The sequence below is a fragment of the Oncorhynchus nerka genome, linkage group LG7, assembly GCF_034236695.1.
Source record: "Oncorhynchus nerka isolate Pitt River linkage group LG7, Oner_Uvic_2.0, whole genome shotgun sequence".
NCBI lineage: Eukaryota > Metazoa > Chordata > Actinopteri > Salmoniformes > Salmonidae > Oncorhynchus > Oncorhynchus nerka.
Genome location: NC_088402.1, coordinates 97,249,764 through 97,321,852, shown reverse-complemented (window position 1 = coordinate 97,321,852; position 72,089 = coordinate 97,249,764). Strand labels below are relative to the sequence as shown.

At 48.1% G+C, this 72,089-nt stretch overlaps 2 protein-coding genes across 5 annotated transcripts in view; both read left to right on the top strand.

Moving 5' to 3' along the window:
• The window catches only part of tafazzin (tafazzin, phospholipid-lysophospholipid transacylase), a 27,139-nt gene extending 970 nt beyond the window's left edge, over positions 1–26,169 (top strand). For 2 of the 3 annotated variants that reach the window (XM_029654848.2, XM_029654849.2), the window contains exons 2-11: positions 73–210; positions 1,652–1,780; positions 7,238–7,283; positions 10,620–10,705; positions 12,203–12,283; positions 12,357–12,398; positions 14,575–14,637; positions 14,908–14,960; positions 15,847–15,924; positions 24,592–26,169. In XM_029654848.2, the coding sequence (XP_029510708.1) occupies positions 102–210; positions 1,652–1,780; positions 7,238–7,283; positions 10,620–10,705; positions 12,203–12,283; positions 12,357–12,398; positions 14,575–14,637; positions 14,908–14,960; positions 15,847–15,924; positions 24,592–24,693 (789 nt within the window). In that variant the 5' untranslated portion in view covers positions 73–101 and the 3' untranslated portion in view covers positions 24,694–26,169. The remainder of the gene's footprint in view (positions 1–72; positions 211–1,651; positions 1,781–7,237; positions 7,284–10,619; positions 10,706–12,202; positions 12,284–12,356; positions 12,399–14,574; positions 14,638–14,907; positions 14,961–15,846; positions 15,925–24,591) is intronic. The other variant, XM_029654850.2, reaches the window with a different exon arrangement.
• Positions 26,170–28,780: 2,611 nt separating this feature from the next.
• LOC115125347 (V-type proton ATPase subunit S1-like) lies at positions 28,781–65,412 on the top strand. 2 transcript variants are annotated; one of them, XM_065021023.1, is made up of 10 exons: positions 28,781–28,992; positions 32,617–32,743; positions 33,520–33,788; positions 38,317–38,357; positions 38,495–38,580; positions 48,918–49,091; positions 63,426–63,583; positions 63,703–63,753; positions 63,852–64,089; positions 65,014–65,412. In XM_065021023.1, the coding sequence occupies exons 1-10, from the start codon at positions 28,868–28,870 to the stop codon at positions 65,221–65,223; spliced, it is 1,479 nt and encodes a 492-aa protein (XP_064877095.1). In that variant the 5' UTR covers positions 28,781–28,867; the 3' UTR covers positions 65,224–65,412. The 2 variants fall into 2 exon arrangements, with proteins under 2 accessions (XP_064877095.1, XP_064877094.1); XM_065021022.1 differs by having other exon boundaries at positions 28,782–28,992; positions 48,915–49,091.
• Positions 65,413–72,089: the final 6,677 nt, after the last annotated feature.

Here is a 72,089-nt window from a genome sequence, read left to right as displayed (position 1 = left end):
GTAGTTATGGTTATAAGATCGACCCGGTGGTATGTTTCTCATACTGTTCTCTGACCTGTGTGTGTGCGCCAGGTGGATGTGTGTTCCGTTGGTGAGCAGCGATGCCCCTGGAGGTGAAATGGCCGTTCCCACAGTGCCCGCAGCTGGCCTGGAAGGTGACCAGCACCCTGGTCATGGGCATGGTGGGCTCATACAGCTACTTCTGGACCAGTGAGTCACCACACACACTAGGGCTGCACCAGCACCCTGGACAAAATATCCAAATCGTTTTTTTGTTTTGGCTAGATATTGCAATTATGAATTGCGATTTTCAAAGACTTGGGTTAAACTTGGTCAAATCAAGTGTCAGGATAGACAACATCTTCTACAATGAGATCATATGAATGAATAAATCAAATCGGATTGTATTTGTCACATGAGCCGAATACAACAGGACCTTACAGTGAAATGCTAACTGAATACAAAACCAAATGAAACAAATCATTTCCAACATTGTTATAGGCTACATATAATAGATTATTACACCTACATATAATAGATTATTACACCTACATATAATAGATTATTACACCTACATATAATAGATTATTACACCTACATATAATAGATTATTACACCTACATATAATAGATTATTACACCATATAATAGATTATTACTACATATAATAGATTATTACACCATATAATACATATAATAGATTATTACACCTACATATAATAGATTATTACACCTACATATAATAGATTATTACACCTACATATAATAGATTATTACACCTACATATAATAGATTATTACACCTACATATAATAGATTATTACACCTACATATAATAGATTATTACACCTACATATAATAGATTATTACACCTACATATAATAGATTATTACATTTGGTATTTTTTCATGATCATCAAAATATAGTGTGCTATAAGTGCAGCAGTTATTCATTCATTAACTAATACCATTATAAAGCCCCTTCTCTCTTCACCAGCATCTAACTGAGGTGTAAAGCCCCTTCTCTCTTCACCAGCATCTAACTGAGGTGTAAAGCCCCTTCTCTCCTCACCAGCATCTAACTGCGTGCTCTAAGCAGGGACACTTGCGAATTAAAATGTTTATTTTTCTGAGAACATGTTCTCATTTGCAGCAACGACCTGGGGAATAGTTACAGAATAGATGTAGGGGGATGAAAGAGCCAATTGTAAACTGGGGATTATTAGGTGACCATGATGGTTTGAGGACCAGATTGGGAATTTAGCGAGGACACCGGGGTTAACACCCCTACTCTTACAATAAGTGCCATCGCATCTTTAATGACATCAGAGAGTCAGGACACCCGTTTAACGTCCCATCCGAAAGACGGCACCCTACACAGGGCAGTGTCCCCAATCACTTCCCTGGGGCATTGGGATATTTTTTTTAGACCAGAGGAAAGAGTGCCTCCTACTGGCCCTCCAACACCACTTCCAGCAGCATCTGGTCTCCCATCCAGGGACTGACCAGGACCAACCCTGCTTAGCTTCAGAAGCAAGCCAGCAGTGGTATGCAGGGTGGTATGCTGCTGGCGATTGGTCAGCATGCTATGCAGCGTGAATTCGATTAATCGTGCCACCCTAACACACTCTTTCTCTCTCTTCTCTCTCTCTAGAGTATCTGAACTGTATTACGGTTCATAATCAGGATGTTCTATTTGACCTGATAGACCAACGTCCACCTGACACACCCCTCATCACACTGTCCAATCACCAGTCCTGTATGGACGACCCACACCTCTGGGGTAAGGACACACACATTACAATGGAGTGATTCCATATGAAACCCGGGCAAAAAAAGACAGTGAGGATTTTCACCAAATGTAGTCCATAGAATGGTCCTTTGGGGGAAGGATTGTTGACATATATTTCACATTTGTATCTATAAGCATAATTGAGATTTTTTTTAATCAAAGTTGGAGATTTTGGCCTTCTGTTTTTCATTTTTTTTTGTGTGTTACAGCCTGAATTTAAAATGGATTAAAAAATGTTTGTGTCACTGGCCTACACACAATACCCCATAATGTCAAAGTGGAATTATGTTTTTTTGAAATGTTCACAAATTAATAAAATTGAAAAGCTGAAAGGTCTTGAGTCTTAAGTATTCAACCCCTTTCTTATTTATAAATACGTTTGAGTAAAGATTTGCTTAACAAGTCACATAATAACTTGCATGAATCACTCTGTGTGCAATAATAGTATTTAACATGATATCTTTATGACTACCTCATCTCTGTACCCCACATATACAATTTTCTGTGAGGTCCCTCAGTCGGAGTCAATTTCACACAGATTCAAACACAAAGACCAGTGAGGTTTTCCAATACCTCACAAAGAAGGGCATCTATTGGTAGATGGGGAAAAAAAATGGGGAAATTTAAAACAAAAGCAGACATTGAATATCCCTTTGAGCATGGTGAAGTTATTAATTACACTTTGGATGGTGTATCACTACCTCCAGTCACTACAAAGACACAGGCGTCCTTCCTAACCCAGTTGCTGGAGAGGAAGGAAACCCCTCAGGGATTTCACCATGAGGCCAATGGTGACTTTAAAACAGTTAGAGTTTAATAGCTGTAATAGGAGAAAACTGAGGATGGATCAACAACATTGTAGTTGCTCCACAATACTGACATAAATGACAGAGTGAAAAGAAGGAAGTCTGTACAGAATACAACTATAACAAATCATGCATCCTGTTTGCAACAAGCCAATAAAGTAATACTGCAAAAAATGTGGCAAAGAAATTAACTGTCCTGAATACAAAGTGTTATGTTTGGGGCAAACACAACACATCACTGAGTAACACTCTTCATATTTTCGAGAGTGGTGGTGGCTGCATCATGTTATGGGTATGCTTGTCATCGGCAAGGACTAGGTAGTTAAAAAAATATATATGTATCTTTTTTTTGAGCTAAGCACAGGCAAAATCCTAGAGGAAAACCTGGTCCAGTCTGCTTTCCACCAGTCACTGGGAGACCAATTCACCTATCAGCAGGACAATAACCTAAAACACGCCAAGGCCAAGACAACATTGAATGTTCCTGAGTGGCCTGGTTACAGTTTTGATTGAAATCTGCTTGAAAATCTATTGCAAGACTTGAAAATGGCTGTCCAGCAATGATCAACAACCAACTTGACAGAGCTTGAAGAATTTTGAAAACAATGAGCAAATATTGTAAAATCCAGGTATGGAAAGATCTTAGACTTTCCCAGAAAGACTCGCAGTCTGCCAAATGTGATTCTAACATATTGAATCAGAGGGTTGAATACTTATCTAATCAAGATAGTGTTTTTAAAGTATTTTTTTTACAAATGTTAGAATTGTTAGCAGTTGGTGTTACTCTTCAACAACCCAAACAGGGAGATCACAACAGTGACATCAGTGTCACATCACTAGAGGGATATCTTCAACCACCAACTTACCATCCTGAGACAAGGCTGATTATAGCCCACAAAGATCTCCGCCATGGCACAACCCAAAGGGGGGCGCCAACCCAGACAGGAAGATCACAACAGTGAATCAACCCACTCAAGTGACGCACCCCTCCTAGGGACGGTATGAAAGAGCCCTAGTAAGCCAGTGACTCAGCCCCTGTAATATGGTTAGAGGCAGAGAATCCCAGTGGAAAGAGGGGAACTGGCCAGGCAGAGACAGCAAGGGCGGTTCGTTGCTCCAGAGCCTTTCCGTTCACCTTCACACTCCTGGGCCAGACTACACTCAATCATATGACCCACTGAAGAGATGAGTCTTCAGTAAAGACTTAATGGTTGAGACCAAGTTTGCGTCTCTGACATGGGTAGGCAGACCGTTCCATAAAAATGGAGCTCTATAGGAGAAAGCCCTGCCTCCAGCTGTTTGCTTAGAAATTCTAGGGACAATTAGGAGGCCTGCGTGTTGTGACCGTAGCGTACATGTAGGTATGTACGGCAGGACCAAATCAGAGAGATAGGTAGGAGCAAGCCCATGTAATGCTTTGTAGGTTAGCAGTAAAACCTTGAAATCAGCCCTTGCCATGACAGAAAGCCAGTGTAGGGAGGCTAGCACTGGAGTAATATGATCACATTTTTTGGTTCTAGTCAGGATTCTAGCAGCCGTGTTTAGCACTAACTGAAGTTTATTTAGAGCTTTATCCGGGTAGCCGGAAAATAGAGCATTGCAGTAGTCTAACCTAGAAGTGACAAAAGCATGGATAAATTTTTCTGCATCATTTTTGGACAGAAAGTTTCTGATTTTTGCAATGTTACGTAGATGGAAAAAAGCTGTCCTTGAAATGGTCTTGATATGTTCTTCAAAAGAGAGATCAGGATCCAGAGTAACGCCGAGGTCCTTCACAATTTTATTTGAGACGACTGTACAACCATTAAGATTAATTGTCAGATTCAACAGAAGATCTCTTTGTTTAAGTTTAAAAGTAGAAAGTTTGCAGCCATCCACTTCCTTATGTCTGAAACACAGGCTTCTAGCGAGGGCAATTTTGGGGCTTCACCATGTTTCATTGAAATGTACAGCTGTGTGTCATCTGCATAGCAGTGAAAGTTACAGTTGATTTGTCAGAGGACAAACCATTCACAGAGACAAACTGATATCTTTCCGACAGATAAGATCTAAACCAGGCCAGAACATGTCCGTGTAGACCAATTTGGGTTTCTAATCTCTCCAAAAGAATGTGGTGATCGATGGTATCAAAAGCAGCACTAAGGTCTAGGACCACGAGGACAGATGCACCTTCACAAGTGCCGTCTCAGTGCTATGATGGGGTCTAAAACCAGACTGAAGCATTTCGTATACATTGTTTGTCTTCAGGAAGGCAGTAAGTTGCTGCGCAACAGCCTTTTCTAAAAAATTTGAGAGGAATGGAAGATTCGATATAGGCCAATAGTTTTTAAAATATTTTCTGGGTCAAGGTTTTGGCTTTTTCAAGAGAGGCTATATTACTGCCATTTTTAGTGAGTTTGGTACACATCCGGTGGATAGAGAGCCGTTTATTATGTTCAACATAGGAGGGCCAAGCACAGGAAGCAGCTCTTTCAGTAGTTTAGTTGGAATAGGGTCCAGTATGCAGCTTGAAGGTTTAGAGGCCATGATTATTTTCATCATTGTGTCAAGAGATATAGTACTAAAACACTTGAGCGTCTCTCTTGATCCTAGGTCCTGGCAGAGTTGTGCAGACTCAGGACAACTGAGGTTTGAAGGAATACGCAGATTTAAAGAGGAGTCTGTAATTTGCTTTCTAATAATCATGATCTTTTCCTCAAAGAAGTTCTTGAATTTATCACTGCTAAAGTGAAAGTCATCCTCTCTTGGGGAATGCTGCTTTTTAGTTAGCTTTGCGACAGTATCAAAAAGGAATTTCGGATTGTTCTTATTTTCCTCAATTAAGTTAGAAAAATAGGATGATCGAGCAGCAGTAAGGGCTCTTCGGTACTGCACGGTACCGTCTTTCCAAGCTAGTCGGAAGACTTCCAGTTTGGTGTGGCGCCATTTCCGTTCCAATTTTCTGGAAGCTTGCTTCAGAGCTTGGGTATTTTCTGTATACCAGGGAGATAGTTTCTTATGACAAATGTTTTTAGTTTTTAGGGGTGCAACTGCTCTTAGGGTATTGCGCAAGGTTAAATTGAGATCCTCAGTTAGGTGGTTAACTGATTTTTGTCCTCTGGCGTCCTTGGGTAGGCAGAGGGAATCTGGAAGGACATCAAGGAATCTTTGTGTTGTCTGTGAATTTATAGCACGACTTTTGATGTTCCTTGGTTGGGGTCTGAGCAGATTATTTGTTGCAATTGCAAATGTAATAAAATGGTGGTCCGATAGTCCAGGATTATGAGGAAAAACATTAAGATCCACAACATTTATTCCATGGGACAAAACTAGGTCCAGCGTATGACTGTGACAATGAGTGGGTCCAGAGACATGTTGGACAAAACCCACTGAGTCGATGATGGCTCAGAAAGCCTTTTGGAGTGGGTCTGTGGACTTTTCCATGTGAATATTAAAGTCACCAAAGATTAGAATATTATCTGCTATGACTACAAGGTCCGATAGGAATTCAGGGAAGTCAGTGAGGAACGCTGTATATGGCCCAGGAGGCCTGTAAACAGTAGCTATAAAAAGTGATTGAGTAGGCTGCATAGATTTCATGACTAGAAGCTCAAAAGACGAAAACGTCATTTTTTTTTTTGTAAATTGAAATTTGCTATCGTAAATGTTAGCAACACCTCCGCCTTTGCGGGATGCACGGGGGATATGGTCACTAGTGTAGCCAGGAGGTGAGGCCTCATTTAACACAGTCAATTCATCAGGCTTAAGCCATGTTTCAGTCAGGCCAATCACATCAAGATTATGATCAGTGATTAGTTCATTGACTATAATTGCCTTTGAAGTGAGGGATCTAACATTAAGTAGCCCTATTTTGAGATGTGAGGTATCATGATCTCTTTCAATAATGACAGGAATAGAGGAGGTCTTTATCCCAGTGAGATTGCTAAGGCGAACACCGCCATGTTTAGTTTTGCCCAACCTAGGTCGAGGCACAGACACGGTCTCAATGGTGATAGCTGAGCTACACTGCACTGCACTGACTGTGCTAGTGGCAGACTCCACTATGCTGGCAGGCTGGCTAACAGCCTGCACCCTATTTCATTGGGGAGCTACAGGAGTTAGAGCCCTGTCTATGTTGGTAGATAAGATGAGAGCACCCCTCCAGCTAGGATGGTGTCCGTCACTCCTCAGCAGGCCAGGCTTGGTCTGTCCCAGAAAGAGGAGTTAGAGCCCTGTCTATGTTACAAGGGCAAATGTTATTAATCAGTGACTGAAATTTCACCCTACATGTTATTCACTTCCGGACTTGGAAAGTGCTCAAAGCGTTGTTGTAGAACGCCTCTCTGAATAACGGTCGTTGGTTTTGGCTTAACTGTGTTGGGGGAAAAGAAAGATGTGACCCAGCATAGTATCCCATCTGTTCACATCCTGCAAATCACCAGCAGAGGGCGACCATTTTGAATCCATTTCCCATCCACTCTTTTGGGAATGCTTACTAATTGGATCAGAAGTCTCAAAGTAACAGAGACCCCACTCTAGATCTTTGCCTGTAGACTATATAATTTGCAACAATATATTGAAAACTTTTGTCAAATCCAAGATGGTATATTTTCAATATTCATGTTTACATTTTTAAATATTCCCTCTCCTCTCTCTCCAACAGGAGTTCTGAGACTCAGACACCTCTGGAACTTCAACAAGATGCGCTGGTGAGTGATGCTGTGTTTATTAAGTGTCCATGCATATACTCATGTTTTTATTGTTGTTGTTGTTGGCTTGAGAAGAAAAACCACTTAAATCTTTGATCTTCTTTAGCACACTAATCCACTTACACCGTTTAAGCTAGAAACGCCGTTCAAACGTGGATACTGGTCTCACTTGAGTTGCTTGTGATATATTTTCTATATTCTAAATCTCCCCAGTGTGACATCATCACTGACTACATGGTATAAAAAAAATAAATTTAGAAATCTATATTATTCAATTATTGCACCCACACTGCTCGCACGCAACAACAAGTGGGCTAAAATAGAGGTCAGTTCTATTTGTGAAGGAGATCGCGCTGCAAGTTCTGCCTCTCCCATCTCCTCATTGGTTTATAGAAGCAGGTACCCACCTGCCATCTCCTCATTGGTTATACCCAAGTCCTGCCTCTCCCATCTCCTCATTGGTTTATAGAAGCAGGTACCCACCTGCCATCTCCTCATTGGTTATACCCAAGTCCTGCCTCTCCCATCTCCTCATTGGTTTATAGAAGCAGGTACCCACCTGCCATCTCCTCATTGGTTATACCCAAGTCCTGCCTCTCCCATCTCCTCATTGGTTATACCCAAGTCCTGCCTCTCCCATCTCCTCATTGGTTATACCCACGTGGGTGACTGAAAGACGAACGTGGTCAGTGGTGGTAATGCACCTAATTCATGAAAGTTGCCAATCGCAATATAAAGTCAAGAGAAGAAAAAGCCTGGAAGGAGGAGAGATGACTAGAAACGATTCGGTTGACCGTTTTATGTGTGGATTAATTGGCGGAGTAGAGGACCTTGTGCATTTCAGGTAAAATAACAACTCAACTCAATGTTTATATCCCAGGACAAATTAGCTAGCAAGTGCAAGCTAGCTAGCTATATTGCCATAAATGTTTAATGCTTTTCGACCTGTCCCCAAATTAATGTAATTGGTTCAGAGTTTGTTTTGATATTTTAACCTGCATGTCGTGATCGTTTGGTGTGTGGGGGGGGGGGGGGGGGGGGGGCGGACAAAATAAATGTATGCACGATGGCGCGCAGCCGGTTTGGGTTCCATGTTAAACAAACCGAGCATATGAAATCTTCCTCGACTTCTCTGCTTTTAAAATCTGTCTGCAGAACAAAAATGTTATGATAAAAAGTTACCACTGTTTTAGTGAATGCATCAACAACATTTTCTGTAACTTTTTCTAAACAACTGACATTGTTAGCACCAGCAAGTTAGACAAAAAGTTAGTGTATGACATTTGTCTACTTCTCTGCCATTCAGATCTGTATACGGAACAAAAATACACGGATCTAACTTTTAGTAGTACAGCAATATTCTTAGGATGTCTGGTGTGAACCATTCTCTTGAGGCCATACCACAGCATCTCAATTGGGTTAAGGTCAGGACTCTCACTAGGCCACTCCAGAAGGCATATTTTCTTCTGTTGAAGCCATTCTGTTTTCTGTGTTTTGGGTTGTTGTCCTGTTGCATCACCCAACTTCTGTTGAGCTTCAATTGGCGGACAGATAGCCTTACATTCTCCTGCAAAATGTCTGAATAAACTTGGAAATTCATTTTTCCGTCGATGATAGCTAGTTGTCCAGGCCCTGAGGTAGCAAAGCAGCCCCAAACCACGATGCTCCCTCCACCATACTTTACAGCTGGGATGAGGTTTTGATGTTGCTGTGCCTCTTTTTCTCCACACATAGTGTTGTGTGTTCCTTCCAAACAACTCAACTACAGTTTCATCTGTCCACAGAATATTTTGCCAGTAGCGATGTGGAACATCCAGGTGCTCTTTTGCGAACTTCAGACGTGCAGCAATATTTTTGGGGGACAGCAGTGGCTTCTTCCGTGGTGTCCTCCCATGAACACCATTCTTGTTTAGTGTTTTACGTATCATAGACTCGTCAACAGAGATGTTTGCATGTTCCAGAGATTTCTGTAAGTCTTTAGCTGACACTCTAGGATTCTTCTTAACCTCATTGAGCATTCTGCACTGTGTTCTTGCAGTCATCTTTTCAGGATGGCCACTCCTAGGGAGAGTAGCAACAGTGCTGAACGTTCTCAATTTATAAACATAGCAGCAGCTACTCTTCCTGGGGTTTATTATGGATCCCCATTAGGTCCTGCCAAGGCAGCAGCTACTCTTCCTGGGGTTTATTATGGATCCCCATTAGTTCCTGCCAAGGCAGCAGCTACTCTTCCTGGGGTTTATTATGGATCCCCATTAGTTCCTGCCAAGGCAGCAGCTACTCTTCCTGGGGTTTATTATGGATCCCCATTAGTTCCTGCCAAGGCAGCAGCTACTCTTCCTGGGGTTTATTATGGATCCCCCTTAGTTCCTGCCAAGGCAGCAGCTACTCTTCCTGGGGATCTGGCAAAATTAAGGCAGTTATATAATTTAAAAAACATTACAATACATTTTTTACAGAATTCACAAAACATTGTGTGCCCTCAGTCCTCAAATCTAATTTCACTGCTTAGATCAGTTACCTGATGTGGAATAGAGTTCCATGTAGTCATGGCTCTATGTAGTACTGTGGAATAGAGTTCCATGTAGTCATGGCTCTATGTAGTACTGTGGAATAGAGTTCCATGTAGTCATGGCTCTATGTAGTACTGTGGAATAGAGTTCCATGTAGTCATGGCTCTATGTAGTACTGTGTGCCTCCCATAATCTGTTCTGGACTTGGGGACTGTGAAGAGACCTCTGGTGGCATGTCTTGTGGGGTATGGATGGGTGTCTAAGCTGTGTGTTAGTAGTTTAAACAGACCTCTGGTGGCATGTCTTGTGGGGTATGGATGGGTGTCTGAGCTGTGTGTTAGTAGTTTAAACAGACCTCTGGTGGCATGTCTTGTGGGGTATGTATGGGTGTCTAAGCTGTGTGCTAGTAGTTTAGACAGACCTCTGGTAGCATGTCTTGTGGGGTATGTATGGGTGTCTGAGCTGTGTGTTAGTAGTTTAAACAGACCTCTGGTAGCATGTCTTGTGGGGTATGTATGGGTGTCTGAGCTAGTAGTTTAAACAGACAGCTTGGTACCTTCAGCTTGTCAACACCTATTACATTTGCATAAAATAACTCACCAACAGTAACTCTTGGACTGTTCTGCTAGACACCAAACCAACTTTCCCATGTTCAGGATATAATATCCTGTCAATCAATCGATTCTTCACCAGCATGCACCCCACATTTTCTTCATGAAATTTACTTTTCTATTTTTTTTTTTTAACTTCAGTTGGATGAATTGTGTGTCAGTCTTGTTTCTGATTGGACAGTATGTGATCTGTCTGGTTTCTGATTGGACAGGACTCCGGCTGCGTCGGACATCTGTTTCACCAAAGAGTTACACTCCAGATTCTTCAGCAGAGGGAAGTGTATTCCCGTCTGCAGAGGTGAGGATGGGAGGCAGAGGGAGAGGGACTGTGGGGCACAGGAGATTGGTGGCACCTTCATTTGGGAGGACATGCTCAGATTTTTTACCAGTCACAAATGTATTACTAGTAAGAGGTAATGTGATATTTTGTTTTCATTTCAATTTCAATTTTTGTGACCCGGAGGTTACCGTGGTAACGTGACGAGTCATGTTTGTGAGAGTCCGACTAGTAGCAGTGTTTTTAAAAATATATTTTATATTTTTATATTAACCCTTTCTACCCTCGACTTTTTCCTCTTCAGAAGACAAAAATAGCCTTTTGTTTTTACAGCTTGTTTGTTCCATTAGAAAGTATTCAGAGCCCTTGACTTTTTCCACATTTTGTTATGTTGCACAATAATTCTAAATTGGATTAAAAATATATATTTATTCTCATCAATCTACACAAAATAATGACAAAGCGAAAACAGTTTTTTAGAAAGCAGATACCTTAGTTACATAACTATTCAGACCCTTTGCTATGAGACCCGAAATTGAGCTCAGGTGCTTCCTGCTTCCATTGATCATCCTTGAGATGTTTCTACAACTTGATTGGAGTCCACCTGTGGTAAATTTAATTGATTGGACATGTTTTGGAAAGGCACACACCTGCCTATATAAGTGCATGTCTGAGCTAAAACCAAGCCATGAGGTCGAAGGAATTCAGCAATCGGGGGAGAAGGACCCGATGGTCACTCTGACAGAGCTCCAGAGTTTCTCTGTGGGGATGGGAGAAGCTTCCAGAAGGACAACCATCTCTGCAGCACTCCACCAATCACGCCTTTATGGTATTGGCCAGACGGAAGCCACTCCTCAGTAAAAGACACATGACAGCCCGCTTGGAGTTTGCCAAAAGCATCTAAAGGACTCTAAGTCCATGAGAAACAAGATTCAATGGTCTGAAGAAATACAGTTTTAACTCTTTGGCCTTAATGCCAAGTGTCACATCTGAAGGAAACCTGGCATCATCCCTACAGTGAAGCATGGTGGTGGCAGCGTCATGCTGTGGGAATGTTTTTCAGCAGCAGGGACTGGAAGACTAGTCAGAATCAAGGAAAAGATAAACGGAGCAAAGAACAGAGAGATCCTTGATGAAAACTTGCTTCAGAGCGCTCAGGACCACAGACTGGGGAGAAGGTTCACCTTCTAACAGGACAACGACCCTAAGCACACAGCCAAGACAACGCAGGAGTCTTTGATTGTCCTTAAGTGGCCCAGCCAGAGTCCGGACTTGAACCTGATCAAACATCTCTGGAGAGACCTGAAAATAGCTGTGCAGCGACACTCCTCATCCAACCTGACAGAGCTGGAGAGGATCTGCAGAGAAGAATGGGAGTAACTCCCCAAATACAGGTGTGCCAAGCTTGTAGCGTCATACCCAAGAAGACTGGAGGCTGTAATGTTTTTCTTTGCTAAGAGGTGTGCTTGTCTCTCCATGTGTTTCTCTTTTATATATTGGTGTGCCTGTGTCTCCTAGGTGATGGGGTGTATCAGAAAGGCATGGACTTTCTTCTGGAGAAGCTGAATGGAGGAGACTGGGTACACATCTTCCCAGAGGGTACGATCTCTCTCGCTCTGTGTGTTATAGGGGGAAAGTCCTCTACTGAAACTGAAACTCTCTTTTCTCTCAGGGAAAGTCAACATGACTGAGGAGTTTATACGGCTGAAATGGGGTGAGTTACCTCCGTTTGTCTTCCGGTGTGTCAGTACTGAAGGTCAGGGGTGCAAAGTCGTCACTTTTCGGCAATATTTGCCGTTTTGATCTCAAAATAGGTCATCCACATGAATCGTGAAGATCCATAAAAAAACATGTTTGTTTATAAAGGAGAGGCCCAGAGTGGATCAGCCCTTGTGGGATCACTACCTTCTCTCACCAGAGTGGATCACCTGTTGTGGGATCACTACCTTCTCTCACCAAGTTAATGACTGAAGTTAATGACTGAGCACAGAATGCATCCGACAAATAGAATATCAGAGTTCAGAATGAGAATATCAGAGTGATGTCATAGGTCCTACCAGAGTGATGTCATATCAGAGTGATGTCATGGGTCTTACCAGAGTGATGTCATATCAGAGTGATGTCATGGGTCTTACCAGAGTGATGTCATATCAGAGTGATGTCATAGGTCCTACCAGAGTGATGTCATATCAGAGTGATGTCATGGGTCCTACCAGAGTGATGTCATATCAGAGTGATGTCATAGGTCCTACCAGAGTGATGTCATATCAGAGTGATGTCATGGGTCTTACCAGAGTAGAGTGATGTCATGGGTCTTACCAGAGTGATGTCATATCAGAGTGATGTCATAGGTCCTACCAGAGTGATGTCATATCAGAGTGATGTCATATCAGAGTGATGTCATGGGTCCTACCAGAGTGATGTCATATCAGAGTGATGTCATAGGTCCTACCAGAGTGATGTCATATCAGAGTGATGTCATGGGTCTTACCAGAGTGATGTCATATCAGAGTGATGTCATGGGTCTTACCAGAGTGATGTCATATCAGAATAAGAATATCAGAGTGATGTCATATCAGAGTGATGTCATGTCATATGAGAATATCAAATCAAATCAAATTTATTTATATAGCCCTTCGTACATCAGCTGATATCTCAAAGTGCTGTACAGAAACCCAGCCTAAAACCCCAAACAGGAAGCAATGCAGGTGTAGAAGCACAGAGTGATGTCATATGAGAATATCAGAGTCATATCAGATATGTCATATCAAAATGAGAATACCAGAGTGATATATTATATTATATATTACTGCATTATATATCACTGCACTGTTGGAGCTAGAAACACAATCATTATATATTACTGACTGTTGGAGCTAGAAACACAAACATTATATATTACTGACTGTTGGAGCTACTGTAGAAACACAATCATTATATATTACTGACTGTTGGAGCTACTGTAGAAACACAATCATTATATATTACTGACTGTTGGAGCTAGAAACACAATCATTATATATTACTGACTGTTGGAGCTAGAAACACAATCATTATATATTACTGACTGTTGGAGCTACTGTAGAAACACAATCATTATATATTATTGACTGTTGGAGCTAGAAACACAAGCATTATATATTACTGACTGTTGGAACTAGAAACACAAGCATTATATATTACTGACTGTTGGAGCTAGAAACACAAGCATTATATATTACTGACTGTTGGAGCTAGAAACACAAGCATTATATATTACTGTACTGTTGGAGCTAGAAACACAAGCATTATATATTACTGTACTGTTGGAGCTAGAAACACAAGCATTATATATTACTGACTGTTGGAGCTACTGTAGAAACACAAGCATTATATATTACTGACTGTTGGAGCTACTGTAGAAACACAAGCATTATATATTACTGACTGTTGGAGCTACTGTAGAAACACAAGCATTATATATTACTGACTGTTGGAGCTAGAAACACAAGCATTATATATTACTGACTGTTGGAGCTAGAAACACAAGCATTATATATTACTGACTGTTGGAGCTACTGTAGAAACACAATCATTATATATTACTGACTGTTGGAGCTAGAAACACAAGCATTATATATTACTGACTGTTGGAGCTACTGTAGAAACACAAGCATTATATATTACTGACTGTTGGAGCTAGAAACACAATCATTATATATTACTGACTGTTGGAGCTACTGTAGAAACACAATCATTATATATTACTGACTGTTGGAGCTAGAAACACAAGCATTATATATTACTGACTGTTGGAGCTACTGTAGAAACACAATCATTAGACTCATTTCGCTTTAACTGCGATAACATCTGCTAATCTGTGCACGTATAAACGTTGATTTGTGTTTCAGGTGTCGGCCGTCTGATAGCAGAGTGTTCCCTCAACCCTGTTATTCTCCCTGTGTGGCATGTAGGTGAGTTACACCCCCCCCCCCACACACACACACACACACACATACCATACCCCCCACACACACACACACACACCATACACACACACCATACCCCCCCACACACACACACACACACCATACACACACACACCATGCACACACACGCACCCCACCCCACCCCCCCCCCACACACACACACACCATGCCCCCCCCCACACACACACACCTCCCCACACACACACACACACCATGCACACACGTTCTAACTTGTGTTCAATATTCCTGGCTCAGGTATGAGCGATGTCTTGCCCAATGAGCGACCCTACATCCCTCGTACTGGACAGGTGATAACAAACAACACACACACTGGACAGAGACTCTCTCTCACACACACACACTGGACGGATTCACACACACACACACTGGACAGAGATTCTCTCTCTCTCTCTCACACACACACACTGGACAGAGACTCTCTCTCTCTCACACACACACACACACACACACACACACACTGGACAGAGACTCTCTCTCTCACACACACACACACACACACACACACACACACACACACACACACACACACACACTGGACAGAGACTCTCTCTCACACACACACACACACACTGGACAGAGACTCTCTCACACACACACACACACACACACACACACTGGACAGAGACTCTCTCACACACACACACACACACACACACACACACACACACACACACACACACACTGGACAGAGACTCTCTCTCACACACACACACACACACACACACACACACTGGACAGAGACTCTCTCACACACACACACACACACACACACACACACACTGGACAGAGACTCTCTCTCTCACACACACTGGACAGAGACTCTCTCTCACACACACACACACACACACACACACACACACACACACACACACACACACACACACACACACACACACACACACACACACACATGCCACACAGGGAGAATAACAGGGTTGAGGGAACACTCTGCTATCAGACGGCACACACACACACACACACACACACACACACACTGGACAGAGACTCTCTCTCTCACACACACACTGGACGGATTCACACACACACACACACACACACACACACACACACACACACACACACACACACACACACACTGGACAGAGATAGAGAGACACACATACACCCTGACCTCTAACCCTTAACCTCTAATGCCTGACCTCTGTGTTGTAGAGAATCACAGTCCTGATAGGGAATCCATTTACAGTCAAAGATCTTCTGGAGTCTCTCCGACAACAGCAGAAGAGCCAGGTGAACAGACACACACACACACACACACACACACACACACACACACACACACACACTGGGGTAGGACTAAAGACAGTACACACAGTACACACCTAATAAGTACCTAGGTGTCTGGCTAGACTGCAAACTCTCCTTCCAGACTCACATCAAACATCTCCAATCGAAAATCAAATCAAGAGTCGGCTTTCTATTCCGCAACAAAGCCTCCTTCACTCACGCCGCCAAGCTTACCCTAGTAAAACTGACTATCCTACCGATCCTCGATTTCGGCGATGTCATCTACAAAATGGCTTCCAACACTCTACTCAGCAAACTGGATGCAGTCTATCATAGTGCCATCTGTTTTGTCACCAAAGCACCTTATACCACCCACCACTGCGACTTGTATGCTCTAGTCGGCTGGCCCTCGCTACATATTCGTCGCCAGACCCACTGGCTCCAGGTCATCTACAAGTCCATGCTAGGTAAAGCTCCGCCTTATCTCAGTTCACTGGTCGTGATGGCAACACCCACCCGTAGCACGCGGTCCAGCAGGTGTATCTCACTGATCATCCCTAAAGCCAACACCTCATTTGGCCGCCTTTCGTTCCAGTACTCTGCTGCCTGTGACTGGAACGAACTGCAAAAATCGCTGAAGTTGGAGACTTTTATCTCCCTACCAACTTTAAACATCAGCTATCCGAGCAGCTAACCGATCGCTGCAGCTGTACATAGTCTATCGGTAAATAGCCCACCCATTTTCACCTACCTCATTCCCATACTGTTTTTATACTGTTTTTTTTATTTATTTATTTACTTTTCTGCTCTTTTGCACACCAGTATCTCTACCTGTACATGACCATCTGATCATTTATCACTCCAGTGTTAATCTGCAAAATTGTATTATTCGCCTACCTCCTCATGCCTTTTGCACACATTGTATATAGACTCCCCTTTTTTTCTACTGTGTTATTGACTTGTTAATTGTTTACTCCATGTGTAACTCTGTGTTGTCTGTTCACACTGCTATGCTTTATCTTGGCCAGGTCGCAGTTGCAAATGAGAACCTGTTCTCAACTAGCCTACCTGGTTAAATAAAGGTGTTCTCAACTAGCCTACCTGGTTAAATAAAGGTGTTCTCAACTAGCCTACCTGGTTAAATAAAGGTGTTCTCAACTAGCCTACCTGGTTAAATAAAGGTGTTCTCAACTGGCCTACCTGGTTAAATAAAGGTGTTCTCAACTGGCCTACCTGGTTAAATAAAGGTGTTCTCAACTAGCCTACCTGGTTAAATAAAGGTGTTCTCAACTAGCCTACCTGGTTAAATAAAGGTGTTCTCAACTAGCCTACCTGGTTAAATAAAGGTGTTCTCAACTAGCCTACCTGGTTAAATAAAGGTGTTCTCAACTAGCCTACCTGGTTAAATAAAGGTGTTCTCAACTGGCCTACCTGGTTAAATAAAGGTGTTCTCAACTGGCCTACCTGGTTAAATAAAGGTGTTCTCAACTAGCCTACCTGGTTAAATAAAGGTGTTCTCAACTGGCCTACCTGGTTAGATAAAGGTGTTCTCAACTAGCCTACCTGGTTAAATAAAGGTGTTCTCAACTAGCCTACCTGGTTAAATAAAGGTGTTCTCAACTAGCCTACCTGGTTAGATAAAGGTGTTCTCAACTGGCCTACCTGGTTAAATAAAGGTGTTCTCAACTAGCCTACCTGGTTAAATAAAGGTGTTCTCAACTGGCCTACCTGGTTAAATAAAGGTGAAATAAAAAAAATTAAAAAAAAGGACTAGAGACAGTACGCACTGGGTTAGGACTAAAGACAGTACACACTGGGTTAGGACTAAAGACAGTACGCACTGGGTTAGGACTAAAGACAGTACACACTGGGTTAGGACTAAAGACAGTACACACTGGGTTAGGACTAAAGACAGTACGCACTGGGTTAGGACTAAAGACAGTACACACTGGGTTAGGACTAAAGACAGTACACACTGGGTTAGGACTAAAGACAGTACACACTGGGTTAGGACTAAAGACAGTACGCACTGGGTTAGGACTAAAGACAGTACACACTGGGTTAGGACTAAAGACAGTACGCACTGGGTTAGGACTAAAGACAGTACACACTGGGTTAGGACTAAAGACAGTACACACTGGGGTAGGACTAAAGACAGTACACACTGGGTTAGGACTAAAGACAGTACACACTGGGTTAGGACTAAAGACAGTACACACTGGGTTAGGACTAAAGACAGTACACACTGGGTTAGGACTAAAGACAGTACGCACTGGGTTAGGACTAGAGACAGTACGCACTGGGTTAGGACTAAAGACAGTACACACTGGGTTAGGACTAAAGACAGTACACACTGGGTTAGGACTAGAGACAGTACACACTGGGTTAGGACTAGAGACAGTACACACTGGGTTAGGACTAAAGACAGTACACACTGGGGTAGGACTAAAGACAGTACACACTGGGGTAGGACTAAAGACAGTACGCACTGGGGTAGGACTAGAGACAGTACGTACTGGGGTAGGACTAGAGACAGTACGTACTGGGTTAGGACTAAAGACAGTACACACTGGGGTAGGACTAGAGACAGTACACACTGGGTTAGGACTAGAGACAGTACACACTGGGTTAGGACTAGAGACAGTACACACTGGGTTAGGACTAGAGACAGTACGTACTGGGGTAGGACTAAAGACAGTACACACTGGGTTAGGACTAGAGACAGTACACACTGGGGTAGGACTAGAGACAGTACGTACTGGGGTAGGACTAAAGACAGTACACACTGGGTTAGGACTAAAGACAGTACACACTGGGTTAGGACTAGAGACAGTACACACTGGGTTAGGACTAGAGACAGTACGTACTGGGGTAGGACTAAAGACAGTACACACTGGGTTAGGACTAGAGACAGTACACACTGGGGTAGGACTAGAGACAGTACACACTGGGTTAGGACTAGAGACAGTACACACTGGGTTAGGACTAAAGACAGTACACACTGGGTTAGGACTAGAGACAGTACACACTGGGTTAGGACTAAAGACAGTACACACTGGGTTAGGACTAAAGACAGTACGTACTGGGGTAGGACTAAAGACAGTACACACTGGGTTAGGACTAGAGACAGTACACACTGGGTTAGGACTAAAGACAGTACACACTGGGGTAGGACTAAAGACAGTACACACTGGGGTAGGACTAAAGACAGTACACACTGGGGTAGGACTAAAGACAGTACACACTGGGGTAGGACTAGAGACAGTACGTACTGGGGTAGGACTAGAGACAGTACGTACTGGGTTAGGACTAAAGACAGTACACACTGGGGTAGGACTAGAGACAGTACACACTGGGGTAGGACTAGAGACAGTACGTACTGGGGTAGGACTAAAGACAGTACACACTGGGTTAGGACTAGAGACAGTACACACTGGGGTAGGACTAGAGACAGTACACACTGGGTTAGGACTAAAGACAGTACGCACTGGGGTAGGACTAAAGACAGTACACACTGGGTTAGGACTAAAGACAGTACGCACTGGCTTAGGACTAGAGACAGTACACACTGGGTTAGGACTAAAGACAGTACACACTGGGTTAGGACTAGAGACAGTACGCACTGGGGTAGGACTAGAGACAGTACACACTGGGTTAGGACTAGAGACAGTACGCACTGGGGTAGGACTAGAGACAGTACACACTGGGTTAGGACTAGAGACAGTACACACTGGGTTAGGACTAGAGACAGTACACACTGGGTTAGGACTAAAGACAGTACACACTGGGGTAGGACTAAAGACAGTACACACTGGAGTAGGACTAAAGACAGTACGCACTGGGTTGGGACTAAAGACAGTACGCACTGGGTTAGGACTAAAGACAGTACCCACTGGGGTAGGACTAGAGACAGTACACACTGGGTTAGGACTAAAGACAGTACACACTGGGGTAGGACTAAAGACAGTACACACTGGGGTAGGACTAAAGACAGTACACACTGGGGTACACACATTATGTGACTTGTTAAGTAAGTAAGAACATTTCATACAACATAATTCCACTTTGACATTATGGGGTATTGTGTGTAAGCCAGTGTCGTGTTTCTGTTTTCTTTCAATGGAATCCATTTTAAATTCAGCCGGTAACACAACAATGTGGAGTGTGAGTACTTTCCCCCAGCAGGCAAATCAAGCGCGATGTTTAATGATAGTTCGCTCCGGCATCTTCCCCAATATTTAGTTCGCTCTGGCATCTTCCCCAATATTTAGTTCGCTCTGGCATCTTCCCCAATATTTAGTTCGCTCTGGCATCTTCCCCAATATTTAGTTCGCTCTGGCATCTTCCCCAATATTTAGTTCGCTCCGGCATCTTCCCCAATATTTAGTTCGCTCTGGCATCTTCCCCAATATTTAGTTCGCTCCGGCATCTTCCCCAATATTTAGTTCGCTCCGGGATCTTCCCCAATATTTAGTTCGCTCTGGCATCTTCCCCAATATTTAGTTCGCTCTGGCATCTTCCCCAATATTTAGTTCGCTCTGGCATCTTCCCCAATATTTAGTTCGCTCTGGAATCTTCCCCAATATTTAGTTCGCTCTGGCATCTTCCCAATATTTAGTTCGCTCTGGCATCTTCCCCAATATTTAGTTCGCTCTGGCATCTTCCCCAATATTTAGTTCGCTCTGGCATCTTCCCCAATATTTAGTTCGCTCTGGCATCTTCCCCAATATTTAGTTCGCTCTGGCATCTTCCCCAATATTTAGTTCGCTCTGGCATCTTCCCCAATATTTAGTTCGCTCTGGCATCTTCCCCAATATTTAGTTCGCTCTGGCATCTTCCCCAATATTTAGTTCGCTCTGGCATCTTCCCCAATATTTAGTTCGCTTCGGCATCTTCCCCAATATTTAGTTCGCTCTGGCATCTTCCCCAATATTTAGTTCGCTCTGGAATCTATATGCATCAACAACTACCCTGGGATATGCATTAATAACTACCCTGGGATATGCATCAACAACTACCCTGGGATATGCATCAACAACTACCCTGGGATATGAATCAATAACTACCCTGGGATATGCATCAATAACTACCCTGGGATATGCATCAATAACTACCCTGGGATATGCATCAATAACTACCCTGGGATATGAATCAACAACTACCCTGGGATATGTATCAATAACTACCCTGGCATATGTATCAATAACTACCCTGGGATATGCATCAACAACTACCCTGGGATATGCATCAACAACTACCCTGGGATATGAATCAATAACTACCCTGGGATATGTATCAATAACTACCCTGGGATATGCATCAACAACTACCCTGGGATATGAATCAATAACTACCCTGGGATATGCATCAATAACTACCCTGGGATATGAATCAATAACTACCCTGGGATATGTATCAATAACTACCCTGGGATATGCATCAACAACTACCCTGGGATATGCATCAACAACTACCCTGGGATATGAATCAATAACTACCCTGGGATATGTATCAATAACTACCCTGGGATATGCATCAATAACTACCCTGGGATATGCATCAATAACTACCCTGGGATATGAATCAATAACTACCCTGGGATATGTATCAATAACTACCCTGGGATATGCATCAATAACTACCCTGGGATATGTATCAATAACTACCCTGGGATATGTATCAATAACTACCCTGGGATATGTATCAATAACTACCCTGGGATATACATCAATAACTACCCTGGGATATGCATCAATAACTACCCTGGGAAAGTCCTCTTTAACAACAGACTCCTACATTTCTTCAGTGAAAACAATGTCCCGAGTAAATGTCAAATGGGCTTTTTACCAAAATGGGCGGCAGGGTAGCCTAGTGGTTAGAGCGTTGGACTAGTAACCGAAAGATTGCAAGTTCCAATCCCTGAGCTGACAAGGTAAAAAATCTGTCATTCTGCTCTTGAACAAGGCAGTTAACCCACTGTTCCCCTGAACAAGGCAGTAATAACCCACTGTTCCCCTGAACAAGGCAGTAATAACCCACTGTTCCCCTGAACAAGGCAGTAATAACCCACTGTTCCCCTGAACAAGGCAGTAATAACCCACTGTTCCCCTGAACAAGGCAGTAATAACCCACTGTTCCCCTGAACAAGGCAGTAATAACCCACTGTTCCCCTGAACAAGGCAGTAATAACCCACTGTTCCCCTGAACAAGGCAGTAATAACCCACTGTTCCCCTGAACAAGGCAGTAATAACCCACTGTTCCCCTGAACAAGGCAGTAATAACCCACTGTTCCCCTGAACAAGGCAGTTAACCCACTGTTCCCCTGAACAAGGCAGTAATAACCCACTGTTCCCCTGAACAAGGCAGTAATAACCCACTGTTCCCCTGAACAAGGCAGTTAACCCACTGTTCCCCTGAACAAGGCAGTTAACCCACTGTTCCTGGGCCGTCATTGCTTAAATGACTTGCCTAGTTAAATTAAAAAATAAAATACCCAACAACAGACCACGTATTCACCCTGTACATCCTAATTTGACAAACAAACCAAACCAAATTTTCTTGCAATTATATATATGTTGCCATGTTTTAAATGTGTATTCTTGATATTTGAGTGATAAAAAAATTACAACATTATCTATAGGCTAAAAAGGTCTGTAATGGCTGACAGGACAAGAGGAACTGACGATGTACTACCCAATATAGAAATATCACCTTGTGGATTCTACTGTTACAACTTTAAAGAGTAAGTTTAAATTTACAAAAAAAATACATCAGGTAACTTCCACACAGCTGTGAACGATCTGAGAGACAAGGCAAGAAGGACCTTCCACACAGCTGTGAACGATCTGAGAGACAAGGCAAGAAGGACCTTCCACACAGCTGTGAACGATCTGAGAGACAAGGCAAGAAGGACCTTCCACACAGCTGTGAATGATCTGAGAGACAAGGCAAGAAGGACCTTCCATGCCATCAAAAGGAACTAAAGTTCAACATACCAATTAGGATCTGGCTAAAAATACCTGAATCAGTTATAGAACCCTTTGACCTTTATGGTTGTGAGGTATGGAGTCCACTCACCATTTCAACAGATACAAATACACCTTGTGGAAGAGCGGGGACTGTGAAGTAACACAATCAATAACATACACCCTATACACATGTACACATGGATTTAGTAGATATATGATAGTGGAGTAGGGGCCTGAGGGCACACACTTACTGTGTTGTGAAATCTGTTGTGAATGTAATGTTTTTAAAATGGTATAACTGCCTTAATGTTGCTGGGTCCCAGAAAGAGTAGCTGCTGCCTTGGCAGGAACTAATGGGGATCCATAATAAACCCCACGAAGAGTAGCTGCTGCCTTGGCAGGAACTAATGGGGATCCATAATAAACCCCAGGAAGAGTAGCTGCTGCCTTGGCAGGAACTAATGGGGATCCATAATAAACCCCAGGAAGAGTAGCTGCTGCCTTGACAGGAACTAATGGGGATCCATAATAAACCCCAGGAAGAGTAGCTGCTGCCTTGTCAGGAACTAATGGGGATCCATAATAAACCCCAGGAAGAGTAGCTGCTGCCTTGGCAGGAACTAATGGGGATCCATAATAAACCCCAGGAAGAGTAGCTGCTGCCTTGACAGGAACTAATGGGGATCCATAATAAACCCCAGGAAGAGTAGCTGCTGCCAAGGCAGGAACTAACGGGGATCCATAATAAATGAAAATAACAAAATGGGACAAACACCAAATGTAGATTTTTTCATGCAGAATTCTGTAAAAACATCCCTAGTGTACAACACAAAACCACAAATAATGCAGAGTAGAATTAGTACGATGCCCGTTAATTAGCTAAATCCAGAAAATAAACATTAAATTCTAAAACAAACTAAAAGGAAGTGTTTCCCAAACCTTCCTTAGTAAAGCCCTCACCTACAGAGAGATTCCCCTCAGCCAGCAACACAGAGCCCCAGGACAGCAACACAATTAGACCCAAACCATGAGAAAACAAAAAGATAATTACTTGACACATTGGAAAGAATTAACAACAAACAGAGCAAACTAGAATGCTATTTGGCCCTAAACAGAGAGTACACAGCGGCAGAATACCTGACCACTGTGACTGACCCAAACTTAAGGAAAGCTTTGACTATGTACAGACTCAGTGAGCATAGCCTTGCTATTGAGAAAGGCCGCCGCAGGCAGACATGGCTCTCAAGAGAAGACAGGCTATGTGCTCACTGCCCACAAAATGAGGTGGAAACTGAGCTGCACTTCCTAACCTCCTGCCCAATGTATGAGCATATTAGAGAGACTTCCATGAAGAGATGAGTCTTCAGTAAAGACTTAAAGGTTGAGACCGAGTCTGCGTCTCTCACATGGGTAGGCAGACCGTTCCATAAAAATGGAGCTCTATAGGAGAAAGCCCTGCCTCCAGCTGTTTGCTTAGAAATTCTAGGGACAATTAGGAGGCCTGCATCTTGTGACTGTAGCGTACGTGTAGGTATGTACGGCAGGACCAAATCAGAGAGATGGGTAGGAGCAAGCCCATGTAATGCTTTGTAGGTCAGCAGTAAAACCGTGAAATCAGCCCTAGCCTTAACAGGAAGCCAGTGTAGAGAGGCTAGCACTGCAGTAATATAATCACATTTTTGGTTCTACTCCATCACACAGATGGAGATGAGGAAGGCCCTGACAGATTCCATCCAGGAGGAGTTTCGTAGCCTGCGGACCAAGGCTGAGGCTCTCCACCAGCGGGTACAGACCACGACCTGAGCCCCAGGCTCCAGCCCGGCCTCCACACCTGGCCCCTACCCTAACCTCAGGGTACCAACTCAATATAGAGTGGACAAAGAGACTGACTGTATACTCACACACACAGGAAACTAGATTCACACACACATACCTGTGCCTCATAGTGTGTGCAGTCCAACCTGCTGTCTGATAAACCAGTGGTCACCAATGTGATAATTGCAAGGAGTATCCTGCTATGCACCTCAAAAATCATTCAGTCAACATACAGGCAACGTTGAGAAAACATTGTTCCTTGCTTCATGTTTGAAACCAATTCAACGGGAATGTCCATAGAGCCAATGTTGTGTTTACCAGGCATTTTATCAACCGTCCAGTTCCCTCCCGTGTTATGAAGTTACGTGACATTCACCTCTGTCCCCACGGTAACAGCAGAACTATGAGTAGTAGAGAAGTGTGGTTCCCACAGTAACAACAGAACTATGAGTGGTAGAGAAGTGTGGTTCTCACGGTAACAGCAGAACTATGAGTGGTAGAGAAGTGTGGTTCTCATGGTAACAGCAGAACTATGAGTAGTAAAGAAGTGTGGTTCTCACAGTAACAACAGAACTATGAGTGGTAGAGAAGTGAAATGTGGTTCTGATCCTCTGGCAGCTTAGCAGGAACTGACAATACAGCCAGGAAAAACTACGGGTCCTAATCACAAATCCTTTCACTTTGTGCCCTCAATCTCTCTCTCTATTGCACTCCGTTTCTCTTCCGTTGTCCATCTCTCTCACCCGATCCCTCCTGTTGTACTGTTTCTCTCCCGTTCTCCATCTCTCTCTGTTTCTCTCCCGTTCTCCATCTCTCTCTGTTTCTCTCCCGTTCTCCATCTCTCTCTGTTTCTCTCCCGTTCTCCATCTCTCTCTGTTTCTCTCCCGTTCTCCATCTCTCTCTGTTTCTCTCCCGTTCTCCATCTCTCTCTGTTTCTCTCCCGTTCTCCATCTCTCTGTTTCTCTCCCGTTCTCCATCTCTCTCTGTTTCTCTCCCGTTCTCCATCTCTCTGTTTCTCTCCTGTTCTCCATCTCTCTCTGTTTCTCTCCCGTTCTCCATCTCTCTCTGTTTCTCTCCCGTTCTCCATCTCTCTCTGTTTCTCTCCCCGTTCTCCATCTCTCTCTGTTTCTCTCCCGTTCTCCATCTCTCTCTGTTTCTCTCCCGTTCTCCATCTCTCTCTGTTTCTCTCCCGTTCTCCATCTCTCTCTGTTTCTCTCCCGTTCTCCATCTCTCTCTGTTTCTCTCCCGTTCTCCATCTCTCTTTGTTTCTCTCCCGTTCTCCATCTCTCTCTGTTTCTCTCCCGTTCTCCATCTCTCTCTGTTTCTCTCCCGTTCTCCATCTCTCTCACCCGATCCTTCCTGTTGTACTGTTATCCTCGGTTCAGTCATCTCTGATCTCTATTGATTACATATCTATTACTGTGATTGAAACAATGCCACCAATAAAGTACTGCCTTTTGTTAATTTCTGATGTCTGTATTGTAGGAATGCTGTTAAGAGTAATGACTTGGGCAGATGAGTTTGGACATCAGTGAATCATGAAAGACATTGAAGGACTATTTTGTCACACACCTTTCCTACATGGAACACTGGCCACTTTAATAAATGGAACACTGGTCACTTTAATAAATGGAACACTGGTCACTTTAATAAATGGAACACTGGCCACTTTAATAAATGGAACACTGGCCACTTTAATAAATGGAACACTGGTCACTTTAATAAATGGAACACTGGTCACTTTAATAAATGGAACACTGGCCACTTTAATAAATGGAACACTGGTCACTTTAATAAATGGAACACTGGTCACTTTAATAAATGGAACACTGGTCACTTTAATAAATGGAACACTGGTCACTTTAATAAATGGAACACTGGTCACTTTAATAAATGGAACACTGGCCACTTTAATAATGGAACACTGGTCACTTTAATAAATGGAACACTGGCCACTTTAATAAATGGAACACTAGTCACTTTAATAAATGGAACACTGGTCACTTTAATAAATGGAACACTGGCCACTTTAATAAATGGAACACTGGTCACTTTAATAAATGGAACACTGGTCACTTTAATAAATGGAACACTGGCCACTTTAATAAGTGGAACACTGGCCACTTTAATAAATGGAACACTGGTCACTTTAATAAATGGAACACTGGCCACTTTAATAAATGGAACACTGGCCACTTTAATAAATGGAACACTGGTCACTTTAATAAATGGAACACTGGTCACTTTAATAATGTTTACATATCTCACATTACTCATCTCATATGTAAATACTGTATCCTTCACTATCCTTTATTATCTATTGCATCTTAGCCGCTCTGTCACTTCTCGTCCATATATTTTATACGTATATATTCTCATCCCATTCCTTTACTGTATTAGGTTTTGTTGTGGAATTGTTAGATATTACCTGTTAGATATTCCTGCACTGTTGGATCTACAAGCATTTCGCTACACTCACAATAACATCTGCTAACCATGTGTATGTGACCAATAACATCTGCTAACCATGTGTATGTGACCATTAACATCTGCTAACCATGTGTATGTGACCAATAACATCTGCTAACCATGTGTATGTGACCAATAACATCTGCTAACCATGTGGATGTGACCAATAACATCTGCTAACCATGTGTATGTGACCAATAACATCTGCTAACCATGTGTATGTGACCATTAACATCTGCTAACCATGTGTATGTGACCAATAACATCTGCTAACCATGTGTATGTGACCAATAACATCTGCTAACCATGTGACCAATAACATCTGCTAACCATGTGACCAATAACATCTGCTAACCATGTGTATGTGACCAATAACATCTGCTAACCATGTGTATGTGACCAATCACATCTGCTAACCATGTGTATGTGACCATTAACATCTGTTAACCATGTGTATGTGACCATTAACATCTGCTAACCATGTGTATGTGACCAATAACATCTGCTAACCATGTGACCAATAACATCTGCTAACCATGTGACCATTAACATCTGCTAACCATGTGTATGTGACCAATAACATCTGCTAACCATGTGTATGTGACCAATAACATCTGCTAACCATGTGACCAATAACATCTGCTAACCATGTGTATGTGACCAATAACATCTGCTAACCATGTGACCAATAACATCTGCTAACCATGTGTATGTGACCAATAACATCTGCTAACCATGTGTATGTGACCAATAACATAGTAGATAGACCTGCAGATAGACCTGTAGATAGACCTGCAGATAGACCTGTAGATAGACCTGCAGATAGACCTGCAGATAGACTAGCTTCACTGTATCTGTAAACTGTTGACTAGAGCGCAGGTTGCCAAGACCAGAGTAGACGCATTATTAAACACAACCGTTTTTGTGACAAAACTATCGGTGGAGTTGAAAATGCAAAGCAAACATATTGCATTTTAGAGTTTTATTTGGTCCAAATTTAAGCGAAAAATTACACTTTGTGTGCAGTATTTGTATCACGCACTGATTTGTATCTGCAACAAGTCTATGTGGTGGAAACGTGCGGGGCAACATAGCCTCGTGGTTAGAGTGTTGGACTAGTAAATTATCCGTCTGGTGTAGAAGGATTGTTCTACTCAGTTATATCACCTTCCCCAGCTGGGTGTTCTGTGTAAAAAGAGTTTAGAATATTCGTTTTATTTCCTGTGAATTTTGAAAATTTGGAGTTTGAATATCAAATCCCTGAGCTGACAAGGTAAAAATCTATCGTTCTGCCCCTGAACAAGGCAGTTAACCCACTGTTCCTAGACCATCATTGAACATTTGAATTGTTCTTAACTGACTTGCCTCGTTAAATAAATAAAAATACCACTGATGAGGAAATACGCATCGTTTCTTTATGCCGATTCTAGAATATTCACATTAAAATCTGTCGCCAATTGGAATGGAAACCCATCTACTGTCACGTTTCCTAGAAATAGCATGAACTGTCAAATCGAGTTGGTGTCCGTGCATATTTACCTCCCCGACTTCACTCGTTGACTTCCGTCTACACTCGGCTACCCCTCAAACGCGTCCAATGAGACACCGGGTTGGGTCCGGTGATCTGCGGGCGACGGGCACTTCGTCATTCCCTGTAGTACCACAGTAGAACATCTTTCTACTCCGGAGGAAGATGGCGGCTGAGCAGAGGAGGATGTCTGGTCGGGGCTGTATGGCGACATTTCTAGCCGTGTTGTGCACCTTCTCCTCCGGGAAATGTGACGAACAGGTGCCGCTGATGCTGTGGACGAGTGAAGGGTAAGGGCGGTGTGTGTGGTTGGTTTTGGTCTCTGATATGGGGTTGCGTTTCTAGCCGTGCAAGGTGGATGACCTCTTGTCATTCATACTCATAGTGGGGATATTCATATTGTCCTAACGTATTTGCTTGCTCGATACCTAGCTAGCTACGTTATATCGTGACAAAAATAAAATAAAATATATATATATATCGTGACAATTTCATATGTGAAGCCACTAGCCATTAAGAAATGTACTATTATGTTGGCCATATGAAATGTAGGTAGTTTAGGTCATGTCCTCATCGAGCTAGCAGGACGTTTACCTAGTTAGCCACCTGATCTGTTTACATGGGCTAACTGTAAATAATATTTCGAGTTTGTCCATCAATCCAATCTGGAGTGACAGAGTTCCCTCTGAGAGTCAGTAAATTCCCAGCGTTTCGCTCTCGGGTTATTCAGAGGAGCACAGTGGATGCCCTGGCAGAGGAGCACAGTGGACGCCCTGGCGGAGGAGCACAGTGGACGCCCTGGCAGAGGAGCACAGTGGACGCCCTGGCGGAGGAGCACAGTGGACGCCCTGGCGGAGGAGCACAGTGGACACCCTGGCGGAGGAGCACAGTGGACACCCTGGCGGAGGAGCACAGTGGACACCCTGGCAGAGGAGTAGGATTAATCCTCAGGTTATTCAGAGGAGCACAGTGGACACCCTGGCAGAGGAGTAGGATTAATCCTCTGGTTATTCAAGGAGCACAGTGGACGCCCTGGCGGAGGAGTAGGATTAATCCTCTGGTTATTCAAGGAGCACAGTGGACACCCTGGCGGAGGAGCACAGTGGACACCCTGGCAGAGGAGTAGGATTAATCCTCTGGTTATTCAGAGGAGCAGACTGGACGCCCTGGCGGAGGAGCAGACTGGACGCCCTGGCGGAGGAGCAGACTGGACGCCCTGGCGGAGGAGTAGGATTAATCCTCTGGTTATTCAGAGGAGCAGACTGGATGCCCTGGCGGAGGAGTAGGATTAATCCTCTGGTTATTCAGAGGAGCAGACTGGACGCCCCGGCGGAGGAGCACAGTGGGCGCCCTGGCAGAGGAGTAGGATTAATCCTCTGGTTATTCAGAGGAGCAGACTGGACGCCCTGGCGGAGGAGCAGACTGGACGCCCTGGCGGAGGAGCAGACTGGACGCCCTGGTGGAGGAGTAGGATTAATCCTCGGGTTATTCAGAGGAGCACAGTGGACGCCCTGGCGGAGGAGTAGGATTAATCCTCGGGTTATTCAGAGGAGCAGACTGGACACCCTGGCGGAGGAGTAGGATTAATCCTCAGGTTATTCAGAGGAGCAGACTGGACGCCCTGGCGGAGGAGTAAGATTAATCCTCTGGTTATTCAGAGGAGCAGACTGGACGCCCTGGCAGAGGAGTAGGATTAATCCTCAGGTTATTCAGAGGAGCAGACTGGACACCCTGGCGGAGGAGTTGGATTAATCCTCTGGTTATTCAGAGGAGCAGACTGGACACCCTGGCGGAGGAGTTGGATTAATCCTCAGGTTATTCAGAGGAGCAGACTGGACGCCCTGGCGGAGGAGTTGGATTAATCCTCAGGTTATTCAGAGGAGCAGACTGGACGCCCTGGCGGAGGAGTAGGATTAATCCTCAGGTTATTCAGAGGAGCAGACTGGACGCCCTGGCGGAGGAGTAGGATTAATCCTCAGGTTATTTAGAGGAGCAGACTGGACGCCCCGGCGGAGGAGCACAGTGGGCGCCCTGGCAGAGGAGTAGGATTAATCCTCAGGTTATTCAGAGGAGCAGACTGGACGCCCTGGCGGAGGAGTATGATTAATCCTCAGGTTATTCAGAGGAGCAGACTGGACGCCCTGGCGGAGGAGTAGGATTAATCCTCAGGTTATTTAGAGGAGCAGACTGGACGCCCCGGCGGAGGAGCACAGTGGGCGCCCTGGCAGAGGAGTAGGATTAATCCTCAGGTTATTCAGAGGAGCAGACTGGACGCCCTGGTGGAGGAGTATGATTAATCCTCGGGTTATTCAGAGGAGCACAGTGGACGCCCTGGCGGAGGAGCACAGTGGACGCCCTGGCGGAGGAGCACAGTGGACGCCCTGGCGGAGGAGCACAGTGGACGCCCTGGCGGAGGAGCACAGTGGACGCCCTGGCGGAGGAGCACAGTGGACGCCCTGGCGGAGGAGCACAGTGGACGCCCTGGCGGAGGAGCACAGTGGACGCCCTGGCGGAGGAGCACAGTGGGCGCCCTGGCAGAGGAGTAGGATTAATCCTCGGGTTAGGTTCCTTGAAGATTTGTGAGATTTGTGAGATTGAGAGCATCTAGCTTAGATTGTAGGACGGCCGGGGTGTTAAGCATGTCCCTGTTTAGGTCACCTAACAGTACGAACTCTGAAGATCGATGTGGGGTGATCAATTCACATATGGTGTCCAGGGCACAGCTGGGGGCCGAGGGGGGTCTATAACAAGCGGCAACGGTGAGAGACTTGTTTCTGGAAAGTTGGATTTTTAAAAGTGGAAGCTCGAACTGTTTGGGTACAGACCTGGATAGCATGACAGAACTCTGCAGGCTATCTCTGCAGTAGATTGCAACTCCGCCCCCTTTGGCAGCGACGGTGAAAATGTTGGGTGAAAATGTGTATTCATTATGGGGTATTGTGGGTAGATGGGTGAAAATGTGTATTCATTATGGGGTATTGTGGGTAGATGGGTGAAAATGTGTATTCATTATGGGGTATTGTGGGTAGATGGGTGAAAATGTGTATTTATTATGGGGTATTGTGGGTAGATGGGTGAAAATGTGTATTTATTATGGGGTATTGTGGGTAGATGGGTGAAAATGTGTATTTATTATGGGGTATTGTGGGTAGATGGGTGAAAATGTGTATTTATTATGGGGTATTGTGGGTAGATGGGTGAAAATGTGTATTCATTATGGGGTATTGTGGGTAGATGGGTGAAAATGTGTATTTATTATGGGGTATTGTGGGTAGATGGGTGAAAATGTGTATTTATTATGGGGTATTGTGGGTAGATGGGTGAAAATGTGTATTCATTATGGGGTATTGTGGGTAGATGGGTGAAAATGTGTATTTATTTAATCCATTTTGAATTCCTGCTGTAACAACAAAATGTGGAATATGTGAAGGGGGTTTTGTTTTTTTCTGAGGGCACAGTATTTTTGACAAGCTTGCAGAGCTGTATCTAACTGAGCAGAGAAGGGACTGGTCATTCATGGTCTCCTCTCTGCCCAGATACTGGTTCATGCTATAACATAGAGACGCTTCCTTACGGAAATTCTACACATGTTCTTGTTGGATAAGTTCATTTGAGGGGAGATTAAGAGGAGTTTGGACCAGCATCCCATTGACAGGCCGAGTAGCCAAGACACAAACTACCCTTGATTGTGTAACCCAAACCAATAGGGCTGCTTTTTACTGTGACCAATTGTGTATCTGGGGGTGTTGGGGAAGGCAGAAGCCAAGTTTCCATTCTAACTAATTGACAAAGTTGTATTCTATTTGGAAATTCAGCATCGGTTTGCTGGTCAAGACATGTCCTCTTAGTCTTTTCAGTTGAAGTCCCTGTTGCACTCTGTTTGGTAACGTTTGGTCCCTCCTGAACGATGTCAGGTCTGGTCTGCAGTCTCAGGCTGTTCCTGCTGCTGGTCACATAGTGGGTGTCACTCAGCTGAGCTCATACCTGAAGACCGCCCTGGGGTCATCCCCGCGCAACGTACTGCTCTTCCTGCAGGACAAGGTAACACACACCACACAATCCTACCTTAGTAACCTGTATACGACACACCACACAATCCTACCTTAGTAACCTGTATACGACACACCACACAATCCTACCTTAGTAACCCATATACGACACACCACACAATCCTACCTTAGTAACCTGTATACGACACACCACACAATCCTACCTTAGTAACCCATATACGACACACCACACAATCCTACCTTAGTAACCTGTATACGACACACCACACAATCCTACCTTAGTAACCCATATACGACACACCACACAATCCTACCTTAGTAACCCATATACGACACACCACACAATCCTACCTTAGTAACCCATATACGACACACCACACAATCCTACCTTAGTAACCCATATACGACACACCACACAATCCTACCTTAGTAACCCGTATACGACACACCACACAATCCTACCTTAGTAACCTGTATACGACACACCACACAATCCTACCTTAGTAACCCGTATACGACACACCACACAATCCTACCTTAGTAACCCGTATACGACACACCACACAATCCTACCTTAGTAACCCGTATACGACACACCACACAATCCTACCTTAGTAACCCATATACGACGCACCACACAATCCTACCTTAGTAACCCATATACGACACACCACACAATCCTACCTTAGTAACCCATATACGACGCACCACACAATCCTACCTTAGTAACCCGTATACGACACACCACACAATCCTACCTTAGTAACCCGTATATTAGTTTTCTTACTGTTTGTCTCCTCCCTCTAGATGAGCATTGAGGACTTCACCATGTACGGAGGGACGTTTGGCAACAAGCAGGACAGTGCCTTCCCTAACCTAGAGGGGGCGCTCCTCTCCAGCCCTTCCCCGTTGGTCCTGCCTGCCGTGGCCTGGCAAGCATCCAATGCTGTGATTGGTCAACTCCAGGACCAATTAGACACCTCTCCTCTCTACATGGACCCAGAGATGCTCAGCCAGCTACGACTCAATGCTTCTACCCCCGCCCTGCTGGTCTTCAGACTACCCTACAGCACCGGGTACAGTTCTGATTCTGTTTATCTCACTAGTTTACAGTGGTTCCCCAACTATTGTTTTCAGCAGCGGTGGCTAAGTAGTTTATTTTTAAAGACCATACTTTCAGCCACAAAGACAGTATTTTGATGTTTTAAAGTAATTGCCGAGTGTTTTCAGATTTGAATGAAATATAACCTGTAATTATGTACAATATGAGTGGGCAATTAAGCTAAAGTGAACTAGGAGGTGGTGTAGACTAACAGTGAAATGCTTACTGACTAGAGGTCGACCGATTAGTCGGATTGGCCGATTAATTAGGACCGATTTCAAGTTTTCATAATAATCGGAAATCGGTATTTTTCTACACCGATTTGGCTGATTTAAAAAAAAAAAAAAATGTTTTATTTATTTTTTATATTTATTTTTTACACCTTTTATTGCACCTTTATTTTACCAGGCAAGTCAGTTAAGAACAAATTCTTATTTTAAATGACGGCCTGGGAACAGTGGGTTAACTGCCTGTTCAGGGGTTTAAACTCGCAACCTTCCGGTTACTAGTCCAACTCTTTAACCACTAGGCTACGCTGCCGCCCCACTAGTTCACTACACATGGTTGATGATATTACTAGTTTTTTTTCTAGCGTGTCCTGCGTTGCATATAATCGATGCGGTACGTATCGTTGCTCGACAGAGCAGTCTGACCGAGAGATGGTAGGCAGCAGCAGGCTCGTAAGCATTCATTCAAACAGCACTTTCGTGCGTTTTGCCAGCAGCTCTTCGCTGTGCGTCAAGTATTGTGCTGTTTATGACTTCAAGCCTATCAACTCCCGAGATGAGGCTGGTGTAACCGAAGTGAAAAGGCTAGCTAGGTAGCAGGGTGCGCGCTAATAGCGGTTCAAACTTCACTCGCTCTGAGCCTTCTAGTAGTTGCTCTGCATGGGTAACGCTGCTTCGATGTTGGCTGTTGTGTTCCTGGTTCGAGCCCAGGGAGGAGTGAGGAGAGGGATGAAGGCTATACTGTTACACTGGCAATACTAAAGTGCCTATAAGAACATCCAATAGTCAAAGGTATATGAAATACAAATGGAAAAGAGAGAAATAGAAATTTATTTGAGGCTAAATTGATTTTATTGATGTATTATATTAAGTTAAAATAAGTGTTCATTGAGTACTGTTGTAATTGTCATTATTACAAATAAATTTAAAAAATTGTCGGTACAGATTACGGTACAGAGTCAATGTGGAGGCTATATACAGGGTGTTACGGTACAGAGTCAATGTGGAGGCTATATACAGGGTGTTACGGTACAGAGTCAATGTGGAGGCTATATACAGGGTGTTACGGTACAGAGTCAATGTGGAGGCTATATACAGGGTGTACCAGTACAGAGTCATTGTGGAGGCTATATACATTGGGTACCAGTACAGAGTCAATGTGGAGGCTATATACAGGGGGTACCAGTACAGAGTCAATGTGGAGGCTATATACAGGGGGCACCGGTACAGGGTCAATGTGGAGGCTATATACAGGGGGTACTGGTACAGAGTCAATGTGGAGGCTATATACAGGGGGTACTGGTACAGAGTCATTGTGGAGGCTATATACAGGAGGTACCGGTACAGAGTCAATGTGGAGGCTATATACAGGGTGTTACGGTACAGAGTCAATTTGGAGACTATATACAGGGTGTTACGGTACAGAGTCAATGTGGAGGCTATATACAGGGTATTACGGTACAGAGTCAATGTGGAGGCTATATACAGGGTGTTACGGTACAGAGTCAATGTGGAGACTATATACAGGGTATTACGGTACAGAGTCAATGTGGAGGCTATATACAGGGTGTTACGGTACAGAGTCAATGTGGAGGCTATATACAGGGTGTTACGGTACAGAGTCAATGTGGAGGCTATATACAGGGTATTACGGTACAGAGTCAATGTGGAGGCTATATACAGGGTATTATGGTACAGAGTCAATGTGGAGGCTATATACAGGGTGTTACGGTACAGAGTCAATGTGGAGGCTATATACAGGGTATTATGGTACAGAGTCAATGTGGAGGCTATATACACAGGGTATTACGGTACAGAGTCAATGTGGAGACTATATACAGGGTATTATGGTACAGAGTCAATGTGGAGGCTATATACAGGGTATTACGGTACAGTGTCAATGTGGAGGCTATATACAGGGGGTACCGGTACAGAGTCAATGTGGAGGCTATATACAGGGTATTATGGTACAGAGTCAATGTGGAGGCTATATACAGGGGGTACCGGTACAGAGTCAATGTGGAGGCTATATACAGGGTATTATGGTACAGAGTCAATGTGGAGGCTATATACAGGGTATTACGGTACAGAGTCAATGTGGAGGCTATATACAGGGTATTATGGTACAGAGTCAATGTGGAGGCTATATATAAGAGCGTCTGCTAAATTACTTAAATGTAATGTAATACAGGGTATTATGGTACAGAGTCAATGTGGAGGCTATATACAGGGGGTACCGGTATAGAGTCAATGTGGAGGCTATATACAGGGGGTACCAGTACAGAGTCAATGTGGAGGCTATATACAGGGTATTATGGTACAGAGTCAATGTGGAGGCTATATACAGGGTGTTACGGTACAGAGTCAATGTGGAGGCTATATACAGGGGGTACCAGTACAGAGTCAATGTGGAGGCTATATACAGGGTATTACGGTACAGAGTCAATGTGAAGGCTATATACAGTGGGGCAAAAAAGTATTTAGTCAGCCACCAATTGTGCAAGGTCTCCCACTTAAAAAGATGAGAGGCCTGTAATTTTCATCATAGGTACACTTCAACTATGACAGACAAAATTATAAAATAAATTCCAGAAAATCACATTGTAGGATTTTTAATACATTTATTTGCAAATTATGATGGAAAATAATTATTTGGTCACCTACAAACAAGCAAGATTTCTGGCTCTCACAGACCTGTAACTTACTTCTTCTTTAAGAGGCTCCTCTGTCCTCCACTCATTACCTGTATTAATGGCACCTGTTTGAACTTGTTATCAGTATAAAAGACACCTGTCCACAACCTCAAACAGTCACACTCCAAACTCCACTATGGCAAAGACCAAAGAGCTGTCAAAGGACACCAGAAACACAATTGTAGACCTGCACCAGGCTGGGAAGACTGAATCTGCAATAGGTAAGCAGCTTGGTTTTGAAGAAATCAACTGTGGGAGCAATTATTAGGAAATGGAAGACCTACAAGACCACTGATAATCTCCCTTGATCTGGGGCTCCACGCAAGATCTCTCCCCGTGGGGTCAAAATGATCACAAGAACGGTGAGCAAAAATCCCAGAACCACATGGGGGGACTTAGTGAATGACCTGCAGAGAGCTGGGACCAAAGTAACAAAGCCTACCATCAGTAACACACTACGCCGCCAGGGACTCAAATCCTGCAGTGCCAGACGTGTCCCCCTGCTTAAGCCAGTACATGTCCAGGCCCGTCTGAAGTTTGCTAGAGAACATTTGGATGATCCAGAAGAAGATTGGGAGAATGTCATATGGTCAGATGAAACCAAAATAGAACTTTTTGGTAAAAACTCAACTCGTTGTGTTTGGAGGACAAAGAATGCTGAGTTGCATCCAAAGAACACCATACCTACTGTGAAGCATGGGGGTGGAAACATCATGCTTTGGGGATGTTTTTCTGCAATGGGACCAGGATGACTGATCCATGTAAAGGAAAGAATGAATGGGGCCATGTATCGTGAGATTTTGAGTGAAAACCTCCTTCCATCAGCAAGGGCATTGAAGATGAAACGTGGCTGGGTCTTTCAGCATGACAATGATCCCAAACACACCGCCCGGGCAACGAAGGAGTGGCTTCGTAAGAAGCATTTCAAGGTCCTGGAGTGGCCTAGCCAGTCTCCAGATCTCAACCCCATAGAAAGTCTTTGGAGGGAGTTGAAAGTCCGTGTTGCCCAGCAACAGCCCCAAAACATCACTGCTCTAGAGGAGATCTGCATGGAGGAATGGGCCAAAATACCAGCAACAGTGTGTGAAAACCTTGTGAAGACTTACAGAAAACCTTTGACCTCTGTCATTGCCAACAAAGGGTATATAACAAAGTATTGAGAAACTTTTGTTATTGACCAAATACTTATTTTCCACCATAATTTGCAAATAAATTCATTAAAATCCTTCAATGTGATTTTCTGGATGTTTTTTCTTTTCTCATTTTGTCTGTCATAGTTGAAGTGTACCTATGATAAATTACAGGCCTCATCTTTTTAAGTGGGAGAACTTGCACAATTGGTGGCTGACTAAATACTTTTTTGCCCCAATGTATCTTGAGTGACTCAAACATAACTAAATCAATGGGAGCCCAATGCCTGACCGTTTTAGTTGTAATGGCGGCCATGATAAATGAATGAAGGGGAAATGTTTTTTTCTTATTTTTTTTCTCTTCTGAATATGGGTGTGGTCTGTCTGGTTGTGGGGGTGGTTTGTCTTTACATGGGTGTGGTCTATCTGATTGTGGGTGTGGTTTCTAACAGGGCCGATCTGATGTCCGTGAAGGAGGTTCTCAGCGGGAATGGTGAGTGTTCTATATTGGTCTATAGTTCTACTGTACGGTGGCTCTGCTGGGACAAAAATCACCCCTCATTCACTGTGTTCCTTCTAACAGCATGATCCAGATTGCTGAAGACTAACTTTGTGTGTGTGTGTGTGTAGATGAGGTGATTGGACAGGTGATGAACATTATGAAGAGCCAGTCTGTCCCCTACACTGCCGTCTACACTGCAATGAGACCCTCACAGGTAAGTGTGTTTACGTGTTGGGGCCGGGACTATACCAGTTACGTGTTAGGGCCGGGGACTATACCAGTTACGTGTTGGGGCCGGGACTATACCAGTTACGTGTTGGGGCCGAGACTATACCAGTTACGTGTTGGGGCCGGGGACTATACCAGTTACGTGTTAGGGCCGGGACTATACCAGTTACGTGTTAGGGCCGGGGACTATACCAGTTACGTGTTGGGGCCGGGACTATACCAGTTACGTGTTAGGGCCGGGACTATACCAGTTACGTGTTGGGGCCGGGACTATACCAGTTACGTGTTGGGGCCGGGACTATACCAGTTACGTGTTAGGGCCGGGGACTATACCAGTTACGTGTTAGGGGCGGGGACTATACCAGTTACGTGTTGGGGCCGGCACTATACCAGTTACGTGTTGGGGCCGGAGACTATACCAGTTACGTGTTGGGGCCGGGACTATACCAGTTACGTGTTAGGGCCGGGGACTATACCAGTTACGTGTTGGGGCCGGGACTATACCAGTTACGTGTTAGGGCCGGGACTATACCAGTTACGTGTTAGGGCCGGGACTATACCAGTTACGTGTTAGGGCCGGGACTATACCAGTTACGTGTTGGGGCCGGGACTATACCAGTTACGTGTTGGGGCCGGGACTATACCAGTTACGTGTTGGGGCCGAGACTATACCAGTTACGTGTTAGGGCCGGGACTATACCAGTTACGTGTTAGGGCCGGGACTATACCAGTTACGTGTTAGGGCCGGGACTATACCAGTTACGTGTTAGGGCCGGGACTATACCAGTTACGTGTTGGGGCCGAGACTATACCAGTTACGTGTTAGGGTAGGGCCGGCACTATACCAGTTACGTGTTGGGGCCGAGACTATACCAGTTACGTGTTGGGGCCGGCACTATACCAGTTACGTGTTGGGGCCGGCACTATACCAGTTACGTGTTGGGGCCGGCACTATACCAGTTACGTGTTGGGGCCGGCACTATACCAGTTACGTGTTGGGGCCGAGACTATACCAGTTACGTGTTAGGGTAGGGCCGGCACTATACCAGTTACGTGTTGGGGCCGAGACTATACCAGTTACGTATTGGGGCCGGCACTATACCAGTTACGTGTTGGGGCCGGCACTATACCAGTTACGTGTTGGGGCCGGCACTATACCAGTTACGTGTTGGGGCCGGCACTATACCAGTTACGTGTTGGGGCCGGGACTATACCAGTTACGTGTTGGGGCCGGGACTATACCAGTTACGTGTTGGGGCCGGGACTATACCAGTTACGTGTTGGGGCCGGGACTATACCAGTTACGTGTTAGGGCCGGGACTATACCAGTTACGTGTTAGGGCCGGGGACTATACCAGTTACGTGTTGGGGCCGGCACTATACCAGTTACGTGTTAGGGCCGGGGACTATACCAGTTACGTGTTGGGGCCGGGACTATACCAGTTACGTGTTAGGGCCGGGGACTATAGCAGTTACGTGTTGGGGCCGGGACTATACCAGTTACGTGTTAGGGCCGGGACTATACCAGTTACGTGTTAGGGCCGGGACTATACCAGTTACGTGTTGGGGCCGGGACTATACCAGTTACGTGTTAGGGCCGGGACTATACCAGTTACGTGTTGGGGCCGAGACTATACCAGTTACGTGTTGGGGCCGAGACTATACCAGTTACGTGTTAGGGCCGGGACTATACCAGTTACGTGTTAGGGCCGGGACTATACCAGTTACGTGTTAGGGCCGGGACTATACCAGTTACGTGTTAGGGCCGGGACTATACCAGTTACGTGTTGGGGCCGAGACTATACCAGTTACGTGTTAGGGTAGGGCCGGCACTATACCAGTTACGTGTTGGGGCGAGACTATACCAGTTCCGTGTTGGGCCGGCACTATACCAGTTACGTGTTGGGGCCGGCACTATACCAGTTACGTGTTGGGGCCGGCACTATACCAGTTACGTGTTGGGGCGGCACTATACCAGTTACGTGTTGGGGCCGAGACTATACCAGTTACGTGTTAGGGTAGGGCCGGCACTATACCAGTTACGTGTTGGGGCCGAGACTATACCAATTACGTGTTGGGGCCGGCACTATACCAGTTACGCACTATGTTACGTGTTGGCGGCACTATACCAGTTACGTGTTGGGGCGGCACTATACCAGTTACGTGTTGGGGCCGGCACTATACCAGTTACGTGTTGGGGCCGGGACTATACCAGTTACGTGTTGGGGCGGGACTATACCAGTTACGTGTTGGGGCGGGACTATACCAGTTACGTGTTGGGGCCGGGACTATACCAGTTACGTGTTGGGGCCGGGACTATACCAGTTACGTGTTGGGGCCGGCACTATACCAGTTACGTGTTGGGGCCGGCACTATACCAGTTACGTGTTGGGGCCGGGACTATACCAGTTACGTGTTGGGGCCGGGACTATACCAGTTACGTGTTGGGGCCAGGGCTATACCAGTTACGTGTTGGGGCCGGGACTATACCAGTTACGTGTTGGGGCCGGGACTATACCAGTTACGTGTTGGGGCCGGGACTATACCAGTTACGTGTTGGGGCCGGGACTATACCAGTTACGTGTTGGGGCCGAGACTATACCAGTTACGTGTTGGGGCCGAGACTATACCAGTTACGTGTTGGGGCCGGCACTATACCAGTTACGTGTTAGGGTAGGGCCGGGACTATACCAGTTACGTGTTGGGGCCGGGACTATACCAGTTACGTGTTAGGGTAGGGCCGGGACTATACCAGTTACGTGTTGGGGCCGGGACTATACCAGTTACGTGTTGGGGCCGGGACTATACCAGTTACGTGTTGGGGCCAGGGCTATACCAGTTACGTGTTGGGGCCGGGACTATACCAGTTACGTGTTGGGGCCGGGACTATACCAGTTACGTGTTGGGGCCAGGACTATACCAGTTACGTGTTAGGTAGGGCCGGGACTATACCAGTTACGTGTTGGGGCGGGACTATACCAGTTACGTGTTGGGGCCGAGACTATACCAGTTACGTGTTGGGGCCGAGACTATACCAGTTACGTGTTGGGGCGGCACTATACCAGTTACGTGTTAGGTAGGGCCGGGACTATACCAGTTACGTGTTGGGGCCGGGACTATACCAGTTACGTGTTGGGGCCAGGACTATACCAGTTACGTGTTAGGGTAGGGCCGGGACTATACCAGTTACGTGTTGGGGCCGGGACTATGGGACTATACCAGTTATGTGTTGGGGCCGGGACTATGGGACTATACCAGTTACGTGTTGGGGCCGAGACTATACCAGTTACGTGTTGGGGCCGAGACTATACCAGTTACGTGTTGGGGCCGGCACTATACCAGTTACGTGTTAGGGTAGGGCCGGGACTATACCAGTTACGTGTTGGGGCCGGGACTATACCAGTTACGTGTTGGGGCCAGGACTATACCAGTTACGTGTTAGGGCCGGGACTATACCAGTTACGTGTTGGGGCCGGGACTATACCAGTTACGTGTTAGGGCCGGGACTATACCAGTTACGTGTTGGGGCCGAGACTATACCAGTTACGTGTTAGGGCCGGGACTATACCAGTTACGTGTTAGGGCCGGGACTATACCAGTTACGTGTTAGGGCCGGGACTATACCAGTTACGTGTTAGGGCCGGGACTATACCAGTTACGTGTTGGGGCCGAGACTATACCAGTTACGTGTTAGGGTAGGGCCGGCACTATACCAGTTACGTGTTGGGGCCGAGACTATACCAGTTCCGTGTTGGGGCCGGCACTATACCAGTTACGTGTTGGGGCCGGCACTATACCAGTTACGTGTTGGGGCCGGCACTATACCAGTTACGTGTTGGGGCCGGCACTATACCAGTTACGTGTTGGGGCCGAGACTATACCAGTTACGTGTTAGGGTAGGGCCGGCACTATACCAGTTACGTGTTGGGGCCGAGACTATACCAATTACGTGTTGGGGCCGGCACTATACCAGTTACGTGTTGGGGCCGGCACTATACCAGTTACGTGTTGGGGCCGGCACTATACCAGTTACGTGTTGGGGCCGGCACTATACCAGTTACGTGTTGGGGCCGGGACTATACCAGTTACGTGTTGGGGCCGGGACTATACCAGTTACGTGTTGGGGCCGGGACTATACCAGTTACGTGTTGGGGCCGGGACTATACCAGTTACGTGTTGGGGCCGGCACTATACCAGTTACGTGTTGGGGCCGGCACTATACCAGTTACGTGTTGGGGCCGGGACTATACCAGTTACGTGTTGGGGCCGGGACTATACCAGTTACGTGTTGGGGCCAGGGCTATACCAGTTACGTGTTGGGGCCGGGACTATACCAGTTACGTGTTGGGGCCGGGACTATACCAGTTACGTGTTGGGGCCAGGACTATACCAGTTACGTGTTAGGGTAGGGCCGGGACTATACCAGTTACGTGTTGGGGCCGGGACTATACCAGTTACGTGTTGGGGCCGAGACTATACCAGTTACGTGTTGGGGCCGAGACTATACCAGTTACGTGTTGGGGCCGGGACTATACCAGTTACGTGTTGGGGCCAGGACTATACCAGTTACGTGTTAGGGCCGGGACTATACCAGTTACGTGTTGGGGCCGGGACTATCCCAGTTACGTGTTAGGGCCGGGACTATACCAGTTACGTGTTGGGGCCGAGACTATACCAGTTACGCGTTAGGGCCGGGACTATACCAGTTACGTGTTAGGGCCGGGACTATACCAGTTACGTGTTAGGGCCGGGACTATACCAGTTACGTGTTAGGGCCGGGACTATACCAGTTACGTGTTGGGGCCGAGACTATACCAGTTACGTGTTAGGGTAGGGCCGGCACTATACCAGTTACGTGTTGGGGCCGAGACTATACCAGTTCCGTGTTGGGGCCGGCACTATACCAGTTACGTGTTGGGGCCGGCACTATACCAGTTACGTGTTGGGGCCGGCACTATACCAGTTACGTGTTGGGGCCGGCACTATACCAGTTACGTGTTGGGGCCGAGACTATACCAGTTACGTGTTAGGGTAGGGCCGGCACTATACCAGTTACGTGTTGGGGCCGAGACTATACCAATTACGTGTTGGGGCCGGCACTATACCAGTTACGTGTTGGGGCCGGCACTATACCAGTTACGTGTTGGGGCCGGCACTATACCAGTTACGTGTTGGGGCCGGCACTATACCAGTTACGTGTTGGGGCCGGGACTATACCAGTTACGTGTTGGGGCCGGGACTATACCAGTTACGTGTTGGGGCCGGGACTATACCAGTTACGTGTTGGGGCCGGGACTATACCAGTTACGTGTTGGGGCCGGGACTATACCAGTTACGTGTTGGGGCCGGCACTATACCAGTTACGTGTTGGGGCCGGCACTATACCAGTTACGTGTTGGGGCCGGGACTATACCAGTTACGTGTTGGGGCCGGGACTATACCAGTTACGTGTTGGGGCCAGGGCTATACCAGTTACGTGTTGGGGCCGGGACTATACCAGTTACGTGTTGGGGCCGGGACTATACCAGTTACGTGTTGGGGCCAGGACTATACCAGTTACGTGTTAGGGTAGGGCCGGGACTATACCAGTTACGTGTTGGGGCCGGGACTATACCAGTTACGTGTTGGGGCCGAGACTATACCAGTTACGTGTTGGGGCCGGCACTATACCAGTTACGTGTTAGGGTAGGGCCGGGACTATACCAGTTACGTGTTGGGGCCGGGACTATACCAGTTACGTGTTAGGGTAGGGCCGGGACTATACCAGTTACGTGTTGGGGCCGGGACTATACCAGTTACGTGTTGGGGCCGGGACTATACCAGTTACGTGTTGGGGCCAGGGCTATACCAGTTACGTGTTGGGGCCGGGACTATACCAGTTACGTGTTGGGGCCGGGACTATACCAGTTACGTGTTGGGGCCAGGACTATACCAGTTACGTGTTAGGGTAGGGCCGGGACTATACCAGTTACGTGTTGGGGCCGGGACTATACCAGTTACGTGTTGGGGCCGAGACTATACCAGTTACGTGTTGGGGCCGAGACTATACCAGTTACGTGTTGGGGCCGGCACTATACCAGTTACGTGTTAGGGTAGGGCCGGGACTATACCAGTTACGTGTTGGGGCCGGGACTATACCAGTTACGTGTTGGGGCCAGGACTATACCAGTTACGTGTTGGGGCCGAGACTATACCAGTTACGTGTTAGGGTAGGGCCGGCACTATACCAGTTACGTGTTGGGGCCGAGACTATACCAATTACGTGTTGGGGCCGGCACTATACCAGTTACGTGTTGGGGCCGGCACTATACCAGTTACGTGTTGGGGCCGGCACTATACCAGTTACGTGTTGGGGCCGGCACTATACCAGTTACGTGTTGGGGCCGGGACTATACCAGTTACGTGTTGGGGCCGGGACTATACCAGTTACGTGTTGGGGCCGGGACTATACCAGTTACGTGTTGGGGCCGGGACTATACCAGTTACGTGTTGGGGCCGGGACTATACCAGTTACGTGTTGGGGCCGGCACTATACCAGTTACGTGTTGGGGCCGGCACTATACCAGTTACGTGTTGGGGCCGGGACTATACCAGTTACGTGTTGGGGCCGGGACTATACCAGTTACGTGTTGGGGCCAGGGCTATACCAGTTACGTGTTGGGGCCGGGACTATACCAGTTACGTGTTGGGGCCGGGACTATACCAGTTACGTGTTGGGGCCAGGACTATACCAGTTACGTGTTAGGGTAGGGCCGGGACTATACCAGTTACGTGTTGGGGCCGGGACTATACCAGTTACGTGTTGGGGCCGAGACTATACCAGTTACGTGTTGGGGCCGGCACTATACCAGTTACGTGTTAGGGTAGGGCCGGGACTATACCAGTTACGTGTTGGGGCCGGGACTATACCAGTTACGTGTTAGGGTAGGGCCGGGACTATACCAGTTACGTGTTGGGGCCGGGACTATACCAGTTACGTGTTGGGGCCGGGACTATACCAGTTACGTGTTGGGGCCAGGGCTATACCAGTTACGTGTTGGGGCCGGGACTATACCAGTTACGTGTTGGGGCCGGGACTATACCAGTTACGTGTTGGGGCCAGGACTATACCAGTTACGTGTTAGGGTAGGGCCGGGACTATACCAGTTACGTGTTGGGGCCGGGACTATACCAGTTACGTGTTGGGGCCGAGACTATACCAGTTACGTGTTGGGGCCGAGACTATACCAGTTACGTGTTGGGGCCGGCACTATACCAGTTACGTGTTAGGGTAGGGCCGGGACTATACCAGTTACGTGTTGGGGCCGGGACTATACCAGTTACGTGTTGGGGCCAGGACTATACCAGTTACGTGTTAGGGTAGGGCCGGGACTATACCAGTTACGTGTTGGGGCCGGGACTATGGGACTATACCAGTTATGTGTTGGGGCCGGGACTATGGGACTATACCAGTTACGTGTTGGGGCCGAGACTATACCAGTTACGTGTTGGGGCCGGGACTATGGGACTATACCAGTTACGTGTTGGGGCCGGGACTATGGGACTATACCAGTTACGTGTTGGGGCCGAGACTATACCAGTTACGTGTTGGGGCCGGGACTATACCAGTGACGTGTTGGGGCCGGGACTGTGGGACTATACCAGTTACGTGTTTGGGCCGGGACTATAACAGCCTCCACTCTTCTGGGAAGGCATTAATATGGAGTTGGCCCCCCCTCTGCTGCTATAACAGCCTCCACTCTTCTGGGAAGGCATTAATATGGAGTTGGTCCCCGCTTTGCTGCTATAACAGCCTCCACTCTTCTGGGAAGGCATTAATATAGAGTTGGTCCCCCCCTTTGCTGCTATAACAGCCTCCACTCTTCTGGGAAGGCATTAATATGGAGTTGGTCCCCCCTTTGCTGCTATAACAGCCTCCACTCTTCTGGGAAGGCATTAATATAGAGTTGGTCCCCCCCTTTGCTGCTATAACAGCCTCCACTCTTCTGGGAAGACTTTAATATGGAGTTGCCCCCCCCCTTTGCTGCTATAACAGCCTCCACTCTTCTGGGAAGGCTTTCCACTAGATGTTGGAACATTGTTGCTATAACAGCCTCCACTCTTCTGGGAAGGCTTTCTACTAGATGTTGGAACATTGCTGCTATAACAGCCTCCACTCTTCTGGGAAGGCTTTCCAGTAGATGTTGGAACATTGCTGCTATAACAGCCTCCACTCTTCTGGGAAGGTTTTAATATGGAGTTGGTCCCCCCTTTGCTGCTATAACAACCTCCACTCTTCTGGGAAGGTTTTCCACTAGATATTGGAACATTACTGCTATAACAGCCTCCACTCTTCTGGGAAGGTTTTCCACTAGATGTAGGAACATTGTTGCGGGGACTTGCTTCCATTCAGCCACGAGCGAGTGAGGTCGGGCACTGATGTTTTATTTGTATTTTTTTATTTTTCCTTTATTTTACTAGGCAAGTCAGTTAAGAACAAATTCTTATTTTCAATGACGGCCTAGGAACAGTGGGTTAACTGCCTGTTCAGGGGAACAGTGGATTAACTGCCTGTTCAGGGGCAGAACGATAGATTTGTACCTTGTCAGCTCGGGGGGTTGAACTTGCAACCTAGTCCAACGCTCTAACCACTAGGCTACGCTGCCGCCCCGAGCGATTAGGCCTGACTCGCAGTTGGTGTTCCAATTCATCCCAAAGTGTTCGATGGGGTTGAGGTCAGGACTCTGTGCAGGCCAGTCAAGTTCTTCCACATCCATCTCAACAAACCATTTCTGTATGGACCTCGCTTTGCGCACAGGGGGCCATTGTCATGTTGAAACAGGAAAGGTCCTTCCCCAATCTGTTGCCACAAAGTTGGAAGCATTGAATCATCTAGAATGTCATTGTATGCTGTAGTGTTAAGATGTCATTTCACTGGAACTAAGGGGACCTATCCCGAATCAAAACAGCCCCAGTCCATTATTCCTCCTCCACCAAACTTTACAGTTGGCACTATGCATTATTGGGGCAGGTAGCGTTCTCCTTGCATCCGTCAAAACCCAGATTCGTCCGTCGTACTGCCAGATTGTGAAGCGTGATTCATCACTCCAGAGAACATGTTTCAACTGCTCCAGAGTCCAATGGCGGCGAGCTTTACACCACTCCAGCCGAGGCCTTTTAGTGCGCATGGTGATCTTAGGCTTGTGTGCAGCTGCTCGGCCATAGAAACCCATTTCATGAAGCTCCCGACTAAGTTATTTTGCTGCTGTTGCTTCCAGAGGAAGTTTGGAACACGGTGGTCTCGTTCTGTGAGCTAATGTGGCTTCGCGGCTTTGTTGTGGAAACTTTTAGGAGCGACATTACAATAACAGCACTTCTAGTTGATTTGACTTATGGACTTGTTGGAAAGGTGGCATCCAATGACGGTGCCACGTTGAAAGTCCCTGAGCTCTTCAGTAAGGGCCATTCTACTGTCAATGTTTGTCTATGGAGATTGCATGGCTGTGTGTTCGATTTTATACACCTATCAGCAATGGGTGTGGCTGAAATAGCTGAATCCACTAAGTTGAAGGGGGTGTTCACAAGTATGTACAAGTGCATTCGGTCAGTATTCAGACCCCATTGTGTTACATTGCAGCCCTTTGTGACGTAACAAAGTGGAAAAGTCTGCAGACTTACTGATGGCACTGTGTTCCTTTTCAGACGACTCTGATGAAGGCAGACCAGGCACAAACACACACCTGTTTGTATTGTCAGTGAACCAGATTCATGCACAAACACACACCTGCTTGTATTGTCAGTGAACCAGATTCATGCACAAACACACACCTGCTTGTATTGTCAGTGAACCAGATTCATGCACAAACACACACCTGCTTGTATTGTCAGTGAACCAGATTCATGCACAAACACACACCTGCTTGTATTGTCAGTGAACCAGATTCACGCACAAACACACACCTGCTTGTATTGTCAGTGAACCAGATTCATGCACAAACACACACCTGCTTGTATTGTCAGTGAACCAGATTCATGCACAAACACACACCTGTTTGTATTGTCAGTGAACCAGATTCATGCACAAACACACACCTGCTTGTATTGTCAGTGAACCAGATTCATGCACAAACACACACCTGTTTGTATTGTCAGTGAACCAGATTCATGCACAAACACACACCTGCTTGTATTGTCAGTGAACCAGATTCATGCACAAACACACACCTGCTTGTATTGTCAGTGAACCAGATTCATGCACAAACACACACCTGCTTGTATTGTTTTCCTGGATAGTCACCATTTGACGTATCCCGTTAACCATCTCTCTTTCCTTCTCTCTAGCAGGTGCCATCTATTTCAATGGATATGGAGGCTGGTGTAAGAGGAGGGCGCTCTCTATTGCAGTACGGAGACAGAAAGAGGGAGAGAGAGAGACAGAGGGAGAAGGAAAGGGCAGAGAAGAAGGTCAACGACAGGACATCAGACAGGACAGGAGTCTACCCACCAGTGGAGTATAAGGTTCTCTCACTCACTCACTCTCTCACACACACACACTGCAGGTAAAGAGCCTATTTAGTTGGATAATAAATACACTATGAAATAATCAACTGAGACTCACCAGGATATTGTAAACAAGTCTTGTAAACAAGAGCAATGTAATGGAGCAGTAGGTGGTACTGCTGTAACGGAGCAGTAGGTGGTACTGCTGTAACGGAGCAGTAGGTGGTACTGCTGTAATGGGGTAACGGAGCAGTAGGTGGTACTGCTGTAATGGGGTAACGGAGCAGTAGGTGGTACTGCTGTAATGGGGTAACGGAGCAGTAGGTGGTACTGCTGTAATGGGGTAACGGAGCAGTAGGTGGTACTGCTGTAATGGGGTAACGGAGCAGTAGGTGGTACTGCTGTAATGGGGTAACGGAGCAGTAGGTGGTACTGCTGTAACGGGGTAACGGAGCAGTAGGTGGTACTGCTGTAACGGGGTAACGGAGCAGTAGGTGGTACTGCTGTAACGGGGTAACGGAGCAGTAGGTGGTGCTGCTGTAACGGAGCAGTAGGTGGTACTGCTGTAATGGGGTAACGGAGCAGTAGGTGGTACTGCTGTAATGGGGTAACGGAGCAGTAGGTGTACTGCTGTAATGGGGTAACGGAGCAGTAGGTGGTGCTGCTGTAACGGAGCAGTAGGTGGTACTGCTGTAATGGGGTAACGGAGCAGTAGGTGGTGCTGCTGTAACGGAGCAGTAGGTGGTACTGCTGTAATGGGGTAACGGAGCAGTAGGTGGTACTGCTGTAATGGGGTAACGGAGCAGTAGGTGGTACTGCTGTAATGGGGTAACGGAGCAGTAGGTGGTACTGCTGTAATGGGGTAACAGAGCAGTAGGTGGTACTGCTGTAATGGGGTAACAGAGCAGTAGGTGGTACTGCTGTAACAGAGCAGTAGGTGGTACTGCTGTAACAGAGCAGTAGGTGGTACTGCTGTAATGGGGTAACGGAGCAGTAGGTGGTACTGCTGTAATGGGGTAACGGAGCAGTAGGTGGTACTGCTGTAATGGGGTAACGGAGCAGTAGGTGGTACTGCTGTAATGGGGTAACGGAGCAGTAGGTGGTACTGCTGTAATGGGGTAACAGAGCAGTAGGTGGTACTGCTGTAACGGGGTAACGGAGCAGTAGGTGGTACTGCTGTAATGGAGCAGTAGGTGGTACTGCTGTAACGGGGTAACGGAGCAGTAGGTGGTACTGCTGTAACGGGGTAACGGAGCAGTAGGTGGTACTGCTGTAATGGGGTAACGGAGCAGTAGGTGGTACTGCTGTAATGGGGTAACGGAGCAGTAGGTGGTACTGCTGTAATGGGGTAACGGAGCAGTAGGTGGTACTGCTGTAACAGGGTAACGGAGCAGTAGGTGGTACTGCTGTAACAGAGCAGTAGGTGGTACTGCTGTAACAGAGCAGTAGGTGGTACTGCTGTAACAGAGCAGTAGGTGGTGGTGCTGCTGTAACAGAGCAGTAGGTGGTGCTGCTGTAACAGAGCAGTAGGTGGTGCTGCTGTAACGGGGTAACGGAGCAGTAGGTGGTACTGCTGTAACAGAGCAGTAGGTGGTGCTGCTGTAACGGAGCAGTAGGTGGTACTGCTGTAACGGGGTAACAGAGCAGTAGGTGGTACTGCTGTAATGGGGTAACGGAGCAGTAGATGGTACTGCTGTAACGGGGTAACGGAGCAGTAGGTGGTACTGCTGTAACGGAGCAGTAGGTGGTACTGCTGTAACAAAGCAGTAGGTGGTACTGCTGTAACAGAGCAGTAGGTGGTACTGCTGTAACAGAGCAGTAGGTGGTACTGCTGTAACAGAGCAGTAGGTGGTACTGCTGTAACAGAGCAGTAGGTGGTACTGCTGTAACAGAGCAGTAGGTGGTACTGCTGTAACAGAGCAGTAACAGAGGTGGTGGCTGCTGTAACAGAGCAGTAGGTGGCAGTAGGTGGTGCTGCTGTAACGGAGCAGTAGGTGGTACTGCTGTAACAGGGTAACGGAGCAGTAGATGGTACTGCTGTAACAGGGTAACTGAGCAGTAGGTGGTACTGCTGTAACAGAGCAGTAGGTGGTACTGCTGTAACGGAGCAGTAGGTGGTACTGCTGTAACAGAGCAGTAGGTGGTACTGCTGTAACAGAGCAGTAGGTGGTACTGCTGTAACAGAGCAGTAGGTGGTACTGCTGTAACAGAGCAGTAGGTGGTGCTGCTGTAACGGAGCAGTAGGTGGTACTGCTGTAACGGAGCAGTAGGTGGTACTGCTGTAACGGAGCAGTAGGTGGTACTGCTGTAACAGAGCAGTAGGTGGTACTGCTGTAACAGAGCAGTAGGTGGTACTGCTGTAACGGAGCAGTAGGTGGTGCTGCTGTAAAGGAGCAGTAGGTGGTGCTGCTGTGACGGAGCAGTAGGTGGTGCTGCTGTAACAGAGCAGTAGGTGGTGCTGCTGTAACGGAGCAGTAGGTGGTACTGCTGTAACGGAGCAGTAGGTGGTACTGCTGTAACGGAGCAGTAGGTGGTGCTGCTGTAACGGAGCAGTAGGTGGTGCTGCTGTAACGGAGCAGTAGGTGGTACTGCTGTAACAGAGCAGTAGGTGGTACTGCTGTAACAGAGCAGTAGGTGGTACTGCTGTAACAGAGCAGTAGGTGGTGCTGCTGTAACGGAGCAGTAGGTGGTGCTGCTGTAACGGAGCAGTAGGTGGTGCTGCTGTAACGGAGCAGTAGGTGGTGCTGCTGTAACGGAGCAGTAGGTGGTGCTGCTGTAACGGAGCAGTAGGTGGTACTGCTGTAACGGAGCAGTAGGTGGTACTGCTGTAACGGAGCAGTAGGTGGTGCTGCTGTAACGGAGCAGTAGGTGGTGCTGCTGTAACGGAGCAGTAGGTGGTGCTGCTGTAACGGAGCAGTAGGTGGTGCTGCTGTAACGGAGCAGTAGGTGGTGCTGCTGTAACGGAGCAGTAGGTGGTGCTGCTGTGACGGAGCAGTAGGTGGTGCTGCTGTAACAGAGCAGTAGGTGGTGCTGCTGTAACGGAGCAGTAGGTGGTACTGCTGTAACAGAGCAGTAGGTGGTACTGCTGTAACAGAGCAGTAGGTGGTGCTGCTGTGACGGAGCAGTAGGTGGTGCTGCTGTAACGGAGCAGTAGGTGGTGCTGCTGTAACAGAGCAGTAGGTGGTGCTGCTGTAACGGAGCAGTAGGTGGTGCTGCTGTAACGGAGCAGTAGGTGGTACTGCTGTAATGGGGTAACGGAGCAGTAGGTGGTACTGCTGTAACGGGGTAACAGAGCAGTAGGTGGTACTGCTGTAACAGGGTAACGGAGCAGTAGGTGGTACTGCTGTAACAGAGCAGTAGGTGGTACTGCTGTAACAGAGCAGTAGGTGGTACTGCTGTAACAGAGCAGTAGGTGGTACTGCTGTAACAGAGCAGTAGGTGGTGCTGCTGTAACAGAGCAGTAGGTGGTGCTGCTGTAACGGGGTAACGGAGCAGTAGGTGGTACTGCTGTAACAGAGCAGTAGGTGGTGCTGCTGTAACGGAGCAGTAGGTGGTACTGCTGTAACGGGGTAACAGAGCAGTAGGTGGTACTGCTGTAATGGGGTAACGGAGCAGTAGATGGTACTGCTGTAACGGGGTAACGGAGCAGTAGGTGGTACTGCTGTAACGGAGCAGTAGGTGGTGCTGCTGTAACGGAGCAGTAGGTGGTGCTGCTGTGACGGAGCAGTAGGTGGTACTGCTGTAACGGAGCAGTAGGTGGTGCTGCTGTAACGGAGCAGTAGGTGGTACTGCTGTAACAGGGTAACGGAGCAGTAGGTGGTACTGCTGTAACAGAGCAGTAGGTGGTACTGCTGTAACGGAGCAGTAGGTGGTACTGCTGTAACAGAGCAGTAGGTGGTACTGCTGTAACAGAGCAGTAGGTGGTACTGCTGTAACAGAGCAGTAGGTGGTGCTGCTGTAACGGAGCAGTAGGTGGTACTGCTGTAACGGAGCAGTAGGTGGTACTGCTGTAACGGAGCAGTAGGTGGTGCTGCTGTAACGGAGCAGTAGGTGGTGCTGCTGTAACGGAGCAGTAGGTGGTGCTGCTGTAACAGAGCAGTAGGTGGTGCTGCTGTAACGGAGCAGTAGGTGGTGCTGCTGTAACGGAGCAGTAGGTGGTGCTGCTGTAACGGAGCAGTAGGTGGTGCTGCTGTAACGGAGCAGTAGGTGGTGCTGCTGTGACAGAGCAGTAGGTGGTACTGCTGTAACAGAGCAGTAGGTGGTGCTGCTGTAACGGAGCAGTAGGTGGTACTGCTGTAACAGAGCAGTAGGTGGTACTGCTGTAACGGAGCAGTAGGTGGTGCTGCTGTAACGGAGCAGTAGGTGGTGCTGCTGTAACGGAGCAGTAGGTGGTGCTGCTGTGACGGAGCAGTAGGTGGTGCTGCTGTAACAGAGCAGTAGGTGGTGCTGCTGTAACAGGGTAACGGAGCAGTAGGTGGTGCTGCTGTAACAGAGCAGTAGGTGGTGCTGCTGTAACAGAGCAGTAGGTGGTGCTGCTGTAACAGAGCAGTAGGTGGTGCTGCTGTAACGGAGCAGTAGGTGGTGCTGCTGTGACGGAGCAGTAGGTGGTGCTGCTGTAACGGAGCAGTAGGTGGTGCTGCTGTAACAGAGCAGTAGGTGGTGCTGCTGTAACGGAGCAGTAGGTGGTGCTGCTGTAACGGAGCAGTAGGTGGTGCTGCTGTAACGGAGCAGTAGGTGGTGCTGCTGTAACAGAGCAGTAGGTGGTGCTGCTGTAACAGAGCAGTAGGTGGTGCTGCTGTAACGGAGCAGTAGGTGGTGCTGCTGTGACGGGCAGTAGGTGGTGCTGCTGTAACGGAGCAGTAGGTGGTACTGCTGTAACAGAGCAGTAGGTGGTACTGCTGTAACAGAGCAGTAGGTGGTGCTGCTGTGACGGAGCAGTAGGTGGTGCTGCTGTAACGAGCAGTAGGTGGTGCTGCTGTAACAGAGCAGTAGGTGGTGCTGCTGTAACGGAGCAGTAGGTGGTGCTGCTGTAACGGAGCAGTAGGTGGTGCTGCTGTGACGGGGTAACGGAGCAGTAGGTGGTGCTGCTGTGACGGGGTAACGGAGCAGTAGGTGGTGCTGCTGTAACGGGGTAACGGAGCAGTAGGTGGTGCTGCTGTAACGGGGTAACGGAGCAGTAGGTGGTGCTGCTGTAACAGGGTAACGGAGCAGTAGGTGGTGCTGCTGTAACAGAGCAGTAGGTGGTACTGCTGTAACAGAGCAGTAGGTGGTGCTGCTGTAACAGAGCAGTAGGTGGTGCTGCTGTAACGGAGCAGTAGGTGGTGCTGCTGTAACAGAGCAGTAGGTGGTGCTGCTGTAACAGAGCAGTAGGTGGTGCTGCTGTAACGGAGCAGTAGGTGGTACTGCTGTAACGGAGCAGTAGGTGGTGCTGCTGTAACGGAGCAGTAGGTGGTGCTGCTGTGACGGGGTAACGGAGCAGTAGGTGGTGCTGCTGTGGGGTAACGGAGCAGTAGGTGGTGCTGCTGTGACGGGGTAACGGAGCAGTAGGTGGTGCTGCTGTAACGGGGTAACGGAGCAGTAGGTGGTGCTGCTGTAACGGGGTAACGGAGCAGTAGATGGTACTGCTGTAACGGAGCAGTAGGTGGTGCTGCTGTAACGGGGCAGTAGGTGGTGCTGCTGTAACGGGGCAGTAGGTGGTGCTGCTGTAACGGGGCAGTAGGTGGTGCTGCTGTAACGGAGCAGTAGGTGGTACTGCTGTAACGGAGCAGTAGGTGGTACTGCTGTAACGGAGCAGTAGGTGGTGCTGCTGTGACGGAGCAGTAGGTGGTGCTGCTGTAACGGAGCAGTAGGTGGTGCTGCTGTAACGGAGCAGTAGGTGGTGCTGCTGTAACGGAGCAGTAGGTGGTGCTGCTGTAACAGAGCAGTAGGTGGTGCTGCTGTAACAGAGCAGTAGGTGGTGCTGCTGTAACGGAGCAGTAGGTGGTACTGCTGTAACGGAGCAGTAGGTGGTGCTGCTGTAACGGAGCAGTAGGTGGTGCTGCTGTGACGGGGTAACGGAGCAGTAGGTGGTGCTGCTGTGACGGGGTAACGGAGCAGTAGGTGGTGCTGCTGTGACGGGGTAACGGAGCAGTAGGTGGTGCTGCTGTAACGGGGTAACGGAGCAGTAGGTGGTGCTGCTGTAACGGGGTAACGGAGCAGTAGATGGTACTGCTGTAACGGAGCAGTAGGTGGTGCTGCTGTAACGGGGCAGTAGGTGGTGCTGCTGTAACGGGGCAGTAGGTGGTGCTGCTGTAACGGGGCAGTAGGTGGTGCTGCTGTAACGGAGCAGTAGGTGGTACTGCTGTAACGGAGCAGTAGGTGGTACTGCTGTAACGGAGCAGTAGGTGGTGCTGCTGTGACGGAGCAGTAGGTGGTGCTGCTGTAACGGAGCAGTAGGTGGTGCTGCTGTAACGGAGCAGTAGGTGGTGCTGCTGTAACGGAGCAGTAGGTGGTGCTGCTGTAACAGAGCAGTAGGTGGTGCTGCTGTAACAGAGCAGTAGGTGGTGCTGCTGTAACGGAGCAGTAGGTGGTGCTGCTGTGACGGAGCAGTAGGTGGTGCTGCTGTAACGGAGCAGTAGGTGGTACTGCTGTAACAGAGCAGTAGGTGGTACTGCTGTAACAGAGCAGTAGGTGGTGCTGCTGTGACGGAGCAGTAGGTGGTGCTGCTGTAACGGAGCAGTAGGTGGTGCTGCTGTAACAGAGCAGTAGGTGGTGCTGCTGTAACGGAGCAGTAGGTGGTGCTGCTGTAACGGAGCAGTAGGTGGTGCTGCTGTGACGGGGTAACGGAGCAGTAGGTGGTGCTGCTGTGACGGGGTAACGGAGCAGTAGGTGGTGCTGCTGTAACGGGGTAACGGAGCAGTAGGTGGTGCTGCTGTAACGGGGTAACGGAGCAGTAGGTGGTGCTGCTGTAACAGGGTAACGGAGCAGTAGGTGGTGCTGCTGTAACAGAGCAGTAGGTGGTACTGCTGTAACAGAGCAGTAGGTGGTGCTGCTGTAACAGAGCAGTAGGTGGTGCTGCTGTAACGGAGCAGTAGGTGGTGCTGCTGTAACAGAGCAGTAGGTGGTGCTGCTGTAACGGAGCAGTAGGTGGTGCTGCTGTAACGGAGCAGTAGGTGGTACTGCTGTAACGGAGCAGTAGGTGGTGCTGCTGTAACGGAGCAGTAGGTGGTGCTGCTGTGACGGGGTAACGGAGCAGTAGGTGGTACTGCTGTAACGGAGCAGTAGGTGGTACTGCTGTAACAGAGCAGTAGGTGGTACTGCTGTAACAGAGCAGTAGGTGGTACTGCTGTAACAGAGCAGTAGGTGGTACTGCTGTAACAGAGCAGTAGGTGGTACTGCTGTAACGGAGCAGTAGGTGGTACTGCTGTAACGGGGTAACAGAGCAGTAGGTGGTACTGCTGTAATGGGGTAACGGAGCAGTAGATGGTACTGCTGTAACGGGGTAACGGAGCAGTAGGTGGTACTGCTGTAACGGAGCAGTAGGTGGTACTGCTGTAACAGAGCAGTAGGTGGTACTGCTGTAACAGAGCAGTAGGTGGTACTGCTGTAACAGAGCAGTAGGTGGTACTGCTGTAACAGAGCAGTAGGTGGTACTGCTGTAACAGAGCAGTAGGTGGTACTGCTGTAACAGAGCAGTAGGTGGTGCTGCTGTAACGGAGCAGTAGGTGGTGCTGCTGTAACGGAGCAGTAGGTGGTACTGCTGTAACAGGGTAACGGAGCAGTAGATGGTACTGCTGTAACAGGGTAACGGAGCAGTAGGTGGTACTGCTGTAACAGAGCAGTAGGTGGTACTGCTGTAACGGAGCAGTAGGTGGTACTGCTGTAACAGAGCAGTAGGTGGTACTGCTGTAACGGAGCAGTAGGTGGTGCTGCTGTAACGGAGCAGTAGGTGGTGCTGCTGTAACGGAGCAGTAGGTGGTGCTGCTGTGACGGAGCAGTAGGTGGTACTGCTGTAACGGAGCAGTAGGTGGTGCTGCTGTAACGGAGCAGTAGGTGGTACTGCTGTAACAGGGTAACGGAGCAGTAGGTGGTACTGCTGTAACAGAGCAGTAGGTGGTACTGCTGTAACGGAGCAGTAGGTGGTACTGCTGTAACAGAGCAGTAGGTGGTACTGCTGTAACAGAGCAGTAGGTGGTACTGCTGTAACAGAGCAGTAGGTGGTGCTGCTGTAACGGAGCAGTAGGTGGTACTGCTGTAACGGAGCAGTAGGTGGTACTGCTGTAACGGAGCAGTAGGTGGTGCTGCTGTAACGGAGCAGTAGGTGGTGCTGCTGTAACGGAGCAGTAGGTGGTGCTGCTGTAACAGAGCAGTAGGTGGTGCTGCTGTAACGGAGCAGTAGGTGGTGCTGCTGTAACGGAGCAGTAGGTGGTGCTGCTGTAACGGAGCAGTAGGTGGTGCTGCTGTAACGGAGCAGTAGGTGGTGCTGCTGTGACAGAGCAGTAGGTGGTACTGCTGTAACAGAGCAGTAGGTGGTGCTGCTGTAACGGAGCAGTAGGTGGTACTGCTGTAACAGAGCAGTAGGTGGTACTGCTGTAACGGAGCAGTAGGTGGTGCTGCTGTAACGGAGCAGTAGGTGGTGCTGCTGTAACGGAGCAGTAGGTGGTGCTGCTGTGACGGAGCAGTAGGTGGTGCTGCTGTAACAGAGCAGTAGGTGGTGCTGCTGTAACAGGGTAACGGAGCAGTAGGTGGTGCTGCTGTAACAGAGCAGTAGGTGGTGCTGCTGTAACAGAGCAGTAGGTGGTGCTGCTGTAACAGAGCAGTAGGTGGTGCTGCTGTAACGGAGCAGTAGGTGGTGCTGCTGTGACGGAGCAGTAGGTGGTGCTGCTGTGACGGAGCAGTAGGTGGTGCTGCTGTAACGGAGCAGTAGGTGGTGCTGCTGTAACGGAGCAGTAGGTGGTGCTGCTGTAACGGAGCAGTAGGTGGTGCTGCTGTAACGGAGCAGTAGGTGGTGCTGCTGTAACGGAGCAGTAGGTGGTGCTGCTGTAACAGAGCAGTAGGTGGTGCTGCTGTAACGGAGCAGTAGGTGGTGCTGCTGTAACGGAGCAGTAGGTGGTGCTGCTGTGACGGAGCAGTAGGTGGTGCTGCTGTAACGGAGCAGTAGGTGGTACTGCTGTAACAGAGCAGTAGGTGGTACTGCTGTAACAGAGCAGTAGGTGGTGCTGCTGTGACGGAGCAGTAGGTGGTGCTGCTGTAACGGAGCAGTAGGTGGTGCTGCTGTAACAGAGCAGTAGGTGGTGCTGCTGTAACGGAGCAGTAGGTGGTGCTGCTGTAACGGAGCAGTAGGTGGTGCTGCTGTGACGGGGTAACGGAGCAGTAGGTGGTGCTGCTGTGACGGGGTAACGGAGCAGTAGGTGGTGCTGCTGTAACGGGGTAACGGAGCAGTAGGTGGTGCTGCTGTAACGGGGTAACGGAGCAGTAGGTGGTGCTGCTGTAACAGGGTAACGGAGCAGTAGGTGGTGCTGCTGTAACAGAGCAGTAGGTGGTACTGCTGTAACAGAGCAGTAGGTGGTGCTGCTGTAACAGAGCAGTAGGTGGTGCTGCTGTAACGGAGCAGTAGGTGGTGCTGCTGTAACAGAGCAGTAGGTGGTGCTGCTGTAACAGAGCAGTAGGTGGTGCTGCTGTAACGGAGCAGTAGGTGGTACTGCTGTAACGGAGCAGTAGGTGGTGCTGCTGTAACGGAGCAGTAGGTGGTGCTGCTGTGACGGGGTAACGGAGCAGTAGGTGGTGCTGCTGTGACGGGGTAACGGAGCAGTAGGTGGTGCTGCTGTGACGGGGTAACGGAGCAGTAGGTGGTGCTGCTGTAACGGGTAACGGAGCAGTAGGTGGTGCTGCTGTAACGGGGTAACGGGCAGTAGATGGTACTGCTGTAACGGAGCAGTAGGTGGTGCTGCTGTAACGGGCAGTAGGTGGTGCTGCTGTAACGGGGCAGTAGGTGGTGCTGCTGTAACGGGGCAGTAGGTGGTGCTGCTGTAACGGAGCAGTAGGTGGTACTGCTGTAACGGAGCAGTAGGTGGTACTGCTGTAACGGAGCAGTAGGTGGTGCTGCTGTGACGGAGCAGTAGGTGGTGCTGCTGTAACGGAGCAGTAGGTGGTGCTGCTGTAACGGAGCAGTAGGTGGTGCTGCTGTAACGGAGCAGTAGGTGGTGCTGCTGTAACGGAGCAGTAGGTGGTGCTGCTGTAACAGAGCAGTAGGTGGTGCTGCTGTAACGGAGCAGTAGGTGGTGCTGCTGTGACGGAGCAGTAGGTGGTGCTGCTGTGACGGAGCAGTAGGTGGTGCTGCTGTAACGGAGCAGTAGGTGGTACTGCTGTAACAGAGCAGTAGGTGGTGCTGCTGTGACGGAGCAGTAGGTGGTGCTGCTGTAACGGAGCAGTAGGTGGTGCTGCTGTAACAGAGCAGTAGGTGGTGCTGCTGTAACGGAGCAGTAGGTGGTGCTGCTGTAACGGAGCAGTAGGTGGTGCTGCTGTGACGGGGTAACGGAGCAGTAGGTGGTGCTGCTGTGACGGGGTAACGGAGCAGTAGGTGGTGCTGCTGTAACGGGGTAACGGAGCAGTAGGTGGTGCTGCTGTAACGGGGTAACGGAGCAGTAGGTGGTGCTGCTGTAACAGGGTAACGGAGCAGTAGGTGGTGCTGCTGTAACAGAGCAGTAGGTGGTACTGCTGTAACAGAGCAGTAGGTGGTGCTGCTGTAACAGAGCAGTAGGTGGTGCTGCTGTAACGGAGCAGTAGGTGGTGCTGCTGTAACAGAGCAGTAGGTGGTGCTGCTGTAACGGAGCAGTAGGTGGTGCTGCTGTAACGGAGCAGTAGGTGGTACTGCTGTAACGGAGCAGTAGGTGGTGCTGCTGTAACGGAGCAGTAGGTGGTGCTGCTGTGACGGGGTAACGGAGCAGTAGGTGGTGCTGCTGTGACGGGGTAACGGAGCAGTAGGTGGTGCTGCTGTGACGGGGTAACGGAGCAGTAGGTGGTGCTGCTGTAACGGGGTAACGGAGCAGTAGGTGGTGCTGCTGTAACGGGGTAACGGAGCAGTAGATGGTACTGCTGTAACGGAGCAGTAGGTGGTGCTGCTGTAACGGGGCAGTAGGTGGCGCTGCTGTAACGGGGCAGTAGGTGGCGCTGCTGTAACGGGGCAGTAGGTGGTGCTGCTGTAACGGAGCAGTAGGTGGTACTGCTGTAACGGAGCAGTAGGTGGTGCTGCTGTGACGGAGCAGTAGGTGGTGCTGCTGTAACGGAGCAGTAGGTGGTGCTGCTGTAACGGAGCAGTAGGTGGTGCTGCTGTAACGGGGCAGTAGGTGGTGCTGCTGTAACGGGGCAGTGGGTGGTGCTGCTGTGACGGAGCAGTAGGTGGTGCTGCTGTGACGGGGTAAAGGAGCAGTAGGTGGTGCTGCTGTAACAGAGCAGTAGGTGGTGCTGCTGTAACAGAGCAGTAGGTGGTGCTGCTGTAACAGAGCAGTAGGTGGTGCTGCTGTAACAGAGCAGTAGGTGGTGCTGCTGTGACGGGGTAACGGAGCAGTAGGTGGTGCTGCTGTAACAGAGCAGTAGGTGGTGCTGCTGTAACAGAGCAGTAGGTGGTGCTGCTGTAACGGAGCAGTAGGTGGTGCTGCTGTAACGGAGCAGTAGGTGGTGCTGCTGTAACAGAGCAGTAGGTGGTGCTGCTGTAACGGAGCAGTAGGTGGTGCTGCTGTAACGGAGCAGTAGGTGGTGCTGCTGTAACGGAGCAGTAGGTGGTGCTGCTGTAACGGAGCAGTAGGTGGTGCTGCTGTAACGGAGCAGTAGGTGGTGCTGCTGTAACAGAGCAGTAGGTGGTGCTGCTGTAACGGAGCAGTAGGTGGTGCTGCTGAAACGGAGCAGTAGGTGGTGCTGCTGTAACAGAGCAGTAGGTGGTGCTGCTGTAACGGGGTAACGGAGCAGTAGGTGGTGCTGCTGTGACGGGGTAACAGAGCAGTAGGTGGTGCTGCTGTAACAGAGCAGTAGGTGGTACTGCTGTAACGGAGCAGTAGGTGGTGCTGCTGTGACGGGGTAACGGAGCAGTAGGTGGTGCTGCTGTGACGGGGTAACAGAGCAGTAGGTGGTGCTGCTGTAACAGAGCAGTAGGTGGTGCTGCTGTAACGGAGCAGTAGGTGGTGCTGCTGTAACGGAGCAGTAGGTGGTGCTGCTGTAACGGAGCAGTAGGTGGTGCTGCTGTAACGGAGCAGTAGGTGGTGCTGCTGTAACGGGGTAACGGAGCAGTAGGTGGTGCTGCTGTAACGGGGTAACGGAGCAGTAGGTGGTACTGCTGTAACGGGGTAACGGAGCAGTAGGTGGTACTGCTGTAACGGGGTAACGGAGCAGTAGATGGTGCTGCTGTAACAGAGCAGTAGGTGGTGCTGCTGTAACAGAGCAGTAGGTGGTGCTGCTGTAACAGAGCAGTAGGTGGTGCTGCTGTAACAGAGCAGTAGGTGGTGCTGCTGTAACAGAGCAGTAGGTGGTGCTGCTGTAACAGAGCAGTAGGTGGTGCTGCTGTAACAGAGCAGTAGGTGGTGCTGCTGTAACAGAGCAGTAGGTGGTGCTGCTGTAACAGAGCAGTAGGTGGTGCTGCTGTAACAGAGCAGTAGGTGGTGCTGCTGTAACAGAGCAGTAGGTGGTGCTGCTGTAACAGAGCAGTAGGTGGTGCTGCTGTAACAGAGCAGTAGGTGGTGCTGCTGTAACGGAGCAGTAGATGGTACTGCTGTAATGGGGTAACGGAGCAGTAGGTGGTGCTGCTGTAACAGAGCAGTAGGTGGTACTGCTGTAACAGAGCAGTAGGTGGTACTGCTGTAACAGAGCAGTAGGTGGTGCTGCTGTAACAGAGCAGTAGGTGGTGCTGCTGTAACGGAGCAGTAGGTTGTGCTGCTGTGACGGAGCAGTAGGTGGTGCTGCTGTAACGGGGTAACGGAGCAGTAGGTGGTGCTGCTGTGACGGGGCAGTAGGTGGTGCTGCTGTAACGGAGCAGTAGGTGGTACTGCTGTAACGGAGCAGTAGGTGGTACTGCTGTAACGGAGCAGTAGGTGGTGCTGCTGTAACGGAGCAGTAGGTGGTACTGCTGTAACGGAGCAGTAGGTGGTACTGCTGTAACGGAGCAGTAGGTGGTGCTGCTGTAACGGAGCAGTAGGTGGTACTGCTGTAACAGAGCAGTAGGTGGTACTGCTGTAACAGAGCAGTAGGTGGTGCTGCTGTAACAGAGCAGTAGGTGGTGCTGCTGTAACAGAGCAGTAGGTGGTGCTGCTGTAACAGAGCAGTAGGTGGTGCTGCTGTAACAGAGCAGTAGGTGGTGCTGCTGTAACGGAGCAGTAGGTGGTGCTGCTGTAACGGAGCAGTAGGTGGTGCTGCTGTAACGGAGCAGTAGGTGGTGCTGCTGTAACGGGGTAACGGAGCAGTAGGTGGTGCTGCTGTAACGGAGCAGTAGGTGGTGCTGCTGTAACGGAGCAGTAGGTGGTGCTGCTGTGACGGGGTAACGGAGCAGTAGGTGGTGCTGCTGTGACGGGGTAACGGAGCAGTAGGTGGTGCTGCTGTAACGGGGTAACGGAGCAGTAGGTGGTGCTGCTGTAACGGAGCAGTAGGTGGTGCTGCTGTAACAGAGCAGTAGGTGGTACTGCTGTAACAGAGCAGTAGGTGGTGCTGCTGTAACAGAGCAGTAGGTGGTGCTGCTGTAACGGAGCAGTAGGTGGTGCTGCTGTAACGGGGTAACGGAGCAGTAGGTGGTGCTGCTGTAACGGAGCAGTAGGTGGTGCTGCTGTAACGGAGCAGTAGGTGGTACTGCTGTAACAGAGCAGTAGGTGGTACTGCTGTAACAGAGCAGTAGGTGGTGCTGCTGTAACAGAGCAGTAGGTGGTGCTGCTGTAACAGAGCAGTAGGTGGTGCTGCTGTAACAGAGCAGTAGGTGGTGCTGCTGTAACAGAGCAGTAGGTGGTGCTGCTGTAACAGAGCAGTAGGTGGTGCTGCTGTAACGGAGCAGTAGGTGGTGCTGCTGTAACGGAGCAGTAGGTGGTGCTGCTGTAACGGAGCAGTAGGTGGTGCTGCTGTAACGGGGTAACGGAGCAGTAGGTGGTGCTGCTGTAACGGAGCAGTAGGTGGTGCTGCTGTAACGGAGCAGTAGGTGGTGCTGCTGTGACGGGGTAACGGAGCAGTAGGTGGTGCTGCTGTGACGGGGTAACGGAGCAGTAGGTGGTGCTGCTGTAACGGGGTAACGGAGCAGTAGGTGGTGCTGCTGTAACGGAGCAGTAGGTGGTGCTGCTGTAACAGAGCAGTAGGTGGTGCTGCTGTAACGGAGATGAGGATTTATTTCTGATCTCCTCTCCCCAGGAGGGCGGAGCCGGCTGTATCATGCTGTGGGCGGAGAACCTGACCGTGAGCGTGCTCCGTGGTGGTCGCTGGGAACGACACGACCTCACCTCTCTGACCTTTGGAGAGGGCGTGACCCCTAGGCTCCAGGGCTCCCTCTGCAACCAATCACACTCCAGGTCAGGGGTTTAGTGCTGGAACCATGGGAACAGCAGCCTTGTTGAACGTGGGAATGAATTATGTTGTAGTCCATTTTTCTTTTTAATAAAACATTTTTTTTGTCATCTCTGTCTGTCAGTCTGGTTCTAAACTATGAGAATATCCTGGGACATCGCTCCTTCAAACTAGTGTGAGTTGACTGGATACACACACACACACACACACACACACACACACACTGTTACAAACCAAGACATTTGAACTCATTCTTTGTGTGTGTGTCTCCAGGTTTGCCATGTCCCAGCGCCACTACAAGGTGTCAGCTCGCCGCTGGTTCACGCTAGACGCCGTGGAGATAGAATACGACGGTCAGAAAGCAACGTTTAACGGGAGCCGTAACGTGTACGCACCGGCTGAGTACTCCTACCGCTGTCAGTCAGTCACTAACTTCAGATACCCCCTGCTGGTTCCGCGCACCTCCAAAGACCCTGCTAACCAGTGGAGGGTCTCCTTCACGGACTTCCAGGTAGGGGGTTTGTTTCTGTGTTTCTGTGTTTCTGTGTTTCTGTGTTTCTGTGTGTCTGTGTTTCTGTGTTTCTGTGTGTCTGTGTTTCTGTGTGTCTGTGTGTCTGTGTTTCTGTGTGTCTGAAACCAGACGGTACAATACAAGCTGACCGTTGACACACTTTCTACTGTTGCTCTTTCTCCCCTCTATCACTCTCTCCTGTCTCCCCTGTCTCTCTCTCCCTACCCCCCCTCTATCACTCTCTCCTGTCTCCCCTGTCTCTCTCCCTACCCCCTCTATCACTCTCTCCTGTCTCCCCTGTCTCTCTCTCCCTACCCCCTCTATCACTCTCTCCTGTGTCCCCTGTCTCTCTCTCCCTACCCCCCCTCTATCACTCTCTCCTGTCTCCCCTGTCTCTCTCTCCCTACCCCCCTCTATCACTCTCTCCTGTCTCCCTGTCTCTTTTCCTACCCCCTCTGTCACTCTCTCCTGTCTCCCCTGTCTCTCTCTCCCTACCCCCTCTATCACTCTCTCCTGTCTCCCCTGTCTCTCTCTCCCTACCCCCTCTATCACTCTCTCCTGTCTCCCCTGTCTCTCTCTCCCTACCCCCTCTATCACTCTCTCCTGTCTCCCTGTCTCTCTCTCCCTACCCCCTCTATCACTCTCTCCTGTCTCCCTGTCTCTCTCACCCTATTCCCCTCCTCCGTGCTCTTTCTCCCCTCTCTCTCTCTCTCTCTCCCCCCACCCCCTCTATCACTCTCTCCCATCTCCCTCTTTCTCTCACCACCCCCCATCTCTCTCCCATGTCCTCTCTCTCTCTTCTCCCCCACCCCACTCTATCACTCTCTCCCATCTCCCCTCTTTCTCTCACCACCCCCCATCTCTCTCCCATGTCCTCTCTCTCACCCCCCCTTCACTCTCTCCCGTCTCCCCACCCCCCTCTAGATCCAGGGTTTCAACGTGGCAGGGGGAGAGTTCTCCTATGCCAGTGACTGTGCAGGGTTCTTCAGTCCTGGTATCTGGATGGGACTGCTCACCAGTCTACTGATGCTCATGGTCCTGACCTACGGCCTCCATATGATCATGCAGCTACACACCATGGACCGTTTTGATGACCCCAAGGGACCTGCTATCTCCGTACCACAGACTGACTAACACACATACCACAAGCAAATAATGCCCCAAACACACACACACACACACACACACATACCTTACACTACTTGTTGAGATCATTCCTTTAGTCACCATAGCAACCAGACCACTCAGCGCATGAAAATTAATGGGATGAAGAAGGGGAAGGAGGAGGGTGATACGGGCCGGAGGAAGGAGGATAGGGGCCGGAAGAGGGGGATAGGGGCCGGAGGAGGGGGATAGGGGCTGGAGGAGGGGGGTAGGGGGCCGGAGGAGGGGGTAGGGGCCGGAGGAGGGGGGTAGGGGCCGGAGGAGGGGGTAGGGGCCGGAAGAGGGGGTGGTAGGGGCCGGAGGAGGGGGATAGGGGCCGGAGGAGGGGGTTAGGGGCCGGAGAGGGAGGGATAGGGGCCGGAGGAGGGGAGGGATAGGGGCGGAGGAGGGGAGGGATAGGGGCCGGAGGAGGGGGATAGGGGGCCGGAGGAGGGGAGGGATAGGGGCCGGAGGAGGGGAGGGATAGGGGCGGAGGAGGGGAGGGATAGGGGCCGGAGGAGGGGAGGGATAGGGGCCGGAGGAGGGGGATAGGGGCCGGAGGAGGGGGATAGGGGCGGAGGAGGGGAGGGATAGGGGCCGGAGGAGGGAGGGATAGGGGCCGGAGGAGGGGAGGGATAGGGGCCGGAGGAGGGGGATAGGGGCCGGAAGGGGGGATAGGGGCCGGAGGAGGGGGTTAGGGGCGGAGGAGGGGTAGGGGGAGGAGGGGATAGGGGCGGAGGAGGAGGATAGGGGCCGGAGGAGGATAGGGGCCGGAGGAGGGGGGGTAGGGGCCGGAGGAGGGGGTAGGGGCCGGAGGAGGGGGATAGGGGCCGGAGGAGGGGGATAGGGGGCCGGAAGAGGGGATAGGGGCCGGAGGAGGGGATAGCAGGGGCCGGAGGAGGGGATAGCAGGGGCCGGAGGAGGGGTTAGGGGCGGAGGAGGGGATAGCAGGGGCCGGAGGAGGGGGATAGGGGCCGGAAGAGGGGGGTAGGGGCCGGGGGAGGGGGTAGGGGCCGGGGGAGGGGATAGCAGGGGCCGGAGGAGGGGATAGCAGGGGCTGGAGGAGGGGGATAGGGGCCGGAAGAGGGGGGTAGGGGCTGGAGGAGGGGGTAGGGGCCGGGAGGAGGGGAGGGATAGGGTCCGGAGGAGGGGATAGCAGGGGCTGGAGAAGGGGGATAGGGGCCGGAGGAGGGGGTAGGGGCCGGAGGAGGGGGAATAGGGGCCGGAGGAGGGGGCGGGTAGGGGCCGAATATTTCTGTCACTGAAGGGAAGAGTGCGTCTGTCCATCGTTTTTGTTAACTTACTGTAAAGATTCTAAATGATCATGTTTAGTCAATACAGCCCATGTTGTACTCTACATGAATAGCAGCTATATGATGTGTATTTTATTAGTAAAACATGTTTGACCTTGCGATTGTGTCTATAGCAGCCTAGTGTAGTAGTGTATAGGTCAACTAGGACTGCTTCTGAAATGGCTTATTCCCTATATAGAGCGTCTGCTAAATGACTTAAATGTAAATGTAAATATAGTGCACTACTTTTAACCAGAGCCCTATGGGTGTGGCCCTACGGACCCTGGTAGGGTGACATTTCAGTAGCAGACTGGGTTTCACTAGGGTTGTTTTGTGTGTTTTTAGATGTTCAGTGTAACAGGGAGTTATTCTATGCTTCAATGGAACTGAAGGGACACAGTGGTACCATGAAGTTACATCAATACATAAATGTTACTATGAAGTTTACAATGTGACTTAACAGTTAAATGTTGCTACGAGGGAAGGTTGAGACCCCCATGGATCAGGTCAGAATGTTCTGGACACACCTCTTGACCAGACAGTCAGGTATTAGGGGTCAGAGGTTAGGGAGGGAGGGGGGTGATGACCAGAGGGTTAGATGACCCTCTGTGTTTACTGTGAACAAGGAGAGGCGTTTTCTGTTATTGATTTATTTATTGATTGTTCTGTTGAACTGAAGAGGCTGTTGTCTGGTCCTCTATCATTCGTAGATGATTAATCTATTATAACAATGTCTCCGGTCTCCTGTGCTACTGTTGTGCTTCTGTGATTTCCCCCTCACACACACACACACACACACACGTATGTTTTCACTTTTCAGAATATTGTAAATAAAGACGCTGCTAAACATGGTTCAGGGTGAATCCCAGGCTGCTTCGGGCTCTATTCAACCTGCACACTACCAGCACTGGTGTAAAGCACTTAAGTTAAATAATTTTAACGTTTTTTGTGTATCTGTACTTTACTATTTACATTTTTACTTTTACTTCACTTACATTCCTAAAGACAATGATGTACTTTTTACTCCATACATTATCCCTGACATCCAAAAATACATTTTGAATGCTTAGCAGGACAGAACTGGTCAAATGCACCCACTTATCAAGAGAACATACTGCCTCTGATCTGGAGGACTCACTAAACATCCCTGGTCATCCCTACTGCCTCTGATCTGGAGGACTCACTAAACAGAGAACATCCCTGGTCATCCCTACTGCCTCTGATCTGGAGGACTCACTAAACAGAGAACATCCCTGGTCATCCCTACTGCCTCTGATCTGGCGGACTCACTAAACAGAGAACATCCCTGGTCATCCCTACTGCCTCTGATCTGGAGGACTCACTAAACAGAGAACATCCCTGGTCATCTCTACTGCCTCTGATCTGGAGGACTCACTAAACAGAGAACATCCCTGGTCATCCCTACTGCCTCTGATCTGGAGGACTCACTAAACAGAGAACATCCCTGGTCATCCCTACTGCCTCTGATCTGGAGGACTCACTAAACAGAGAACATCCCTGGTCATCCCTACTGCCTCTGATCTGGTGGACTCACTAAACAGAGAACATCCCTGGTCATCCCTACTGCCTCTGATCTGGAGGACTCACTAAACAGAGAACATCCCTGGTCCTCCCTACTGCCTCTGATCTGGAGGACTCACTAAACAGAGAACATCCCTGGTCCTCCCTACTGCCTCTGATCTGGATGCCATCCACTCACTAAAAACAAATGCTTTGTTTCTAAGTTAAAATAGTGCCATCTGGTTTCCTTAAGATAAGGAATTTGAAACTTTATACATTTACTTTTGATACGTTAATATATTAAAACCAAATACTTTTAGACTTTTACTCAATAAGTATTTTACTGGGTGACTCACTTTTACTTGAGTCATTTTCAATTGCAGTGTCTTAACTTTTACTCAGGTATTACAATTGAGTACTTTTTCCACCACTGGCTACCAGGACCAATATGTGTTCAGGTGAGACCAGGGGCCTCATTTATAAAACGGACTTATGATCAATTCTGCTCTTCAGTATGACTTGCACAGAAAACCACATAAGTAGTTATTTATAAAACCTTACTCTGACTTGGAAATAATCTTATCTCTCCTCAGTCTAGGCTAGTAGTAGTTATTTATGTGATTTTCCTGCAGGTTATATATGGCTATTCTTTCCCCTTTCAGTTTAAGGTCAGACCATTTCATTCCCTTTCAGTTTAAGGTCAGACCATTTCTTTCCCTTTCAGTTTAAGGTCAGACCATTTCTTTCAGTTTCAGGTCAGACCATTTCTTTCCCTTTCAGTTTAAGGTCAGACCATTTCTTTCCCCTACAGTTTAAGGTCAGACCATTTATCTCCCCTACAGTTTACGGTCAGACCATTTATCTCCCCTACAGTTTAAGGTCAGACCATTTATCTCCCCTACAGTTTAAGGTCAGACCATTTATCTCCCCTACAGTTTAAGGTCAGACCATTTATCTCCCCTACAGTTTAAGGTCAGACCATTTCTTTCCCTTTCAGTTTAAGGTCAGACCATTTCTTTCCCCTTTCAGTTTAAGGTCAGACCATTTCTTCCCCTTTCAGTTTAAGGTCAGACCATTTCTTTCCCTTTCAGTTTAAGGTCAGACCATTTCTTTCCCCTTTCAGTTTAAGGTCAGACCATTTCTTTCCCTTTCAGTTTAAGGTCAGACCATTTATCTCCCCTACAGTTTAAGGTCAGACCATTTATCTCCCCTACAGTTTAAGGTCAGACCATTTATCTCCCCTACAGTTTAAGGTCAGACCATTTATTTCCCCTACAGTTTAAGGTCAGACCATTTCTTTCCCCTACAGTTTAAGGTCAGACCATTCCTTATTCACGTCAGCACCAGTTCTGTCTTGCTGCCCCACCTCGTTCACTGCAGCGGTGACACACTCCCAAGATACCCGTTTGGCTTTGTTTGTCAACCCACTATTTAGTCCACCAAACAATGCATGTTGCCAGTCTTCAATCTCCTCTACCATCGCTGTGATCTCGTCTTCCACAAAGTTAGCTTTTCTCTTTTGGTCCATGGCTATTGGTCCATGGCTATTGGTCCATGGCTATTCCTGACTGAACCCTCATCTGTTCATTCTATAAAGGGAAATGGCTGATTGTAAGGCACGTTCAGGTGCCGTCAATTTGAAGTTAATTTGAGATTTATAGATCACAGGAGCGTAAGTTACAAATGGGCTTCTTAGAACCTGCGTCAGCGAAGGTTATTTATGCTCAGTATCTTTTCTGACGCTATTGATCATACGACTAAATTCAAGTATAAATCTAAGAACATATTTTCACCTGGAGCATGGTGCCGTTGTCAAACAGTTCTATGATTAGTAAGAATTATTAGGACAGAGTTATAGGACTACTGGTCAACCACTATTATAGTTCCATGATTAGTGAGGATCAGGGTAGAGTCATAGGACCACTGTTCAACCACTATTATAGTTCTATGATTAGTGAGGATTATTAGGACAGAGTTATAGGACTACTGTTCAACCACTATTATAGTTCTATGATTAGTGAGGATCAGGGTAGAGTTATAGGACTACTGGTCAACCACTATTATAGTTCCATGATTAGTGAGGATCAGGGTAGATTTATAGGACCACTGTTCAACCACTATTATAGTGCCATGATTAGTGAGGATCAGGGTAGATTCATAGGACTATTATAGTTCCATGATTAGTGAGGATCAGGGTAGATTTATAGGACTACTGTTTAACCCCTATTACAGTTCTATGATCAGTGAGGATCAGGGTAGATTTATAGGACTACTGTTTAACCCCTATTACAGTTCCATGATTAGTGAGGATCAGGGTAGATTCATAGGACTACTGGTTAACCCCTATTACAGTTCTATGATTAGTGAGGATCAGGGTAGATTCATAGGACTACTGGTTAACCCCTATTACAGTTATATGATTAGTGAGGATCAGGGTAGATTCATAGGACTACTGTTTAACCCCTATTACAGTGCCATGATTAGTGAGGATCAGGGTAGATTTATAGGACTACTGGTCAACCCCTATTACAGTGCCATGATTAGTGAGGATCAGGGTAGATTTATAGGACTACTGGTCAACCCCTTTTACAGTTCCATGATTAGTGAGGATCAGGGTAGATTTATAGGACTACTGGTCAACCCCTATTACAGTTCCATGATTAGTGAGGATCAGGGTAGATTTATAGGACTACTGGTCAACCCCTATTACAGTTCCATGATTAGTGAGGATCAGGGTAGATTTATAGGACTACTGGTCAACCCCTATTACAGTTCCATGATTAGTGAGGATCAGGGTAGATTTATAGGACTACTGGTCAACCCCTATTACAGTTCCATGATTAGTGAAGATCAGGGGAGATTCATAGGACTACTGTTTAACCCCTATTACAGTTGTATGATTAGTGAGGATCAGGGTAGAGTTACAGGACTATTGTTCAAACCTTATTGTACACTTTTCTCACCTTCCAATATCTAATGGATTCAAAAAAACTTTCCTAACCTTAAATAATATACAAGACCAGAGTATTTTTAAATCTACCAATTGGTGCTGAACAGAAGATGAATATGCATTTATTTGCATGGCTTTCTGTCATTCAGATCCACAGATGATGCAATCTCTACTGCACTCCACACTGCCATTTCCCACCTGGACAAAATTAACACCTATATGAGAAAACGATTCATTGACTACAGCTCAGCGTTCAACACCATAGTCCCCTTCAAGCTCATCACTAAGCTAAGGACCCTGGGACTGAACACCTCCCTCTGCAACTGGATCCTGGACTTCCTGACGGGCCGCCCCCAGGTGGTAGGGGTAGGTAACACCACATGCGCCACGCTGATCCTCAACACTGGAGCCCCTCAGGGGTGCGTGCTCAGTCCCCTCCTATACTCCCTGTTCACTCATGAATGCACGGCCAGGCACGACTCCAACACCATCATTAAGTTTGCCGATGACACAACAGTGGTGGGCCTGATCACCGAGAGCGACGAGACAGCCTATAGGGAGGAGGTCAGAGAACTGGCCGTGTGGTGCAAGGACAACAACCTCTCCCTCAACGATGAGACAGCCTATAGGGAGGAGGTCAGAGAACTGGCCGTGTGGTGCCAGGACAACAACCTCTCCCTCAACGATGAGACAGCCTATAGGGAGGAGGTCAGAGAACTGGCCGTGTGGTGCCAGGACAACAACCTCTCCCTCAAAGGAGTTGATTGTGGACTACAGGAAAAGGAGGATCGAGCACGCCCCCATTCTCATCGACGGTGTTGTAGTGGAGCAGGTTGAGAGCTTCATGTTCCTTGGACACTACTGTCTCTATTGTATTATGACGGACCAGCTAGATTTACTGTCTCTATTGTATGACATACCAGCTAGATCTACTGTCTCTATTATTTTATGACAGACCAGCTAGATCTAATGTCGCTATTATATTATGACAGACCAGCTAGATCTAATGTCGCTATTATATTATGACAGACCAGCTAGATCTACTGTGTCTATTATATTATGACAGACCAGCTAGATCTACTGTGTCTATTATA

Excerpts from the sequence above, each read along its gene's own strand:
- LOC115125347 (XM_065021022.1), top strand. The coding sequence starts at position 28,868 with ATGGCGGCTGAGCAGAGGAGGATGTCTGGTCGGGGCTGTATGGCGACA. Across the intron at positions 63,584-63,702 it reads TGCAACCAATCACACTCCAG|TCTGGTTCTAAACTATGAGA; the intron begins GTCAGGGGTTTA and ends TCTGTCTGTCAG. Across the intron at positions 63,754-63,851 it reads CATCGCTCCTTCAAACTAGT|GTTTGCCATGTCCCAGCGCC; the intron begins GTGAGTTGACTG and ends GTGTGTCTCCAG.